Source organism: Zea mays, chromosome 4 (assembly GCF_902167145.1).
Source record: "Zea mays cultivar B73 chromosome 4, Zm-B73-REFERENCE-NAM-5.0, whole genome shotgun sequence".
In the NCBI taxonomy this organism is placed as follows: Eukaryota; Viridiplantae; Streptophyta; class Magnoliopsida; order Poales; family Poaceae; genus Zea; species Zea mays.
This window is the reverse complement of record NC_050099.1, coordinates 235,130,589-235,202,677: the sequence shown is the minus strand read 5'-3', so window position 1 is coordinate 235,202,677 and position 72,089 is coordinate 235,130,589. Positions and strand designations below refer to the sequence as shown.

General features: G+C 45.6%; 1 protein-coding gene across 1 annotated transcript; it reads left to right on the top strand.

Moving 5' to 3' along the window:
* Nucleotides 1–61,865: 61,865 nt before the first annotated feature.
* LOC103654747 (uncharacterized) lies at nucleotides 61,866–65,213 on the top strand. Its single transcript, XM_008681572.3, has 4 exons — nucleotides 61,866–62,515; nucleotides 62,615–63,049; nucleotides 63,138–64,759; nucleotides 64,845–65,213. Exons 1-3 carry the CDS (start codon nucleotides 62,129–62,131, stop codon nucleotides 64,506–64,508), a joined length of 2,193 nt encoding a protein of 730 aa, XP_008679794.1. The 5' UTR covers nucleotides 61,866–62,128; the 3' UTR covers nucleotides 64,509–64,759; nucleotides 64,845–65,213.
* Nucleotides 65,214–72,089: the final 6,876 nt, after the last annotated feature.

Below are 72,089 nucleotides of genomic sequence, written 5' to 3'. Positions count from 1 at the left end.
TTTCCGCGCGGCGGTTTCCGGTGAGGGCACGGGGTTGCCGCTTAACCTGAGTTCGCCACCTAGGTAACTTTTTGCCACGATGCCAAGGAACTTTACCGCGACCACCGACGACTGGTCACGCCGCGGTGGCGTTCTTATCGCCGGCGGGGAGATCTTTTGGCGCTAGCGGTCTGATCGCTAACAGAGCACTGTACCATGGGATCGCCATTCAGTCCATCTGACAGCCCAAGTTGGAGCTTGATTTCCTTTGATTTTTATGTGGCACCAGAACTAGCCTTCTGCATCAAAGTTGTAGTGCCACCTACCAGCTACAAGTTTGTTATGGAAATCATTCACAAATTTGCACTGGATCTCACCTGAATTGACTCTCAAACTTAGAGCAAAGTCACTGTTAACTTGAAATTCAGACTATTTCAGTCTGACAGTCCAACTTTAGGCATGATTATCTTCAGTTTTTCCTTAACAACAATGCCCACACCTTTAAGCAAAGTTGTTCTCCTATAGTTGAGCTTCAATTTTGATATGGTGACCTAGGGCAAAAACCCTATAATTTGAAAGATGCAAAGCTCCAAAGTTGAGCCAATTCTCTGATTTTCAGACTTAGAATAGAACTCAATTGAGGTCCATTTTGCATTTAAGTCCAAAACCTAGGGTTTGGCTTTCAAGTCCACATATTTGTGAACCAATGACTTAAAATACTTATTTGGCTTGGTTTTTGCACTTTAGTCCAAAAGTGGACTAATTTTGCACATAAGCCCCTAGGGTTTGGTTTTAGGGTTTTCCAGGGTTCAAATAAGGGTTTCTGGTATCCCAGGGGTATAAGTGTGATTCAAGTTTATTCTTGGGGTCATTTTATGACTTTTACCCTAAAGTCTTTAGGTTTTCTTAACTTGGGTTAAGTTTTACCCCTTTAATCCCTATTTAGAGTTAAATTCCCTATCCAGGGTCCTATTTGCAAAAACATTAAAACAATACAACTTGTTTGAAATTTTTGCCTAGTGAATGCACTCTAGGTGTGTCAAACATATGCAATGCCAATGCTTATGATGCCATGCTCAAGTTTTAGTTATAGTAACACCAGGGGTGTTACATCCTTCCCCCCATAAAAGAATCTCGTCCCGAGATTAAAAATCCTAGGGTAAATAATGGTAAAGGAAACACATCACATTTTTATTTCCTTAATTTTGGTACAAGGCAGGGGTGATGTGGGGGTCACTTTTTTTTTATTGCAAAACTATATACACTTTACAAATTACAAGAGGCTAGAAAGCCTGGGAAATTCTTATTCAAGAAGTCTTGGGTTTCCCATGTAGCCTCATCTTCAGAATGCTGGTTCCACTGTATCTTATAAAACTTGAGAGTTTTTCTCCGGGTAACCCTGTCCTTTTGATCCAAGACTCGTATAGGGTGCTTAGAGTATGTTAAGTCTGGTTCAAGGACAACATTTGTTACTTCAATGGTTCGATCGGGAACCCGAAGACACTTCTTCAATTGTGACACGTGGAACACATTATGCACAGCAGACAATGTTTCGGGTAGTTGGAGTCGGTATGCCACTGGTCCACATTGCTCAAGCACCAAGAATGGACCAATGTACCTGGGTGCAAGTTTCCCTTTAACCCCAAAACGCGATATACCCTTTATTGGTGAAACTTTTAAGTAGACAAAATCGCCTACCAGAAAGCATAAGGGTTGTCGTCGTCGGTCTGCATAACTCTTTTGTCGAGTCGGAGCTTTCTTCATATTATGAATAATTCTCTGAACCTTTTCTTGGACCTCTTTCACCATATCAGGCCTAAAGAAGTACCTTTCTCCAGGTTCAGACCAATTTAGCGGAGTTCGACACCGTCGTCCATATAAAGCTTCAAAAGGTGCCATCTTGATACTTTCTTGATAACTGTTATTGTATGAGAATTCCGCTAAGGGCAAACTTTCACCCCATTTCTGTGGGAATTCCAGAACACATGCCCGTAGCATATCTTCTAGTATTTGGTTTACCCTCTCAGTCTGTCCACTGGTTTGAAGATGATAGGCCGAACTGTGGAGCAACTTAGTACCCAGGGATTTATGAAGTTCTTCCCAAAATTTGGATACGAATTGAGGTCCACGATCCGACACTATGGTTTTCGGAACACCATGCAGACTAAGAATACGAGCAATGTACAATTGGGCATAGACAGTAACGGGGTAATCCGTCTTGACTGGCAGAAAATGAGAAATTTTCATAAGCTGATCAACAATAACCCAGATAGAGTCATACCCTTTTGTAGTCCTGGGTAATTCCACGATAAAGTCCATACAATATCTTCCCCTTTCCATGTTGGGATAGGTAAGGATTGTAATGGACCAACAGTCTTCATGTATATGGCCTTAACACGTTTACAAGTGTCACATCTAGCCACATAGTGTGCAATTTCAATTTGCATCTTTGCCCACCAAAAGAACACATAAGGTTCCAGGTGTGCAACTTGCTTCTTCTGATGACATTGTACTATCTGAGTCTGTTGGGTGGCAATTATGCAACTTTACCCAAATAGAATCAGATGCACCATCTTGGGTAAAACATACAAGAAGAGGTTTACCAACAAGTGGTTACAGTAAGTTCATAGCACACGAGACGGGTGTAAATGTCGAATAACACCACGGTCAACTCGTGTTAGCCAAGGAATCCAAGTCCACGAAAGGCGATATAGATTCAAGAAAAATCACCAGCGGAGGGATCTAAAAATGCGGACTTTGCAACCAGTCCATTTTATCAAGTACTAGTCACGGCTCGACCTGATCACTCATGCTGGAAAAGCACACGCGAGACGATCGAGGCACGACTAGAGCGATGATTAGGTGGTTACTGGCTGACTTAATCTCATTTTGGTAAGTACTTTCTTTAGGGTGGGTTGAACCAAAGTGAGTTTAGACAACTCGATAAAACGATCTCTAAACTCAGCATTCGTTCAACGGGCAGTTACAAGTTAGTCAAAACCAACTTGTTGAACTACTTTTGACATTAAGCAAATCCTCTCAGTACCATTGGTAAGCCAAGGGGTTGAGAGTTCACATTTGCAAGCAAAAGGTCATGCATTTGGGTAAAAATCCATTTGGTCATGTTGTTCATCTGTTTCTTCATGCAAGATGAATTACCCACTTGGTTAGGGAATACATGGATTAATTAGGAAAGCGAATGAACAAACTCCTGCATTTCAGTAACAGGAAAAACAGATCTCTATTTTGGGATCTAATCAATTGTTGTCCAACACTAAAAAGATCCAAGGCTTCACCTTTACACAAAGGATGCAAAGGGAATTTGTATGAGTAGTCACTACCAAGATCAAAAGAAATAAGACCACACATGAAAGTGGTATGCCCTTTTGATCCAATGGAAATGACAGATGTTGCTTGATCTCTTCACAAACAACATTGTTTTAAGGAAGGAGTCCACAGAAGATCACACATCAGTGTAGTTTCACAATGGATCATGACCAGAGACCTTGGTACCAGCAGGCGCCAAGCAGCAAAATCCTGTGTGCGCATTCACAGGAGGCCCTCAGCTTCGCTGCAGTACCATACGTTCTTAACCATGACACCATTACAAAACTGGCACCAATACTGAATCTCACACAACACAAATAAACTGATCAAGGATGACAAGGTACAAAAGAGACTCCACCTGTAAGAACGATTACAAGTAGAGATCCAAATAGATCATGGCCCAAGGAAGTAAACAAGGCATGGCCATAACCTAAACTTGATGAAAGGAGTATGATGGGAGACTGTTAATTCAGCCATAAGCATATTTCTATGCACATCGTGGAAAGCACAAGGTCAAGGATTAAGTTGGTATGCCTTCGATAGATATGAAGGAACTAAAGTCATCAAATTCAAGGAAATGGTCGGACATGTCTTTTCTAGATTGGGTTAATAAAGCAACAAGGTGATCCACAAGGAGAGGCCAAATATACTAAAGACCACAACATGTATCAACTGAACAAGAGAATGGTTCTAGAGGGAGACATGACTTGAGATCCTTGTTTGAAGTCTAGGTACACTCTAGGTCCGACAAAGAAATTATCTAGGCATTTATTGGTATGTGCTTGGTCTTGGTTCACTAAACACGAATATAGCCTAATCTTGGGTTTAGGCAATTAAGTCACCAACTCTCTATTGGCCATAACTCAACCTGATGGTTCTCAGATCAGGGTTGAGAATTGCTTTTTACTGGACTAACCAGTTTATGCCCAAGATGACATCTATGTCTTGGCTTTTCAGAACAACCATATTAGTAGGAAAGTTCTGTCTGGCCAATGTCACGGGCACTTGGTAAGCCACTTCTTTTCACCTTTGGTAGCTTTACTGTCGGGCGTAGAAGACCATTCGCCAACCAACTTCATAGAGGGAGGGAGCCTAAAAAGGTCCAATTCACCATCAAGTGCTTCTCCCGCTACATGAGAAGGTCCGGCTTCCATTCCGACAGGATCTGCAGGGACGTTCGGGTGCAGTTGTGAACACAACCCATGAACTTCTTCATGTAGTGTATTATAATAGACCTGCAAGTTATCCATGGCTAAGTTAAGCTCCTCCACATGGGCTCGAGCTTTGGCTTCCTTAGCCCAGGCGAGTAAACGAGAGTTAGCCGTCCAATCGAGTGCTAGACCTCGTTTCGCGCGTTGGTCTTGCAAGTAACGGATGGCTACATCCGCGACCCATAGATCATTCCTGTGACGGAGTTCTGATTGAAGCAGTTCGACTTGTGCTTCCAGATCCCGATAGGATCGTTGCTACCACTGCTACTGCTTTCATGTCAGGGAGCCAATTGATGCCGAGGCACCCCAATTGGTCCCATAGACTTGCGTGTCGTTAACCTGGTGCGTGGCGGCATCTTTCTAAGGGGGAAAATGTTATTAGTACGATTCTTAGCATGATGCATGTATAATTACAGAATCAACCTTAGTCGATTTAACCTTCTATACATTGCACTCTTCCTATCTGGTCTTTAAGATAGACTCTTCAGAATACTTAGGTAAGAAGAGAAAAGAATCTTTAGGTAAGACTTTTGAAAATCCTTTTTGAAGATGCCTCATAATATCTGCAAAGAAGGGCTACGCTCCGATACCAGCTGTGACGGAACCTCCCAAGTAATTAGGCCCACCTACAGTTGTCCTTGTCCAACGGACCTCAGACAACCCTGTAGGTGCCCCTGAACTACTTGACAAGTTCGGTATCTTTCCTTACCTTACCAGGAACGTTTCACCCGTCTTGCAGACATTACAGAACATCGGAGATAAAGAAATGCGGAAGCAATTACATAAACTTACATTTATTTCAAAAGCAAGCTTGAGTTATTTTATTACAGACCAGACTAAAAGTGAGTGCAGAGTAGTAATATTATACAAACCAAGGGAGGCACAAACTCCTCCCGATAAGTTCTTAAGCAAAAGATCCTATGTGGAGGACCAAGTCCTCCCGCACTTCAGTCTTGTTTTTCTTCATTTGGTACCACCTTGGAGCAAAAGCAACAAAGATTTGTCGCTTCCTCACCTAAAAACAACAAAGGGATAAACCCTGAGTATGGAATACTCAGCAAGTCTTACCCGACTAAGGAAAAGACTCTCAAGGGTATGCTGGATAAATAGGAGTCAAGGAGAGGCTTTAGCAAAAATCAACTTATATTTTTGCAGAAGTAGCTTACTAAAGTGAGTCCTTACTTTCAATCTTTTAACGCCATATTAAGTATTAATAGACTCTATTTGCATCTAGTCTAATTTCAACATCTCATCAATACAACATCATTTTTATCCATAGGGTTCACATCCTGACTTTAGGTTGCAGGGAAGTGACCAAGTCTTCATAACCGCGAAGGTACGGCGATCCGAATCGATTATACTCAGCTGAGGATCTCCAATCACACGACATATGTAGCACTTAACCCTTGCATATGTCAACCCGCCACCGGGGTTCTTAAGACCGGATCAGGTTCACGCAAACCGAGAGCACAGATACACCACCGTCCGGCCTCTTGCCACGGAGGGTACACGCTACTCTCGCCACCGCTCCACGCCCATTTCGTGTTATCTTATTCCGGCCTTAGTCTGCCCGAGGAAAGGCTTACCCATGACGAGGCATGTGACCAGTTAAAGGGTCCTCGGTCAGCACGCCTACATACGCGTTAATCCTTAACCAACTTGGGTAGAACATCACCTGTTCCTAACCCAAGTCTCAATTTAAGTATTTCCATCCTTAGGATTGTGTCTGTTCCTTAGGATGAAAGAGCATCACAGGGAACTTCGCAGTAAGATCCCACTATTGCTCCAAATGAAAATATACTTGCAGGTAGAAGCCATCCTCTCCCGGGTTAAATTGAGGACAACCTCCATCCACAAGATCTAAGCAAGGCTAAGCATTTTTGTAAATCATATTTTGATACTTCACAGAAGTATCTATACAGGTATGGATATCAAGGAAAGCAATGCATCAAAGGGTTTCAAGTAACTCCTATGAACCTAATGCACATTTCACTAGACTTAAGTGTGCAAAAAGTATTTAAAACACAAGGAAAGGGGTTGCATGCACCGGGGCTTGCCTTTGTTCACAGGTGAATCAGGCTCGGACTCGCAGATGTCGAAGTAGAGCCAAGTCTCTGCCTGAAATTCCAAAGGTGGTGGTGTCTTCCCTTCAGTCACTTCACTCTCTTCTTCGTTTTCTAAATATAACCATATAGGTATATATATAAGAATGAATGCCATGTCATGCTCATGAGAGTGCAAAGATAATAAAGATTTATTAACTAAGTCTTGAATACAACTTTCCTTCACGGAACTCGGAGAACTTAGGGTTTTCGGAGTCGGTAAAGGAGTTCATAGGGCAGGGGTAGGGGTTTTGGGTTCTAGTTATCAAACAATGTTCAAATCAAACCAAACTCTACCCATGGCTTCTAAATAATGTGAAAAGCTCACATAAAAAGTTTGCGCAATTTTTGGACTTACCAATTATTTTCTAAAAATCCATAACTAACATTTTTAACCACTTTAAATACTCTAAAATTTCTTACTTCCACTAAAAATCACAAACTTATTTTTATTAAATACTATGGAAAATAAGAAGCCTAGGAAAATTGGTCTCATATTTTTAGGATTTTCCTGTAATTTTCTACATATTTCTAAAGCTCTGCTGAAAAAGAAAAAGGAAAAGGTTTCAACAGTAATGGGCTGGATTCAGCCCAGGCGGCCCAGTCCAGAGAGGAAAACGCGCGCGTGCGCCCGCGCCCTGGCGGCTTTGCAGAAAGGGCCCTGAAGTTTTTACTAACTGAGAACGAGTTATTTCACTGTTTAACCAAGTCACTGACTGTTTGCACAAAAGTCCTTCCTCTTCTACCTATTCTGCGTTTAAAGTCCCCGACGCCGTTCAAGCGCGGCCATGCTCTGGCGAGCACTTACACCGGCCGATTGGGGCAACGGCAGGGTTCTCTGAGCAGCGGACACGAAATTAGCACTACCCCGACCATTTCCCCCAACATAATTTCACTAATGGTCACAGGGTTTGGTCTAGCCACGACGACCGTGGACAAGGCGGACCGATGAGTGCGTTCCCGTCGATTCATGGCGGTCTAATTCGATTTAACGGGTCGGTGAGCATCAAGAGCAAGCAAGGATGTTGAAACAAGGAAACCGAGGGTGAGATTGGACCTGAATCGGGCTGACCGCGGCGGAGTTGAGTTCTACGGTGGCGGAAACCGTGATTGGGGAAAACGAGTAATTCTCAGTCACTGGTGGATAATCCGGTGCAAGGTTTGGTGCAACTGATGCGTAACTATCCTACGGAGTGGCGGGGGCACTCAATTTATAGCGAGGGAAAGCGGTGGCTCTCAATTTGACCGCGATGTGTTGGCGGCCGGAGACGGGGAAGAAGCCTGGCGCGCAGTTACGTGGCCAACGGCGTGGCAACCTCCCCGACAATGATGAGATGGCCCAAGGGAATCAGGGCGACACGGTAGAAAAACTAGGCCACGCGGCGGAGGACCGTCGACCGGAGTTGGAGAAGAAATGCGAGCTGCGGATGCGCTGGCAAGCTTTCCGCGCGGCGGTTTCCGGTGAGGGCACGGGGTTGCCGCTTAACCTGAGTTCGCCACCTAGGTAACTTTTTGCCACGATGCCAAGGAACTTTACCGCGACCACCGACGACCGGTCACGCCGTGGTGGCGTTCTTATCGCCGGCGGGGAGATCTTTTGGCGCTGGCGGTCTGATCGCTAACAGAGCACTGTACCATGGGATCGCCATTCAGTCCATCTGACAGCCCAAGTTGGAGCTTGATTTCCTTCGATTTTTATGTGGCACCAGAACTAGCCTTCTGCATCAAAGTTGTAGTGCCACCTACCAGCTACAAGTTTGTTATGGAAATCATTCACAAATTTGCACTGGATCTCAGCTGAATTGACTCTCAAACTTAGAGCAAAGTCACTGTTAACTTGAAATTCAGACTATTTCACTCTGACAGTCCAACTTTAGGCATGATTATCTTCAGTTTTTCCTTAACAAAAATGCCCACACCTTTAAGCAAAGTTGTTCTCCTATAGTTGAGCTTCAATTTTGATATGGTGACCTAGGGCAAAAACCCTATAATTTGAAAGATGCAAAGCTCCAAAGTTGAGCCAATTCTCTGATTTTCAGACTTAGAATAGAACTCAATTTGAGGTCCATTTTGCATTTAAGTCCAAAACCTAGGGTTTGGCTTTCAAGTCCACATATTTGTGAACCAATGACTTAAAATACTTATTTGGCTTGGTTTTTGCACTTTAGTCCAAAAGTGGACTAATTTTGCACATAAGCCCCTAGGGTTTGGTTTTAGGGTTTTCCAGGGTTCCAATAAGGGTTTCTGGTATCCCAGGGGTATAAGTGTGATTCAAGTTTATTCTTGGGGTCATTTTATGACTTTTACCCTAAAGTCTTTAGGTTTTCTTAACTTGGGTTAAGTTTTACCCCTTTAATCCCTATTTAGAGTTAAATTCCCTATCCAGGGTCCTATTTGCAAAAACATTAAAACAATACAACTTGTTTGAAATTTTTGCCTAGTGAATGCACTCTAGGTGTGTCAAACATATGCAATGCCAATGCTTATGATGCCATGCTCAAGTTTTAGTTATAGTAACACCAGGGGTGTTACAGAGCCAGCCTGGCACACCGGACACTGTCCGGTGCACCACCGGACAGTCCGGTGCACCCAGACTAAACAGCAGTTGGCTGTACACAGCTAACTCTTTTTCCTTTTGTCTTTTCTCTGATTCTATCACTTAGACAAATATGTTAGTACACAAAAACCAATGTACTAAGTCTAGAATCATACCTTTGTGTTGATTTGCACTTCTTCCATCATTTGGCATAGTTTCATACTTAAACCATTTGTGTTGGCACATGATCACCAAAATACTTAGAAATGGCCCAAGGGCACATTTCCCTTTCAATACCAGATCCCGAAGCAAGGCGTAGAAACCAAACATCTAAGAATTCGCTTAACGGCCATAAGGTAACACTCCTTGGGGTCGGATTGAAATCTAGCACACATGCATACACTTAGCATAATATCCGGTCTATTAGCACAAAGATAAAGCAAAGATCCTATCATATACTAGTATACCTTTTGATCAACGGACTTACCTCCTTTATTGACGTCCAGATGTCCGTCTGTTCCCATTGGTGTCTTTGCGGGCTTTACATCCTTCATCCCAAACCTCTTGAGCAGATCTTGAGTATACTTTGTTTGGGAGATGAAGGTTCCTTCCTTGAGTTGCTTCACTTGAAATCCAAGGAAGTAATTCAACTCGCCCATCATTGACATTTTGAATTTCTGCATCATCACCCTGCTAAACTCCTCACAAGACTTTTGATTAGTAGAACCGAATATAATGTCATTGACATATATTTGGCATACAAAAAGATCACCATTACAAGTCTTGGTAAAGAGAGTAGGATCAGCTTTCCCAACCTTGAAAGCATTAGAAATAAGGAAATCTCTAAGGAATTCATACCACGCTCTTGGGGCTTGCTTAAGTTCATAGAGAGCCTTAGAGAGCTTGTAGACGTGGTCGAGATACATATCATCCTCAAAGCCAGGGGGCTGTTCCACATACACTTCCTCCTTGATTGGTGTTGGGGACATGTTCTCAAATGCTATGAGTTAAGAACAAGGCAACACAAAATGTTAAATGTTAATGTCCTTCGTCCTTCGAACCATTATTTCCCTTAGGATATAACGATCTTCGGACGAAGGTTATGAAGGACATACCTTCATAAGTATGACATGTATAAACAAAGGATGAAGCTTATGAAACATAGGAAAACAACATAAACAATTATATGACATCATAATCTAAATATTTATTATTAAACAATCATGGGAACATAAGAGTAATATCAAATTACATTTGTACCTTGAGCTTGACAGAAGGCAAAGGTAAAAGTAAGATGCGAAAGCGTGAACAGTACGGGGTACTATTCACCTATTTATAGGCACATGGCGTAGCCTGTGTGAATTTACATCCATGTCCTCTACAAATGATTACAATCATAATACAGGTTATCATGGGCCGATTGGTCATTTCATCTTTAAGTCGGTGCATCTAGAAATACGCTACGAAGCTCCCTGATTGGTAGCTTTAGCATTGTTCCTGTTCTGGCCTTCCGAAGGTGTTTCTTCTCACAGGACCTTCGGCGACGAAGTAGACCCCCAACAGTAGCCCCTTCACGGTGCCAGATCATTTTTCGTAACAAGCTCGACCCGTGAAAAATTCTTTTAGGCTTCGGAATGCCGAAGGTCCGAAAAACACCTTCTCTGAGCTCATTGTCGAGAAACGATTTAAATATTCTGAGTGCGAGGTGGTCCCACCATAGGACGGGTACACACGATCTAGTGATGCTCCTTCTCGCGCCCTGCAGTCCACCGTTCAGTGAATGTGAGCGACTGTTCAGCAGGTGCAGGTGGCTTGACGATTCACCTTCCCACCTGCAGCACTATATAAACAGACGGGTAGGTGTAAAGTTACTACAACATTCATTACTATCATACTGTTGTGCTGCTAGAAAATTTGACCATAGCTGAAGCTTATTCTTCGTATTCTCAATTAGAGCATCGTCTTGTTTTTTTAGCTTCATCATAAGAGGGAGCTTCGGCAAAATAAAAAAGGAATCAACTTCGTCAAAACCGCAAGGAATTTAGCATCGAATGGCCAGAGTGCATTCAACTGCTAGAGTCACACGCGATGGGGAGGAGGCCGAAGCTGCCGAGACTGCCCCAATCTCTGAAATAATGAGACAATCAGGCCTGGTTGTGCCAGAGGGTGCTTCTGACGAAGGTGCACCTGCTGCCGAAACCGAGCAGGCTGACATTGAAGAAGGTGAGGCTGATGAAGAAGAGATGGATTATTCCGTCATGCCATCTAAACCTAGCCGCCTAGAATTTGGAAAGTCTACTGTCTCCGAGTCCGATATGCCCATGATGACAAAATTAGGCTACTTCAGGGAAGCCGAGAAGAAGCTGATTCGTTTTGGCGGAGAAGAAATCACTCCGAAGCCAGAAAATGATGAGGTGGTAATTTTTAGAAGTTTCTTTAAAGCAGGACTGAGGTTTCCTCTGCATGGGATGATTGCGGATGGTTTGGAAAATTTCGAAATTTATCTTCGTCAGCTGACTCCTAACGCTATCGTTAGGCTCAGCGTCTTTATCTGGGCTCTTTGAAGCCAAGGAGTGGAGCCGCTTGCCGAAGCCTTCTGCCGGGTGCACGAACTTCACTATCAGACGAAGGCTAGGGAAGATGGACTGCACGAGAATTTTGGTTGCTATAATTTTGCCTACCACAAAGACATGAAGACACTGGTGGTTAGCTACCGCACCAAATGGCCAACCGGTTGGAAAACTGAATGGTTTTATGTTAAGGTTGATGAGAAGAAGGAGAAGCTAGTTCAGAGCCCACTGGACCTAACCTTAGGGTTAACTAGGCCCTAGTGCTGCATGACGCCGGGGTCATTATGCCCAGATGCTGTGGGCGAATTTAGAGTTGTGTCCGAGCATATCGGTACTAGGGATTTGGTTCAGGAATACTTAGACAATAGAGTATTCTCAACGTTAAAGGAATGGAGTATGCCGAAGCTTAAAGGAGAGAAGAAAAAGAATGAACTTGTTCGACTGCCCTATCATTTTAAGTTCAAGAAACACTTCAAAGAACCCTGCCAAGAATGGTTGGATACGATTGAAGTTATGTGCAATGAAATCTTGGGCAATTATACGAAGAAAGAAGATCAATTGATGACGGCAGCCTTCAGCACCCGACCGAAACGAAGGCTGAACCGAGAAATGGATGCTCTGAAATTTGAATACCCAAACTATGTACGGTTAAGCAAAGGTGTCGAAGGGCCAAAACAAAAAAGAGTTGTCAGTGTTATGCAAAGACAAGCTGCTAGAATGATAAAAGAAGATGAAAATTTAGCAAAAAATAAAAAAATCCAGCCCTGAGCCGAAGGTGGCCGTTTCGAAGAAAAGAAAAACTACAGCTCCAAAGCCAAAAGCTGATTTAGAAGAAGAAATTTCCTCAACACCTTCTGCCACTAACGCGGAAGAAATTTTAAAGGTAATGACCGAATCTCTACCTAATAAGCTAAGCCCGCTGGGACCGGAACTGATGAAGCTTTTACAGAAGAAGAAGGAGCCTTCGGTTGCCGAAAAGCCCGCTGAACCAAAAAAGCGAAGGATTATTACTGTCATTTAGGCTATTGAAGAAACACCGCCATCGGCCTCAGCGCTGAAAACAGCAGCCGAAGCTGCTCCTGCCGAAGCTTCTACTTCCGAAGCTGCAGCAGCCGAAGCCACAAATTTGGAAAACACACTTACTGACATTGATGAAATGATTTTGAATATGGCTGAGGAAAAAACTGCTGCAGCTGCTGAGGAAACCCCGGCTACAGTGCCTGAAAAAGAGAAGGAGCTTGCCGAAGATGCTTCGGAAGAAAGAAATTTCAACTTTCAAAACATAATTGGGCAAGAGTTGTCTAAGGCTGAAAAAGAAGAGCTGAGGGACTATGTTATATATCTTGCGGGTACCAGCTAGGGGCGCTGCTCTTCGGTGGTATAGACAAATAGAGCTTAGGTTGCCTTCAAGACCGGACTGGGGCGAAAGTTGTCAGCACTTTATCGAAAAGTGTTGGTTTTCCGAAGCTCGAAGCCGATCTCAGCAGATACCGACGGCAGCATATCGCCGGTAGCTTGTTTTATTCTAACTTTAAGGTAAAATTCTTCCCTTAACTTTTTATTGTTTTGATATGAAGATGTTTTCTGATGAAGGTTATTTTGTCAGAGCCTACTACTAAGCAAAACCTTGAGGATGCAACAAGACCCCGAGGACAAGAAAAACGAAGTTATAATTGAGGGCTTAGAGAACAAGATTAAAGATCATGAAGCTGCCCTAGAAAAGAAAGACTTTGTGATTCAAACAATGGAAGGTTCACTGGCAGAAGCTCAAGTCGAGATCGGCAGATTGAACAGTGAACTTTCCATGAAGTCAAAAAGCTTTGAGCAAGAGAAGAAAGATTTTGAAACAAAACTCGAAGCTGAAGTTGAAAAAGTTCAAATCTGCAGAAATCACTCAAAGATCTTCAAGAAAGATGTTTAAGCTTCGGCACCCTGTGCATTCAACGGCTGAAGCAGGTCTTCAACTCAGTTGGAGCCAGTTCCGAAAAGTTTAAACCTTCGGTTGAAGACCTGCTGGGCACATTTGATCATATTGAAGGTGAAGTTGATGCTCTCGACGAAGTTATAGCTAGACATGGTGGCATTTGTGCTCTGCTAGCTTCTCGAGGCACAGCTGTTGCTTTCATGAAGGCTGGTTGTACACATGGAAATATTGTAAACAGACCAAACTTCAGCTTGTCACCAGCAGACTTGGATGACATCCCCGGCCTGTTCCGAAGCATCGAAAACAGATTCGTTACTCAAATCTGGGCAAAGGGCATGCGAAACTTGGCTGGTGACGAAGCTCCAAGCCACCTCAAGCCGGTAATAAACTTGTGCTTGCTGCTTTACCTTCTCCTTGAAATTTGCACTTTCCTTATACCACTTTGTTATGTACAGGATGACGAAGCCGAAGCTTAATGAGTAATGATGAAGTGATGAATCTGCTGCAAAAGAGTCCTAGAGAAATTTTTGGATTATCCTTGTAAAAAATATTGTAATTTAGAAATCAAACAATGCTCTGTAAATTTGCCAATACCTTGTAATATATTTTACCTTTCCATCCATGTATGAACTGCTTTGATGTGGACGAAACTTGTCCCTTTTGAGCCGAAGGCGAAAAACACCTTCCCTTCTTTTCATACACAACGAAGCATAAATCAGCTTTTTCATATTTGCCGAAGCCTTTACATTGGAGCTGAAGCAATTGTCTGTACTCTATGATATGATGATGATGATCATACGGATGTCGAAATGAATGTTTATGTATGCAATATATGATGTAATGTAACGTGCAAATGAATGCCCAAACACACACATACGAAGCCACATCCATAACCTCCATTCCCATAGGAATGACTGAAGTCTCTTTGCCGCTTATTTTTCGGCTTCACCGCATATTTTTCGGTGTAAGTTCTGCATCCCCTTAGGAACGTCTTTTGAACGTCTTCGCCTTCTATTTCGGCGGTATCTTTCGCGTTGACTTTTCGCGCTTCGCCTTATATTTCGGCGGTATTTGGCTTTGCATTCCCTTAGGAACGACTTTTGAGCAGAAAACTTACGCTGCGCTCCCTTAGGAGTGGCTTTTTGTAGCTTCATCGTGTTCTGCATCCCCTTAGGGACGACTTTCGAGCTTCTCCCTGTTCGCTTTTTTTGTTTTTCTCTCTGCACTCCATGGTGCATGCTCAGATTTTACATTTTACATATTTTGGGGAATTTTGCTCTCGTAGAGCTGAATAAGAAAAGGAAAATTACATGCTATGGCCCCATTAAAAACCTTTCTCCCCCTTTAGAAAGGAAAAGGGTGCCATAGGAAAAAATAAAAAAGTTTACATTAAGTTACACGTAGTATCGTCGAAGCTCATCTGCATTCCAAGATCTAGGTATGTCGTTGTCGTCCATATCCTTTAATCTGTAAGAACCGGGTCTTAACAAAGATACTACCAGAAGGGGTCCTTCCCACTTCAGCTGAAGCTTGCCTACTGTGTCAGGGTTGGCTACTCTCCAAAGCACCAGATGTCCTGGCTTAATGTTTTTCAACCGAACTTTTCTATCACGCCAATTTATTGTTTCGGCTTGATATTTGTTGATATTTTCCACAGCCTGAAGTCTGGTCCCTTCTATAGTATCTTTTGCCAAAGAATAATTAGCTTCGTCTTCTACCAAAGCTACTGTTCTTATTGACCCCGCTTTAGCCTCTTCTGGGTTATAACTTCGTCACCGAACAATAACTTGAATGGTGTAAAACCTGTTGATCTTGATGTAGTTGTATTGTGGCTCCACACCACTTTAACCAACTCATCTGGCCACTTTCCTCTGGGCTGATTGAAGATTAACTTCATTATTCCCGTCATTATAATACCATTTGCCCTTTCAACTAGTCTGTTTGATTCCGGGTGCCTCACTGATGCAAAATGAATTTTCGTGTCGATCTAATCGCAGAAATCTTTGAAAGTTTCAGCATCAAACTGTGTTCTATTGTCCACAGTTATAGCCTTCGGCACACCGAAGCGACAAACTATATTCTGCTAGAAGAATTTTTGGACTGTAGCCGAAGTTATTGTAGCCAAAGGCTTTGCTTCAATCCACTTAGAAAAATATTCTACCGCCACCACGACATATCTCAAGTTGCCCTGCGCTGGTGGAAGTGGACCTAGCAGATCCAGGCCCCATCTTTGCAACGACCAGGTTGGTTGTATTAGCTGAGTCAATGACGAGGGTTGCTTCTGATCTCTTGCACATTTTTGGCAATTTTCGCACTTTTGAACCAAATCTGTTGCGTTCGAAGCTACCTTCGGTCAATAGAATCCTTGTGAGAAAACCTTTCCCAGAAGAGGTCTGGACCCAATGTGGGATCCACGCAATCCTGCATGTATCTCCTTCATCAGTTCTGTACCTTTGGTTCTGGATAAGCACTTGAGGAGTGGGGAACAAACTCCATGTTTATATAATTCCCCTTCTATTATGACATATGATCTTGTTCTTGCTTCCATTCTTTTGTTATAAACCTCATCATCCGAGAGATAGTTACCCTGGAGGAAAGATATAATCTCAGTTCTCCAATCTTCACTATGGACAGGAGATATTGTGAGCACTTCTCTTTCGAGGAGTTCAACCGAAGGTGCTCTTATTGTCTCAAAAAATACTTCCGAAGGTAGAGGAAGCCCCTGTGCCGCTGACTTGGCTAGCAGATCAGCATGCTCATTTTCCCCTCTTGGAATATTCTTAACAGAAAATCCTTCGAAAGAAGCTTCAAGCCTTCGAACTATGTCCAGATATTTCTCAAACTTCGGATCTCTTGCCTTGCAACTCTTGTCAATATGACCATAAATAACTCGAGAGTCTATTTTAAGGACTGCCCTTCTTATTCCCATTGCCTTTAACTTTCGAAGCCCCAAAAGTAAAGCTTCGTATTCAGCAATATTATTTGTACAGCTGAAGTCAAGCCTTGCTGCATAGCATGTTCTGACTTTGGAAGGTGCAACTAGGATAGCAGCCGCACCTGCACCGAAGGTTCCCCAGGAACCGTCGCAGAACACTATCCAAGCTTCGACATCTTTATTTGCTTCTTCTTCCAGAGCCCCTGGCTTCCAATCAGCAATGAAGTCTGTTAACGCCTGGGACTGAATTGAGGATCTATGCACATAGTTAATACTGAATTCGTTACGCTCCACAACCCACTTTCCAATTCTTCCAGTAGCTTCTCTGTTCCTCATAATATCCTTCAGAGGCTGTGATGAAGGAACAATTATGTGGTATGCTTGAAAATAATGTCAAAGCTTCCTGGAGGCCATTAACACAGCATACAACACCTTCTCCAACTTTGTATAGTTTTTCTTTAATAAACTTAGAACTTCGGATACAAAGTATATTGGGGCTTGCTTTTTAATTTGTCCTTCAAGCTTCTCATGTACAAGCGCCGCACTCACTGCAGAGTGCGAAGCTGCCACATACAATAGTAATGGAGTTAATGTTGTTAGATCAATCAAGTATTGCTTCAGCTCTTCGAAGGCTTTCTGTTGAGCTGGCCCTCATTGAAAAACTTCGGCTAACTTTAGTATTTCAAAGAATGGCAAGTTTCTTTCTGCTGATCTAGATATGATTCTATTCAATGATGCCAGTCTTCCTGTCAGCCGTTGGGCCCCCTTCTTTGTGCTTGGCGGCTCCATCCGAAGGATAGCTTCGATCTTGCTTGGGTTAGCTTCAATCCCCTTCGTTGAAACTAGACAGCCAAGGAACTTATCCTTCTTCACTCCAAAGACACATTTTTCTGGATTTAATTTCAAGCCAGCTTGCCTGAAATTATCAAATGTTTCTTGTAGATCAGTAATATGATTTTCTTGCTTCGTGTTTTTTACTATGATATCATCAACGTATGTTAGCACATTTCTGCCTATCTGGGAATGAAGGACCTTGACTGTCATTCTGCTAAAGCTTCCTCCAGCATTCTTGAGCCCCTCAGGCATCCAAAGATAACAATAGTGTTGGGGACTTGTTCTCAAATGCTATGAGTCAAGAACAAGGCAACACAAAATATTAAATGTTAATGTCCTTTGTCCTTCGAAGCATTATTTCCCTTAGGATATAACGATCTTCGGACGAAGGTCATGAAGGACGTACCTTCATCATCATGGTATATGATAATGAAAGACAAAACATATGAAACATGAAAGATAACATGAATAAACATACAATATCATTCACATGTCTTCATTATATAAACTTGGATACTTAAATACGATATTAATTACATTTATACCTTCAGCTTGACAGAAGGCAAAAATCCAAGTGTTGCACACGAGCGAATACATGATAGCATGAACAGTACAGAGGTACTATTCATCTATTTATAGGCACAGGACGCAGCCTGCGAGAAATTACATTCATGCCCTTTACAAAGGTTTACAATCATAATACAAGTTATCACGGGTCGATTGGTCATTGCATCTTTAAGTCGGTGCATTTGGAAATGTACTCCGAAGCTCTCTGATTGATATCTTCGGCTTTGTGTCAATCTTCCGAAAGTGTTTCTTCTTATGGGACCTTCGACGACGAAGCAGACCCCCAACAGTAGCCCCTTCACGGTGCCAGATCGTTTTTCGTAATGAGCTCGACCCGTGAAAAACTCTCTCAGGCTTCGGAATGCCGAAGGTCCGAAAAACACCTTCCCTGAGCTCGTTGCTGAGAAACGATTTAAATATTCCGAGTGAAGGATGGTCCCACCATGCAACGGGTACGCGCGATCTGGTGATTCAGCTTCTTGGGCACTATGGTCCACCGTTCAGCGAGTGCGGGTGACTGTTCAGCGGGTGCGAATGGCTTGACGATTCACCTTCCCACCTGCAGCACTATATAAACAGACGGGTAGGTGTGAAGTTACCACATCATTTACTGCTATTGCATTGTTGTGCTGCCAAAAAATTTGACCATAGCCGAAGCTTGTTCACCGTATTCTCAATCAAAGGATCACTTTGCTCTAGCTTCGTGACAAGAGGGAGCTTCGGCAAAAATAAAGAATAATCAACTTCGTCGAAACGCAAGAAATTCAACATCAAATGGCCAGGGTGTGGCAGAACCTCCCAAGTTATTAGGCCCACATGCACCTGCCCTTGTCTCAAAGACATCAGACGGCTATGCATGTGCACCAAATAACTTAGCAGGATCCGTCCGAGTGCCCCAAGGACCCCGGATAAACCACTAACAACCAGGACCGCAGGATTAAGTAAACACAAATAAGTTGGATCAGAATAGTGTTGGATACAAAAAGTTAGATAGAATTTGATTTGGTGAATACTCTCGGAATCATATGAGTTTTTTACCTGTTATTTATACCCGAATTTTTGGATCCGGCAACAAACGATAACTCGAATCGAACGGATTTGAACTTCGATATTGTAGTCAACTTTGGTTTACGTCGAAGTCGGACAAAAAATCATCTGGTAAGGAATAGATTAAATTACCAAGGTTCAAGTTTTAGCCTGATGTTACCGGATTAAGCTAAACGATATTGGATTCGACTAGGAAACAACTCGGTTATAATTCTACGCCTGGTTTTTCTTGGATTTCGGGTGTGGTCCGATTTTAATTTTGCATTAACACTTTTGTCGTCGAGTTCAAATTAATTTGCCCGAGATAAAAATCATCCGGGTGGGTCGAGCTTCCAAATTCGTATTCGCGCGAGCGATGAATTTTAAATAATCATCGGACGCACCAATTTTCAGAACAAATATGTTCCGAACATCACAAAAAATTTAGGAAGAGCCCGGATAGATAGAAATAAAAACGATGTTGCGCTCGCGACCGACGAAACAGATGCGATATTAAAATCGCGATAGGCGAAAATAATTAGACCTTAGTGTCCGTCTTATTCACTGATCTCACGTGCTTAAATCCGTACTCGTTGTCGAGCGGAATATAAACACCTGGGGTGTTACAACCCTCCCCCCTTAAAAGAATCTCGTCCCAAGATTTGGAGCGAAAGACTTTTAAGAGTAGAGAAGCGTGTAACCCTTGTCCATATCAGCGGTAACCCTAAGACAGTCCAGAGTGAAGGTGAGTGTCTCAAGATGTGGTTTCTCTAGTGGACATAACATGTATCAACTTAAGCCAATTTAGAAATGTCCATTAGTAGAGACAATATCTGCCAGAAGAACACATAAGGTTCCATGTGCGCAGTTTGCTTTTTTCTGATGACAGTGTACTATCTGAGTCTGTTGAGCGAGCGGCAAATACGCGATTTTACGCAAACAGAACCAGATGCAACCTCTTGGGTAAAACACATAGAAAGAGGTTTACCAACAAGTGGTTACAGGAAATTAATAGCACAGGGGATGGGTGTGGATGTCGAATACTGTCGCGGTTAACATGTGGCTAACCCGAGAATTCAAGTCCACGAAAGATGGTATAGATTCGAGAGAATCACCAGCGGAGGGATCTGTAGATACAGACTTTGCAACTAGTCTATTTTAGCAAGCACTAACCATGGCTCGACTTGATCACACATGCTGGAAAATCACACGGGAGACGTTCGAGGCACGATTAGAGCGATGATTAGGTGGTTATTGGCGACTTAATTTGATTTTTGTAAGTACTTTCTTTAGGGTGGGTTGAATCAAAGTGAGTTTAGACAACTCAATAAAATGATCTCTAAACTCAACCTTTGTTAACTGGGCAGTTACAAGTTAGTAAAACCAACTTGTTGAACTACTTTTAACATTGAGCAGGTCCTCTCAGTACCATTGGTAAGCCAAGGGTTGAGAGTTTACATTTGCAAGCAAAAGGTCATGCATTTGGGTGGAAATCCATTTGGTCATGTTGTTCATCCGTTTCTTCATGCGAGACGCATTATCCACTTGGGTAGGGAATACATGGATTAAATAAGAGAGCGAATGAACAAACTCCTGCATTTCAGTAGTAGGGGAAATCCAATCTCCATTTTGAGAGCTAATCAGTTGTCTCTCGACACTAAAAAGCTCCAAGGCTTCACCTTTACACAAAGGATGTAAAAGGAACTTGTATGAGTAGTCACTACCAAGATCAAAAGAAATAAGACCACACATGAAAGTGGTATGCCCTTTTGATCCAACAAAGATGATAGATGTTGCTTGATCACTTCACAAACAACATGAAAACTGTTTCAAGGAAAGGTCCACGGAAGTTAACATATCGATATAGTCTCATAATGGATTATGACTACTAACGATGATACCAGCGCGTGCCATCAGTTTTAGTCATAACACCATTACTAGACGTAACCAATAAGAAATCTCGCGCGACACCAATGGATTGGGCAAGGGTCACAACGTACAAAGAGATACTCCACCTGTAAGGATGGTTACAAGTGGAGAGCCAAATAGATCATGGCCCGATAAAATGAACAAGGCATGGCCATAACCTAAATTTGTATGAGTTTGGTCATGGAGGGATAATGGGAAATTCAAATTTGGGTCTCGGTTCACTAACTAAGAACATGGCCTAATTTTGGGTTTAGGCAAACAAGTCACTAACCTTCTATCGACACATCAAGCACAAGAGCAAACACCATATAAGACCTTAATAGGTTACCTAAAGAATGGAGGACACCTATTTCCTTAGGGGTCATAGTACAACATTACACCACATTAGCTACAATCATCGGTTATTAGAATAAAGATGAGAGAAGCATTTTGGGTGTATAGGTGGCAAACATGATGCAACAATCAGGATGCATGCTCGTCCTATACGTCCTCACTGATTTTGCCAACATACTATGGCAATAACGTTCTATATCGGTCGCATACGTTCGATTCTCACGGTATTTTGCTAGTCGTCAACTACACATACGTGTTCGAAGTTAGTGTACCTGCAGAAAATTTCATCACAGCCCATTTCCCAATGATGTAATTCACACATGACAGTTTATCAAAGTTTATACTCCATATATTTCTATATGGAGGCCAGCTCATCATTAAGCGGCGAGCCACGCATAGGCGCTGTTGTCACACTTTAACCATAGGGCAACTCATTATGGTAACTCACCTTCTTACCTAAGCGTAGGTGCGTCGTTACAAGTACATTACACTTCTCAGTATTCCCATGTCTGTATACCCATACACATCCATGGGGTACTGAATTCCCAGAAAAGTAAATACTCCACATCGCAGCTTTCATATATACATATGTAGGACATGTATATAATCAAGCGCTACAATTAAGCACTCCCCTAGACCGACGTTTGTTCGGTCATGCTCTCACATCTCACCTTACCTGATCGTCGATCCATTCACAACTGAATGGTCTTAAAAATAACAATACACATGTATGTAATATCCTCGGTTGTGGGTTAGTGGTTTTGAACTAAGCCACCTGATAGTCCTTAACTTAGGGCTTAATAGAGGATGTCGCTAGCATTATAGTTTTTTCAAAACTATTTTTCAAAACCAAACAATGTGTTTAGTTGAAAATAGGTTTTTCGAAACCAAAACTTTTGTTTTGAAAATACGTATGTGACCGTATATACTTAATCCTGCTCCGATACCAGCTGTGGCAGAACCTCCCAAGTTATTGGGCCCACATGCACCTGCCCTTGTCTCAAAGACATCAGACAGCTATGCATGTGCACCAAATAACTTAGCAGGATCCGTCCGAGTGCCCCAAGGACCCCGGATAAACCACTAACAACCAGGACCGTAGGATTAAGTAAACACAAATAAGTTGGATCAGAATAGTGTTGGATACAAAAAGTTAGATAGAATTTGATTTGGTGAATACTCTCGGAATCATATGAGTTTTTTTACCAGTTATTTATACCCGAATTTTTGGATCCGACAACAAACGATAACCCGAATCGAACTGATTTCAACTTCGATATTGTAGTCAGCTTTGGTTTACGTCAAAGTCGGACAAAAATTCATCTGGTAAGGAATATATTAAATTACCAAGGTTCAAGTTTTAGCCTGATGTTACCGGATTAAGCTAAACGATATTGGATTCGACTAGGAAACGACTCGGTTATAATTCTACGCCTGGTTTTTCTTGGATTCCGGGTGTGGTCCAATTTTAATTTTGCATTAACACTTTTGTCGTCGAGTTCAAATTAATTTGCCCGGGATAAAATCATCCGAGTGGGTCGAGCTTCCAAATTCGTATTCGCGCGAGCAATGAATTTTAAATAATCATCGGACACACCAATTTTCAGAACAAATATGTTCCGAACATCATGAAAATTTTAGGAAGAGTCCGGATAGATAGAAATAAAAACGATGTCGCGCTCGCGACCGACGAAACAGATGCGATATTAAAATCACGATAGGCGAAAATAATTAAACCTTAGTGTCCGTCTTATTCACTGATCTCACGTGCTTAAATCCGTACTCGTTGTCGAGCGGAATATAAACACCTGGGGTGTTACACAGGGTGCACTCAACAGCTAAGGTTACTCGCGACGGAGAGGAAACCGAAGCTGCTGAAACTGCCCCGATCTCCAAAGTTATGAGGCGATCGGGATTGGTTGTGACTGAGGGCGCTTCTGACGAAGATGCACCCGCTACTAAAACCGAGCAGGCAGATATTGAAGAGGGCGATGCTGGTGAAGAAGAGATTGATTATAACACCACTATGCCATCGAAGCCCAGCCATTCGGATTTTGGGAAGTCGATTGTGTCTGAAGCTGATATGGCCATGACGACGAAGCTAGGCTACTTCAGAGAAGCCGAGAAGGGGTTGATTCGCTTTGGCGGGGAAGAGACTATACCGAAACCAGAAAATGATGAAGTGGTAGTTTTTAAGAGCTTCTTCAAAGCAGGGTTGAGATTTCCTCTGCACGGGATGATTGCAGATGTCTTGGAAAATTTTGAGATTTACCTTCATCTGCTGACCCCTAACGCCATTGTTAGGCTCAACGTGTATATCTGGGCTCTCCGAAGTCAAGGGGTGGAGCCGCTCACCGAAGCCTTCTGCCGAGTACATGAACTTCACTATCAGACGAAGGCTAGAGAAGACGGACTGCATGAGAACTTCGGCTGCTATAATTTTGCTTATCGCAAAGACATGAAGACACCGGTGGTTAGCTATCGCACTAAATGGTCGACCGGTTGGAAATCTGAATGGTTTTATGTTAAGATTGATGAGAAAAAGGAGAAGCTAGTTCAGAGCCCGCTGGAGCTAACCTTCGGGCTGACTAGGCCTTAGTGCAACATGACGCCGGGGGCACCATGCCCAGATGCTGTGTATGAGTTTAGAGTTGTGTCTGAACATATTGGAACTAGGGATTTAGTCTAGGAATACTTAGCCAACAGAGTATTCCCAATGCTAAGGGAATGGAGTATGCCGAAGCTTGAAGGAGAGAAGAAGAAGAATGAACTTGTTCGGCTGCCCTATCATTTCAAGTTCAAGAAACACTTCAAAGAACCCTGCTAAGAATGGTTGGATACAATTGAAGTTATGTGCAATGAGATTTTGGGCAATTATAAGAAAAAAGAAGATCAATTGATGACTGCAGCCTTCGGCGCCCGACCGAAGCGAAGATTGAATCGGGTAATGGATGCCCTGAATTTTGAATATCCTGACTATGAGCGATTGAACAAGGGCGTCGAAGGGCAAAAAAGAAAAAGAATTGTTAGTGTTGTGGGCAGACAGGCTGCTAGAATGGTGAAAGAAGATGAAGAAATCCTGAAGAAGATAAAATTGAGCCCTGAGCCGAAGGCAGTTGCTCCGAAGAAAAGGAAAGCTGCGGCTCCAAAGCAGAAGGCGACTGATATGGAAGAAGAGACTCCTTCAACACCTTCTGCTGCCGACGTGGAAGAAATTCTAAAGGTAATGACTGAATCCTTGCCTATCAAGCTAAGTCCACTAGGGCCACATCTGACGAAGCTTTTACAGAAGAAGAAGGAACCCTCGGCAGCGAAGAAGTCCGCTGGGCTGAAAAAACGAAGGATTATTACTGTGACAAAAGCTATTGAAGAAACACCACCGCCAGCTTTGGTGTCAAAGGCGCCAGCTGTCGAGAGCGCTACAGCTACCGAAGCTGCACCTGCTGAAGCTGCAACTGCCGAAGATGCAAATCTAGAAAGCACACTCTCTGATATTGATAAAATACTTCTGGACATGGCCACAGAAGAAGCTGCTACAGCCGCCGAAGAGACCATGGCCACAGTGCCTGGGAAAGAGAAGGAAATAGCTGAAGATACTTCAGAAGAAGAAAATTTCAACTTTCAAAACTTAATTGGACAAGAATTGTCAAAGGCTGAGAAAGAAAAATTGAGAGACTATGCCGTATCCTGCGGGTATCAACCAAGGGCGCTACTCTTCGGCGGTATTGACGATGAAAGCTTAGGTTGTCTTCGAGACCAAACCGGAGCGAAGGTTATCGGTACTCTGTCGAAGAGTATTGGTTTCCCAAAGCTTGAGACCAATATCAGCCGCTACCGACGACAGCATATCGTCGGTAGTTTATTCTATTCTAATTTCAAGGTAAAAACTTTTCTTTGACTTTTTATTGTTTTTAACAACAAAGGTGTTTTCTAACGAAGGTTGCTCCTGCACAGAGTATGCTATTGAGTAAAGCTTTGAGGATGCAATAGGACCTTGAAGATAAAAAGCATGAAGTTATAATTGAAGGTTTAGAGAGCAAAATAAAAGATCAAGCAGCTGCTCTTGAAAAGAAAGATTTCGAACTTCAGACAGTGGAGGGTTTACTGGCAGAAGCTGAAGCCAAAATTGCAAAGTTGAATAAGGAGCTTCTCTCAAAGTCAGAAAGCTTCGAACAAGAAAAGCAGAAATTTGATACGAAGTTTGAGGCTGAGGTCGAAAAAAGTTCGAATTTGCAAAAATCATTGAAAGATCTTCAAGATAAATGTCTAGAGTTCAGCAACCGATGCGTGTAGCGGCTAAAGCAGGTCTTCAACTCGGTTGGAGCCAGTTCTGAGAAATTCAGTCATTCGATTGAAGACCTGCTGGGGACCTTCGAACACATTGAGGGCGAAGTTGATGCTCTTGTTGAAGTTATAGCTGGACACAGTGATTTATGTGCCCTGCTAGCTTCTCGGGGCACAACTGTTGCCTTCATGAAGTCTGGTTGCACGCATGGGAAGATTGTTAATAGACCAAACTTTAGCTTATCACCAGCATATCTGATTGATATCCCCAGCCTTGCTCGAAGCATAGGAAACATATTTATAAAGCAAATATGGACGAAGGGTGGGCGAAGCCTAGCTGGTGACGAAGCTCGAAGTCATCTCAAGCCGGCAATAAAATCATACCTTGTGCTTACCTTTTCCTTGAAACGTGAATTTTCCTTATAATGCTTTAATATGTACAGGATGACGAAGCCGAGGAACACTGAACCGAAGCTTAGCAGACGATCCGAAACTCAACAGATGATGATGAAGGTCGAATGCCAAGCTGTGGAAAAACTCTAAGAAAACTCTTGTATTAACCTTTATAAAGAATATTGTAATCAGATTCTGCTCTGTAAATTTGTCCATACCTTGTAATATATTTTTACCTTTCCATCAATGTATGAAGTGCTTTGATGTGGACGAAACTTGTATATTTTGAGCCAAAGGCGAAAAACACCTTCCCTTCTTTTCATACACAACGAAGCATAAATCTGCTTTTGAAACTGTATCCTTATAGCCGTGGCAACTATCTATATCTGTATGGTATGATGATGATGATCCTATGTATGTCTATATGAATGTTTATGAATGCACTGTATAATGTAATGTATCGTGCAAATGAATGCCCAAACACACACACATACGAAGCTTCATCTATAACCTTCATTCCCTTAGGAATGACTGAAATCTCTTTGCCATTTATTTTTTGGTGCACCACTTATTTTTCGGTGTAAGTTCTGCATCCCCTTAGGAACGTCTTTTGAACTTCTTCGCCTTCTATTTCGACGGTATTCGCGTTGACTTTTCGCGCTTCACCTTATATTTCGGCGGTATTTGGCTCTGCATTCCCTTAGGAACGACTTTTGAGCAGAAAACTTACGCTGTGCTCCCTTAGGAACGGCTTTTTGTAGCTTCGTTATGCTCTGCATCCCCTTAGGGACGACTTTTAAGCTTCTTCCTGTGTTTTCTTTTTCTTTGCACTCAATGGTGCATGCTCAGATTTTACATTTACATATTTTGGGGGATTTTGCTCTCATGGAGCTGAATAAGAAAGGAAAAAATTACAAACTATGGCCCCATTAAAAACCTTTCTCCCCCTTTGGAAAGGAAAAGGTGCCATAAAAATGAAAAAGATTACATCAATCTATACATAATACCGTCGAAGCTCATCCGCGTTCCAAGATCTAGGAATATCATTGCCATCCATATCCTTTAGTCTATAAGAACCGGGCCTTGACGAAGATACCACTAGAAAAGGTCCTTCCCACTTCAGCTGTAGTTTGCCTACTGTGTCCGAATTAGCGACTCTCCGAAGCACCAGATGCCCTGGCTTGATATTTTTCAGTCGGACTTTCTGTCGCGCCATTTTATTGTTTCAGCTTGATATTTATTAATATTTTCCACAGCCTGAAGTCTGACCCCTTCTATAGTGTCTTTTGCCACATGATAATCAGCTTCGTCTTCAGTCGAAGCTGTTGTTCTTATTGACCCCGTTTTAGCTTCTTCTGGGGTTATAACTTCGTCACCAAATAATAACTTGAATGGCGTAAAACCTGTTGATCTTGATACGGTCGTATTGTGGCTCCACACCACTTTAATCAACTCTTCTAGCCACTTTCCTCTGGGATGGTTAAAAATTAACTTCATTATTCCTGTCATTATAATACCATTTGCTCTTTCGACAAGTCCATTTGATTCTGGATGTCTGACTGATGCAAAATGGATCTTCGTGCTGATTTAATCACAGAATTCCTTGAAAGCTTCGGCATCAAACTGTGTTCTATTGTCCACAGTTATAGCCTTTGGTACGCCGAAGCAATAAACTATGTTTTGCCAAAAGAATTTCTCGACTGTGACCGAAGTTATTGTGGCCAAAGGTTTCGCTTCAATCCACTTGGAAAAATATTCTACAGCCACCACAACATATATTAAATTGCCTTGTGCTCGTGGAAGTGGACCTAACAAATCCAGGCCCCATCTTTGCAATGGCCAAGTTGGTTGTATTAGTTGGGTTAATGACGAAGGTTGTTTCTGGTCTCTTGCACATTTTTGACAATTTTTGCACTTTTGAACCAGATCTGTTGCATCCTAAGCTGCCTTTGGCCAATAAAATCCTTGTCTAAAGACCTTCCCCAGCAAAGGTCTAGATCCAATGTGAGATCCACACAAACCTGCATGTATTTCCTTCATCAGCTCTATACCTTCAGTTCTGGATAGACACTTGAGAAGTGTAGAGCAGACTCTATGTTTGTATAACTCCCCTTCTATTATTACATATGGTCTTGTTCTTGCCTCCATTCTCTTATTATAAGCTTCGTCATCTGAAAGGCAGTTACCTTGGAGAAAAGATATAATCTCAGTCCTCCAATCTTCACTATGAACAGGAGATATATTGAGCATTGCTCTTTCGAGAAGTTCCACCGAAGGTGCTCTTATTGTCTCAAAGAATACTTCCGAAGGTAGAGGCAGCCCCTGTGCCGCTGACTTGGCTAGCAGATCAGCATGCTCGTTTTCTCCTCGTGGAATATTCTTGACAGAAAACCCTTCGAAAGAAGCTTCAAGCCTTCGAACTGTGTTCAGGTATTTCTCAAGCTTCGGGTCTCTTGCCCTGCAACTCTTGTCAACATGACCAGAAATAACTTGGGAACCGGTTTTAAGGACCACCCTTCTTATCCCCATTGCCTTTAACTTCCGAAGCCCCAAAAGCAAAGCTTCGTATTCAGCAATATTATTTGTGCAGCTGAAATAAAGCTTTATTGCATAGCATGTTCTGACTTTGGAAGGTGCAACTAAGACAGTAGTCGCACCTGCCCCGAAGGTTCCCCAGGAACCGTCGTAGAACACTGTCCAAGCTTCGACATCTTTATTTGCTTCTTCTTCTTGAGCCCCTAGCGTCCAGTCAGCAATGAAGTCTGCTAACGCCTGGGATTGAATCGAGGATCTATGCACATAATCAATGCTGAATTCGTTGAGTTCCGTAGCCCACTTTCCAATCCTTCCAGTAGCTTCTCTGTTCCTCATGATATCCTTCAGAGGCTGTGATGAAGGAACAATTATATGGAATGCTTGAAAATAATGTCGAAGCTTCCTGGAAGCCATTAAGACAGCATACAACACCTTCTCCAATTCTGTATAGTTTTTCTTTGATAAACTTAGGACTTCAGAAACAAAGTATACTGGGGCTTGCTTTTTAATTTGTCCTTCCAGTTTCTCCTGCACAAGCGCCGCACTCACTGCAGAGTGCAAAGCTGCCACATACAATAGTAACGGAGCCCCTGGCACGGGTGGAGTTAACGTTGTTAGATCAATTAAGTATTGCTTCAACTATTTGAATGCTTTCTGTTGAGCTGGGCCCCATTGAAAGACTTCGGCTGACTTTAATATTTCAAAGAATGACAAGTTTCTTTCTGCTGATCTAGATATGGATCTATTCAATCAAGCCAGTCTTCCTGCCAATCGTTGGGCCCCCTTCTTTGTGCTTGGCGGTTCCATTTGAAGGATGGCTTCGATCTTGCTTGGGTTAGCTTCAATCCCCTTCGTTGAAACTAGACAACCAAGGAAGTTACCCTTCTTCATTCCAAAGACACATTTTTCAGGATTTAATTTCAGGCCAACTTGCCTAAAATTAGCAAATGTTTCTTGCAGATCAGTGATATGATTTTCTTGCTTCGTACTTTTTACTATGATATCATCAACGTATGTTAGCACATTTCTGCCTATCTAAGAATGAAGGACCTTGGCTGTCATTCTACTGAAACTTCCTCCAGCATTCTTGAGCCCCTCAGGCATCCGAAGATAACAATAGGTTCCACTGGGAGTTATGAAGCTAGTCTTCGGCTCATCCTCCTTCTTCATCCATATTTGATGATATCCTGAGTAGCAATCCAGTAGACTCATAAATTCTGAAGAAGATGCTGCATCCACAAGAGAGTCTATCCTTGGTAATGGAAACTCATCCTTTGGACAGGCCTTGTTGAGATCTGTGAACTCAATACACATTCTCCATTTGCCATTGGCATTCTTCACCATAACAGTATTGGCTAGCCACTCTGGATATTTTACCTCTCTGATGACACCAGCACTGAGAAGTCTTTTTACTTCATTCCGAGCACCTTCGGCTTTATCATCAGACATTTTTCGAAGCCTTTGCTTTCTTGGCCTGAAGGATGGGTCGAAATTGAGTGAATGTTCAATGACGTCTCTGTTGACACCACAGAGATCATTGGCCGACCAAGCAAAAACATCTTTGTTGTTGAATAAAAACCTTATCAAAGTTTTCTCCTGCTCTTCAGATAGTTGAGACCCTAGCAGTACCTTCTGCTCTGCTATGTCTTCACATAGAAGCATACGCTTCGGCTGATCAGCCGAGGCAGTCTTCTCTCTTCTGTACTTGTACTGTTCACAAGCTTCAGTTCCATCTATGTTGTGGATTGCTTTTGAGTCTGTCCAGTTTCCTTCAGCTTTTCTAGCAGCTTCCTGACTACCACGAACAGCAATGGGTCCTTGTTCCGAAGGTATCTTCATGCATAGATATGCTGGATGAAGTATTACTTAGAAAGCATTGAGTGTCCCACAACCAATGATTGCATTGTAGGGGTATTCCATATCAACAATGTCAAACACAACTTGTTCAGTCCTTGTATTGTGGACGATGTCGAAAGTCACTGGCATCGTGATTTTGCTGAGTGCTGCAATCTGTCTTCCTCTGAAGCCACAAAGAGGGTGTGTAGCATCATGAATCTTGTCTTCTGGCTCCTGCATCTGTCTGAAGGCCTTAGCAAATATGATGTCAGCTGCACTGCCTGTATCAACCAAAACATTGTGGACCAGAAATCCCTTGATGACACAAGATATAACCATAGCATCATTATGAGGATAATCCTTGAGCTGAAGGTCCTCCTGGGAGAAGGTGATTGGGATGTGGGACCATTTTGACTTGATGAAGGGTCCCTGCACCCCAACATGTTGTACCCTTCTCTGAGCCTCTTTCTTCTTCTTGTTGTTGGTTGGTTCTGAGCATGAACCGCCTGTTATTAGGAGCACCAGCTTCATAGCCGAAGCAGCTTCAGCTTGGGTGTTGGATGAAGCCATTAGCTCAAAAGTGGAAGTGAGTTCACCGGAGGTGGGTGCCAATGTTGGGGACTTGTTCTCAAATGCTGAGTCAAGAACAAGGCAACACAAAATATTAAATGTTAATGTCCTTCGTCCTTCGAAGCATTATTTCCCTTAGGATATAACGATCTTCGGACGAAGGTCATGAAGGATGTACCTTCATCATCATGGTATATGATAATGAAAGATAAAACATATGAAACATGAAATATAACATGAATAAACTTACAATATCATTCACATGTCTTCATTATATAAACTTGGATACTTAAATATGATATTAATTACATTTATACCTTCAGCTTGACAGAAGGCAAAAATCCAAGTGTTGCACATGAGCGAATACAGGATATCATGAACAGTACAGGGGTACTGTTCATCTATTTATAGGCACAGGACGTAGCCTGCGAGAAATTACATTCATGCCCTTTACAAAGGTTTACAATCATAATACAAGTTATCACGGGTCGATTGGTCATTTCATCTTTAAGTCAGTGCATTTGGAAATGTACTCCGAAGCTCTCTGATTGATAGCTTCGGCTTTGTGTCAATCTTCCGAAGGTGTTTCTTCTTATGGGACCTTCGGCGACGAAGCAGACCCCCAACAAATAGGTGCCACTGGGAGTTATGAAGCTAGTCTTCGGCTCATCCTCCTTCTTCATCCATATTTGATGATATCCTAAGTATCAATCCAACAGACTCATAAGCTCTGAAGAAGTTGTTGCATCTACAAGAGAGTCTATTCTTGGTAATGGAAATTCGTCCTTTGGACAGGCCTTGTTAAGATCTGTGAAGTCAATACACATTCTCCATTTGCCATTGGCCTTCTTCACCATAACAGTATTGGCTAGCCACTCTGGATATTTTACCTCATTGATGACACCATCACTGAGAAGTCTTTTTACTTCATTCCGAGCACCTTCGGCTTTATCATCAGACATTTTCCGAAGCCTTTGCTTTCTTGGCCTAAAGGATGGGTCGACATTGAGTGAATGTTCAATGACATTTCTGTTGACACCACAGAGATCATTGGCCGACCAAGCAAAAACATCTTTGTTGTTGAATAAAAACCTTATCAAAGTTTTCTCCTGCCCTTCAGATAGTTGAGACCCTAGCAGTACCTTCTGCTCTGCTATGTCTTCACATAGAAGCATGGGTTTCGACTGATCAGCCGAAGCAACCTTCTCTCTTCTGTACTTGTACTGTTCACAAGCTTCGACTCCATCTATATTGTGGATCGCTTTTGAGTCTGTCCAATTTCCTTTGGCTTTTCTAGCGGCTTCCTAACTCCCATGAACAGCAATGGGCCTTTGTTCCGAAGGTATCTTCATGCATAGATATGCTGGATGAAGTATTGATTCGAAAGCATTAAGTGTCCCACGACCAATAATTGCATTGTAGGGGTATTCCATATCAACAATGTCAAACACAACCTGTTCAGTCCTTGTATTGTGGACAAAGCCAAAGGTCATTGGCATCGTGATTTTGCCGAGTGCTGCAATCTGCCTTCCTCCAAAGCCACAAATAGGGTGTGTAGCATCATGAATCTTGTCCTCTGGCTCTTGCATCTGTCTGAAGGCCTTAGCAAATATGATATCCGCTGCACTGCCTGTATCAACCAGAACATTATGGACTAGAAATCCCTTGATGACACAAGATATGACCATAGCATCATTGTGAGGGTAATCCTTGAGCTGAAGGTCCTCCTGGGAGAAGGTGATTGGGATGTGGGACCATTTTGACTTGATGAATGGTCCCTGCACCCCAACATGCTACACCCTTCTCTGTGCATCCTTCTTCTGCTTCTTGTTAGCCGACTCTGAACTTGAGCCGCCTGTTATCGGGAGCACCAGCTTCGTAGCCGAAGGTGCTACAACTTGATTGTTGAATGAAGCCATCAGCTCAAAAGTGGAAGTGAGTTCACCGGAGGTGGGCGCCAATGTTGGGGACTTGTTCTCAAATGCTATGAGTTAAGAACAAGGCAACACAAAATGTTAAATGTTAATGTCCTTCGTCCTTCGAAGCATTATTTCCCTTAGGATATAACGATCTTCGGACGAAGGTTATGAAGGACATACCTTCATAAGTATGACATGTATAAACAAAGGATGAAGCTTATGAAACATAGGAAAACAACATAAATAATTATATGACATCATAATCTAAATATTTATTATTAAACAATCATGAGAACATAAGAGTAATATCAAATTATATTTGTACCTTGAGCTTGATAGAAGGCAAAGGTAAAAGTAAGATGCGAAAGCGTGAACAGTACGGGGGTACTGTTCACCTATTTATAGGCACAGGGCGCAGCCTGTGTGAATTTACATCCATGTCCTCTACAAATGATTACAATCATAACACAGGTTATCATGGGCTGATTGGTCATTTCATCTTTAAGTCGGTGCATCTAGAAATACGCTACGAAGCTCCTTGATTGATAGCTTCGGCATTGTTCCTGTTCTGGCCTTCCGAAGGTGTTTCTTCTCACAGGACCTTCAGCGACAAAGTAGACCCCCACCTCTAGGTCCATTCAGGAAGGCGCTTTTCACGTCCATTTGAAACAACTTAAAATAATGGTGAACATCATAGGCCAATAATATTAAACTTGATTCTAGCCTAGCTACAGGAGCAAAAGTCTCCTCAAAATCCAAACCTGCGACTTGGGCATAACCTTTTACCACAAGACGAGCCTTGTCACCACATCGTGTTCATCTTGCTTGTTGCAGAACACCCACTTGGTTCCCACAACATTTTGCTTTGGACGTGGCACCAGGCTCCAAACTTCATTTCTCTTGAAGTTGTTGAGCTCTTCCTGCATGGCCAACACCCAGTCCGGATCCTGCAAGGCTTCTTCTACCCTGAAAGGCTCAATAGAAGAAACAAACGAGTAATGCTCACAAAAATTAGCTAGACATAAGCGAGTGGTTACTCCCTTGCTGATATCACCCAGAATCTGATCCACTGGATGATTTCTTTGAATAGTTGACCGGACTTGAGTTGGAGGAACTTGTGACGCTTCTTCCTCCTTATCGTGTTCTTCATGTGCTCCCCCTTGATCCAACCTTTTATCTTGAGGTACTTGTTCCACATCTTGAGTTGGGGGATGCACCAATGTAGAGGAAGAAGGTTGGTCTTGCTCTTGTGGTTCCTGTGGTCGCACATCACCTATCACCATAGTTCGCATTGCGGCCGTCGGAACCTCATCCTCATCTACATCATCAAGATCAACTTGCTCTCTTGTAGAGTCATTAGTCTCATCAAATACAACATCGCTACAGACTTCAACCAATCCAGATGATTTATTGAAGACCCTATACACCTTTGTATTTGTGTCATATCCTAGTAAAAACCATTCTACAGCTTTGGGAGCAAACTTCGAATGCCTACCTTTCTTTACCAAGATGTAGCATTTGCTCCCAAATACACTAAAATAGGAGACATTGGGTTTGTTAATGGTTAGTAGTTCGTATGATGTCTTCTTGAGGAGGCGATGCAGATAGAGCCGGTTTATGGCATGGCAGGCTGTATTCACATCTTCCGACCAAAACCACTCAGGCGTCTTGTATTCTCCAAGCATTGACCTTGCCATGTAAATTAGCGTCCTATTCTTCCTCTCTACTACACCATTTTGTTGTGGTGTGTAGGGAGCGGAGAACTCATGCATAGGTATGCTAGATGAAGTATTGCTTCGAAAGCATTAAGTGTCCCTCGACCAATGATTGCATTATATGGGTACTCCATGTCAACAATGTCAAAGACAACCTGTTCAGTCCTTGTGTTATGGACAAAGCCGAAGGTCACTGGCATTGTGATTTTGCCGAGCGCTACAATCTGTCTTCCTCCGAAGCCACAAAGAGGGTGTGTAGCAGTAGCATCATGAATCTTGTCTTCTGGCTCTTGCATCTGTCTGAAGGCCTTAGCAAATATGATATCCACTGCACTGCCTGTATCAACAAGAACATTATGGACCAGAAATCCCTTGATGACACAAGATATGACCATAGCATCATTGCGAGGGTAATCTTTGAGCTGAAGGTCGTCCTGGGAGAAGGTGATTGGGATGTGAGACCATTTTGACTTGATGAAGGGTCCCTGCACCCCAACATGTTGTACCCTTCTCTGTGCTTTCTTCTTCTGCTTCTTGTTAGCTGGCTCTGAACTTGAACCGCCTGTTATCGGGAGCACCAGCTTCGTAGCCGAAGATGCTTCGGTGTGGTTGTTGAACGAAGCCATCAGCTCAATAGTGGAAGTGAGTTCACCGGAGGTGGGCGCCAATGTTGGGGACTTGTTCTCAAATGCTATGCATTAAGAACAAGGCAACACAAGAATAGGTTAATGGTTAATTCCCTTCGTCCTTCGAAGCATTATTTCCCTAAGGATATAACGATCTTCGGACGAAGGTCATGAAGGACGTACCTTCATCATCACAGCATATATCAATGAAAGACGAAGCATATGAAACATGAGAAATAACATAGATAATCATATGACATCATTGTTATATCTTTTATTATATAATCATGAATGAATAAGAACAATATTGAATTACATTTGTACCTTCGGCTTGACAGAAGGCAAAGGTACAAGCGTGATGCACGAGCGAGTACAAGTCAACATGAACAGTATGGGGGTACTGTTCATCTATTTATAGGCATAGATCGCAACCTGTATGAAATTACATTCATGTCCTTTACAACTAGTTACAATCATGACACAAATTATCATGGGTCGATCGATCTTTTCATCTTTAAGTCGGTGCATCCCTTCGTCTCAAGGCGTATCGCTATGCCGAAGCTCCCTGGATGGTAGCTTCGGCGTTGCTTCTCTGTTGATCTTCTGAAAGTGTTTCTTCTTACAGGACCTTTGGCGACGAAGCAGACCCCCAACAACACCCTTAAAAGCCAATGAACCATCACTTCTTCTAAAGACAGATACATCAATATTTGTAAATAAGCAATTATAACTCATATGACATAATTGGCTTATAGACAACAAATTGTACCCGAGTGATTCTACTAGAAACACAATTGAAATTGAGTGCTCGGTTGTGATGGCGATTTTGCCTAAGCCCTTGACCTTGCCTTGGTTCCCATCTCCAAACATGATAGTGTCTTAGGAATCCTTGTTCTTGACGTAGGAAGTGAACATTTTCTTCTCCCCCGTCATGTGGTTTGTGCATCCGCTATCAATGATTCAGCTTGAGCCCTCGGATGCATAGACCTGCAAGGTAATTAAGCTTGGGTTTTAGGTACCCAACTCTTGTTGGGTCCTACAAGGTTAGTCACAACAGACTTTGGAACCCAGATGCAAGTTATGTCTCTCTTGCACTTAGGTCCCAAACTTCTAGCAACTACTCTATCATTCTTGCATATAAGAACAAATGAAGCATCACATGTTTGATAGAGCATAATTGGTCCAGTTGATCCTCTCCTAGGCGCATGAGAAGCAATATGGCGCCTAGGCCTATTTCTACCATGAGCATATTAAGAGCTAGATGCAAACATGGCATGAGAACTAAATGCAGCATCATGACATAAAGCAAAAACAACAAGATTATGACACCTATCATGATGAGCAACATTAGTAACTTTCTTATCATAAAGATAGGCATGGTTCTTTTGAGAGCTACTAGCCATAGGAGCCTTCCCTTTCCCTTTGTTGAGACTGGAAGTCCTTTGGCTTGTTAAGTTCTTGATCTCCTTTTGGAAACCAAGTCCATCCTTAATAGAGGGGTGTCTACCAATGGTGTAGGCATCCCTAGCAAATTTTAGTTTCTCATAATTATCCTCACAAGTCTTAAGTTGATCATTAAGAGTTGCAACATCATTATTTAGCTTAAGAATAGTAGAGGCATGTTCATTACAAGCATCAGTGTTGAAATCTTTGCACCTATTGCAGATAACAACATGCTCTATAGATGAGCTAGCAGAATTTACTTCTTCTAACTTAGCGTTTAAATCAACATTTAAATTCTTAAACTTATAGATAGAGTCATTACAAGCAGACAACTCAAAAGTCAATAGTTCATTTTTCTTAATTTCAAGAGAAAGAGAATTTTGAACATTAATGAATTTATCATGTTCCTCATAAAGAATATCTTCTTGCTTTTCTATAAGCCTATCTTTTTCATTAAGAGCATCAATCAGTTCATTTATTTTATCTACCTTAGATCTATCTAAACCTTTAAATAGATCACTATAATCTACTTCATCGTCAGAAGATTCATCATCACTAGAAGAAGTGTACTTAGGTGTATCTTGTATATGTACCTTCTTCTCCTTAGCCATAAGGCACGTGTGGCATTCATTGGGGAAGAGGAAGGATTTGTTGAAAGCCGAGGCAGCTAGTCCTTCATCATCGGAGTCGGATGAAGAACGGTCGGAGTCCCATTCTTTTCCAATGTGCGCTTCGCCCTTTGCCTTCCTGTAGTTTTTCTTCCTTTCCTTCTTCCCTTTCTTTTCTTGTGCCTGGTCAATGTCATTATCGGGATATTGTGCTATGAAATGACTAGACTTACTGCACTTGAAGCAGGAGCGCTTTCCCCTTGATTTTTTCTTGTTGGGATACTCCTTGTGTCCCTTCAAGGCGGTCTTGAAGCGCCAGTCTGGTGCTGCCTAGTGACCGTTGGCTCTGGACACGCGTCGCTCGTTGATCGCGCTGTCGACCGTTGGTGTGGGCGTTGTTGGCTCACCGGACGGTCCAGTGAATTTTAGCCACGGCGTCCTTGGCGATTCCCAAGAGCAGAGAGTTCGTCACTGAACCAGCCTTTGCACACCGGACAGTCCGGTGCACACCGGACAGTCCGGTGCAACGCAGGCTGGTGCAAGTCTAGCTAGACTTAGCCAAACTTCTCCAATCCAATCTCATTTGACTTAACAAGGTTCCTAGCACTTAGAGGAATATATTAGTACTAACAATAATTCACTAAGGCTAGAGTCATACCTTGATTCTTGATTTGCATGTCTTTAGCACTTAGCATATATCAACCAAAACAATATGTGTTGGGCATCTAACAACCAAAACATTTATAGAAATGGCCCAAGGGCACATTTCTCTTTCAGCCTTTCGCCTAGATATTAGAAGCCCAGGGCTTCCAATAGTTAAAGGAAGTCTAGGCCGACCACCCCTGCAACCTGGTTCAACCTAGTGCGCTGACTCAAGCAGGCGGTCGGGTGCGCCACCCGCCCCACGTCTGTGCGCGCAAAAAAGGTATGCATGCATGAGTCAAACACGTTACCTTGCATGCGCATAAATTTAGGAAAGATATGTGGGGCACTTTCTATTTTTAAATGCTTTATTTCCTCCATAAATTTATGATCACTGCAACAGCCATGCAACTAGGCTTGTAAGGACCATTTTATGATATATATATATACTGATACTAAATATGCTACACTGTGTAAACAATTAAGCAATTTGGTATACTGCGTAAAAATCTATTACCAGCTACATGCACACGAATTTATGATGGAAAGAATGTGCAATGAAAGGAAATGAATTGACAAAAATAGAAACAAAAAATTTGTATTTAATGTTTTATTTCCTTCAAAATATAGGATCCCTCCAACATCCATGCAGCTAAACACGTTAGAACTAGTTTATGATATATACTGATACTAATTATACTACACGGTGTAGGTATTTATGCAATTCGGTACACTGTGTAAAAATGTGTTTCCTGCTGCATGCGCACAAATTTAGAATGACAAGATTTGCGATGAAAGGAAATCGATTGGTATGCATGGAAACAAAAAATTATTTAAATGCTTTATTTCCTCTATAAATATATGATAGCTCCAACAACCATGCAACTAGGCTCGTTAGACCAGTTTATGATATATACTTATACAAATTATGCTACATTATGTAAGTGTTGGAACTTGCTACCAGGCGCAAGAGGATCCAACGGGGATGAGGGTTGACGTAAACAGGGTTCTCGCACGAGATGGCAAAAGCTCTGTTGATCTAGCCTCTCACGGGCACTGTGCGGGGGTATTTATAGGTATCTGAGCGCCCAGCGTCTCGCGTTAAGGACGCATATGCCCTCAGACACCTAGGTTATCCCCAGAATATTCCCATAAAGCAGGGTTACAGACTGTAATTACAGGGACACCTTTACAACTTAGGCCCGTAACGCGCAGCGGCCACGCAGGGCCCGTTACAATGGGCCGGATCACACGTGGGCCTCCGAGCTGGACGAGGCCGCACGGTGGGATGACCTCGTCGCAGGCCTTCGTCTGATGTCGTAAGGGGCGAAGGGCGTCCCCGCCCGTTTTATCTCCGTTGGGCCAACGACTGCAGCGAAGGCCTCGAGCGAAGGGTGGCGTATTTGCCTTCGCCCCAACATTTGCCCTTCGAGGGATCCAGTTCGACAAAGTCATCTGGTGCCGAAGACGTCGCTAGATGGCGGAGACGCTGCCCTCGCTCGAAGTGGTTCCGCGGGGGTTTTTGACATGACCGTTGATTGACACCGTACTGTTGGACTGCAGGTTTCCCGAAGCGCCGCGCCCTGTGTATAAAAGGGGGCGGGGGTTGGCGCTTTTTGAACTTCACTTTCCGCGCTTCGTGAAAACCCTAGCCGCCTTTTCCACCGTCTTGCTGCTCGTCTGCCCTCCTTGCTCTTGTTCGCCGGAGATCTGGCTCGAGTGAAGCAGACCGCCCGCCGCCGCCGACGGTACGTAGCGATGCCGACCTCCTCTTCTTCTGCTGCCACTACGCCACCGGCCGACGCCTCGCCGCCGGCCGACGCCTCGCCTGAGGAGACGCTGAGTACTTTGGTGGCGGAGGAGTTGCGCGCCGGCGATACGGTGGATTTTGGTGTGTCGAGGATGTCGTCGGTCCGCGTGCAAGATATGCAGCGGTTGGGTTACTTTGGCGGCGGAGTTGCTCGTGTCCCGGGGACGGAGGAAGTCCCTGAGCCGGAGGGCGAGTTGGTTGTGTTTGAGGCGTTCTTCGTCGCCGGTCTCCGCCTGCCTGCGCACCGATTTGTTGGAGAAGTCCTACGCAGATTTAATGTTCAGATACATCAGCTGACTCCGAATGTCGTGGTGGCTCTGTCGAAGTATGTCTGGGCGACGACTTCGTACGGCGGGCAGCCATCAGTCGAAGTCTTTGCGAAGTACTATTGCCTGCACTGGCAGAATAGGATGATTGGAGATGACGTTGCTCAGTTTGGGTCCTGTACGTTTACGCCGAAGACCGGCAAGACCACGATGGAGATAGTCGAGTTAGTCCCTTGCGCCCGCAACAAGTGGGGCAATTGGAATGAGTTTTGGTTTTACGTCGCGAAGGGTACCGTCGAAGACCATGAGGGGCTCCCTGTGTCTGAGATGTGTTCGCATTTTTACTCAGCATACCCGCCCTTTGAGGTGGCGGAGGAGGATCCGGACGAAGGGGCCCTTCGGTGCGCCGCCGGCCTGAGCAGTGGGCGCGATTTGGTTGAAGAATTTGTGGCGTACAGGGTATGGCCCTTGGCGCATGGCTGGGCGCTGGGCGAAGTGTGCCCTCGCCAGATGCCTTCCCATGGTGGGAAGCTGGGGCGAAGTCCTGCCTTCGCGCTGGATCTGCAAAGCCGCGATCCGGCCGCCTTTGTGCGTGAGGCGAAGGATGGGGCGGTGCGGATCGTTGGTCGGTACGTGCCGAGGACAGAGGGCCAGTGTAGCTGGGATATCCGTGGGTCGAATGACCGTTTGAACAGGGTTTTTGAATTGAATCGACTGCCGTATAACGGCTATCCCGGCCAAGACGATGTGGACCGCCGCGGGAAGAAGCCGGTGGTAGAGTCTGGAGACGACCCTGCGCCGGCGGTCGCCCCATCCTCTAAGAAGAGGAAACTAGGTACTGCTATGGGAGGACTTGGGGTTTCCGATGGTTTTGCTAGAGAATTGATGAGGACATGCGCGGCCCCGGGGGGAAGGATGTCTTCGCCCGAGCTCCGGGAGTCTTCGGCGCGGATGCTGAGGGTTACCGGGGGTTGGTGGCCTAGGAACGTTCCTATCCCCCGCGCGGCCGGCGAAGACTTTTTTACATCTCGCATGGTTCGTGAATGGAAAGTGTTTCCTTACGGGCGGAATATTGCTGCTGTTGTGTCGGCAGTGATGGACAAGGACTGTCAGGGAGCTGCACAGAAGCGCCAGGCGGTTGTCAGGCTTCATGAAGCCAGGCCGAAGAGGCAGCGAGGGGCTGCGAAAGCTGCTGCCCCCGGCGGAGGCAAGCCGCCGCCGGCGGCGAAGTTGGCCGTCCCTGCATCTAGCAAGGCGGCGGAGGCTGCGGCTGGCGCCGGTGGTTCCAAGTCTGCGAAGACTGTGCCGCCGTCCAGCAGGGTGCCGGAGGCTGTGAAGGCGGCCCGAGGGTTGCCGCCGCCGGGCAAACGTGTCGCTGACTTCGCCACCGATATTAGTGTGGACGACTATCTTGGTGGTAAGCCGTTGGCTCGATTTTTTTTTAATTCGTTGATGCGTCGCAGGGTCGGACGAAGGCCAACTTGTTATTGTTGCGCCTACCGCGGCGACCACGGCGGCCGCCGTAGTGCCGAAGGCGAAGGGCGGTGCCCTTAGTGCCGGAGGCAAGCTGCTGGCACTCGCTGCAGTCAGGGACGAGGCGGGCGCTGTGTCCCGCCGGCTGAAGGAGATGGAGGAGGCACTAAGTCAGGTACGTTGAGCTAGACTTCGGTTTTTTTCGGCTTTGTGGGGCCACGGTCTTACGTGTGTTTTGCAGGCGGCTGACTTCGCAAACCGCGCGGCGTCGGGGGCCCTCACGACAGTTGTGTCTGCCGAAGTCGAGAGACTTCGGACGCAACATGCTGACGCCATCCGGGAAAAATCGGCCGCCGACAGTAAGTGCCGCAAGCTGGCGGACAAGGTGGCCGCGCTGGAGGGGGAGAAGACTGACCTCCGGCGCCAATTGGTGGAGGAGAGGAGGGAGGCCAATGAGGCCCTCGCCAAGGCGCAGGCTGCGCTGGCGGAGGCCAATTTGGCGCGGGCGGAGGGCAGTCTTGCCAGGGAGTGCGCCGCGCAGTTGGAGGAGCGGCTAAACGCCCTGTAAAGCCGTGTGGAGAGGACCGAGGCCGCGACGCGCGCGGAGGCTGAGCGGACGCGCAAACAGCTTGTGGATTCATACCATGAGCTGGGCGCGCGGACCGGTGACTTCGAAGTGCCGGACCGAGAGCCCGGACTTCGCTGCCTGGAGTGGGTACAGGAGGAGTTGCAGGCACTCCCCACTATCGTGGAGCGGTTTATGTCGTATGCCTCCCTGGTCACCTGCGAGGGGGCGATGAACGCACTCTCTCGCGAAGGGTGCCGGCACTTTGAGGTCTTCGACCAAGCTGATGAGGATTTTGAGTGAGATATCTACAAGGTTGAGGACCCTATAGTGAAGGAGTCCGCCGGAGCCATCTACGACCGGATGTGGGGCCCGCACGGTCGAGAGGTGGTCAGGGAGCGGGCCGAGACGGCGAGGGCTCAGGTAACGTTTGGCTTTTGTTTGACGTTTGCTGGATGTGGGTTATGTGTGAGTTTGCTGAATTTGTGTGTTGTGTCTTAGGCGGCGCGTGGCGAGAGGGTGGACGATTTCGGGGCGTTGAACAGCGCGTTGCCTGACCCAGAGTCGAACCCGGCGGAGGCCGTGTCCGAGGCCGCCCTGGAGCCGCCCCCGGAGACTGCCGAAGGCGTTCCTGATGTCCCCGCAGCCGCTGCGGCCGGCGAAGGCCCACCCCCGGAGACCGCCGAAAGCGTTCTTGATGCCCCCGCAGCCGCTGCAGCCGGCGAAGGCCCGCCGCCAACTGCTGTGCCGAGGGTTGAAGATCCTGCGACGGTGGCGGTGGAGGCGACGGCGGAGGCTCCCGCAATGGCTGGGTCCTCGCAGGTGGCGTAATGGGTGTGGGTAGTTAGGGAATTTTGGATATGTTGCTGAATCTTGGTTGCTGCGCAGGTTCAAGATTTTGGGCCTGCGCACGCAACCGCCACTACTAATTTTTTGGCGGCTTCGACCGTGGATGGTGTTAATAAATCGGATGGGTCTACATCTAAGTTTTCTGATTTTGGTGACTCCGGGAGCTCGGTTGAGTGGACTGAGGAGTCGTCGGATGAGGACTTGGACTATTTTGCGGCCTTGGATGTGGCAGCGGCGGAGGCTTCACCGCACGCTGCGGACACAGAAGATGTGCCTGGTCCGAGTACTGGGCGCAGGCGGCGAAGGGTGGTTGCGAAGCGTAGAGTGAGCGGGGCGGAGGGCGGTCGGCTTCGTGTGAGTAGGGCTAGCCGGCAGGAACTGTTGTCCTTGCCGGCCGCCGCGAGTACAGGTGAAGGGGAATTGCGAAGTCTTTTTGCGGGTGAGGAGCTTAGGATTATGTTATTTAACTATAGGGAGATGGGAATTATTCCGAAGGTTGAGCCGATGTAGAGTGTGATGCCCTCGCTTATACATGTGTAAAGGCTTGTATGGTGAAGTTGTGTGCCCTCACACATTTGGCTATGCTTGCGAAGGCGTTCGTCCGGCTGTGCCCTCGGGCGACTTCTGCGCGGATGGTCTTTGCAGTGGACTTCGGTTTTTCGCACTTGCTGTGCTAGTCTGGCTGCACCCTTAGGCGACTTCTGCGCGGCTAATCTTCGCGGTAGACTTCGATTTTTCGCACTTGTTGTGCTAATCCGGCTGCGCCCTTAGGCGACTTCTGCACGGTAAGTCTTTGCGGTAGACTTCGATTTTTCGCACTTGTTGTGCTAATCCGGCTACACCCTTAGGCGACTTCTGCACGGTAAGTCTTCGCGGTAGACTTCAATTTTTCGCACTTGTTGTGCTAATCCGGCTGCACCCTTAGGCGACTTCTGCACGGTAAGTCTTCGCGGTAGACTTCGATTTTTCGCACTTGTTGTGCTAATCCGGCTGCACCCTTAGGCGACTTCTGCACGGTAAGTCTTCGCGGTAGACTTCGATTTTTCGCACTTGTTGTGCTAATCCGGCTGCACCCTTAGGCGACTTCTGCATGGAGTTGTCGCACGCGAGGGTGGCTAGCGCTGAGCCTCGCGGTGACTTCGTATTGGTCGAATGTCGAAGACCGTCGTCGCGGTCTTTTTTCGACGCATGTTTTTGCGGGGGATTTTTCACTTGTATATTACATGGCTCCGCCTCGTTAAAAACCTCACCCCTCGGGAGGAAAAGAGTGCGGGCCAGAATAAAATTGTTTTTGCGAATTACAAGGGCGAATCAGCCCTGATGAGTCAAACAAAAAATTTGCGGAGGTTGTCGATGTTCCAGGAGTGCTCCAGGTCTTCGCCGCTTGGCGTTGTGAGCCTATAAGCGCTGGGGGAAGCTTTCGTCTTTACTATGAAGGGGCCCTCCCACCTGGGCTCCAGCTTGCCCCTGGACTCTGTCCGAGCTGTTCGGACGAGTACGAGGTCCCCTTCGTCGAATTCCCTTGGGATGACTGCATGGTCGCGCCATGCTTTTGTATGGGCTTGGTATTTGTTTAGTGCTTGTAGGGCGAAGACTCGGTCTCCATCGATGAGATCCTTTGAAGTGGCCTCGTCCACGTCGGGGACGGCTGAAGGAACTATTCGCGGGGACCCATGTTTTATTTCTTGTGGGGTCATAGCCTCCGATCCGTATAGAAGGCGGAAAGGAGTGAACCCGGTCGCCCTGCACTCAGTCGTGTTTAGTGCCCAGACCGCCTCGGGTAACAAATCGGCCCACTTGCCCTTTTTTCGTCGAGGAGCATCTTTTTGACGGTTGTGAAAATTTTTCCATTGGCGCGTTCCACAACTCCGTTGGACTGCGGGTGATAGACTGAAGCGAAGGCAAGCTTGGTGCCGATGGAGAAGCAAAAATCCTTGAAGTCTTGGCTGTCAAACTGCTGGCCGTTGTCGACTGTTAGTTCGGACGGTACTCCGAAGCAGCAAACAATGTTTTGCCAAAAGAATTTTTGGGCAGTCTTTGATGTTATTGTGGAGACAGCCCTTGCCTCGATCCATTTGGTGAAGTATTCGACAGCGACGAAGGCGAACTTAAGGTTCCCCTGAGTCGTGGGTAGGGGCCCGATGATGTCTAGGCCCCAGCGCTGGAGAGGCCATGTGTGGGCGATCAGCTTTGTAAATTGCGAAGGGCTGCCTGATCGAGGGGAAAACTTCTGGCAGGCTTCGCAGGACCTTGTGACCCGATTTGAGGCGCAGATCATTGCGGGCCAGTAAAAACCTTGGCGGATCACCTTAGCAGCTAGGGCCCTTGGCCCTACGTGAGAGCCGCAGGTACCACTGTGGACTTCGCGTAGGATCTGGACACCTTCGGTTTCGGTGACGCATTTGAGCATTGGCTGACTGACCCCCTTCTTGTAGAGTTGGCCCTCAATCAGTGTGAAGTCCCGGCTTCGATGTTTGAGGCGCTTGGCCTCGTTGATGTCGGTTGGGTGATAATACCCCTGTAGGAACAGAGTTATTGGTGCCCGCCAGTCTTCGGTCATGATAAGGTTGACTATTCGGTGGCCCTCGCTGTCGTTGGTTATTTGGAGCCCTTCGGGGCTCCGGACGGCTGGTGTGCCGATGACGTGGTAGAACACGTCGGAGGGCAGGGGCTCGCCTCTGGCGGCAGCCTTGGCCAATGCGTCGGCCTCTTCATTCTTGGCTCGGTCCACATGTTGCAAAGTGAATCCCTTGAATTGACTCTCGAGGCTTCGGATGGCCGCGAGGTATTGCATGAGTGCGGGGTCTTTTGCTGCATAGTCTTTCTCGACCTGGCCAGCAACTACCTTGGAGTCTGTTATGATGATGCAGGTGGTGACCCCAAGGGCCCTCAGCTTGCGAAGACCGAGGATGACTGCTTCGTATTCTGCTATGTTATTTGTGCATCTGTCGGATTCCAGAGCGAAACTGAGGCGAGCCGCATATCTGTGCTTGACTCCGGTTGGCGAGGTGATGACTGCCGCGGTGCTTGCCCCCGCATGGCACCATGCGCCGTTGCAGTGGATCGTCCAAACCTTTTCTACGGACGGGTCCGGCTGTGTCATTGGCCTAGTCCAGTCGACGATGAAGTCTGCCAAGACTTGTGACTTGATGGCTGTCCTGGGCTCGAAATTGATGTGGTATCCGGAGAGTTCGGCCGCCCACTTGGCAATCCTCACCGATGCTTCTGGGTTTCTGAACAATTCGCCGAGTCCCCTGTCTGAGGTGACCCGGACCTTGAATGCTTCAAAGTAATGGCGCAATTTGCGCGAAGACATAACGACTGCGTAGGCAATCTTCTCCAGCTCTGTCATGTTACATTTGGACGGCGTCAGCACTTCGGAGACATAATAAATTGGGCACTGCCTGATCACGCCATCAACTGTCTGCTCCTGCACCAGTGTCGCGCTGACCGCATGCGGCGAAGCCGCAACATAGAGCAACAGAGGTAATGAAGAGTCGGGGCTTGTAAGGACTGCCAACTCCGACAGGTACTGTTTTAATGAGGCGAAGGCCGCTGCTTGCTCTGGTCCCCAAGCGAAGTCTTTTGCGCCACGGAGAGTTTTGAGGAAAGGGAGACTTCGCTCAGCGGATCTGGAGATGAATCTGTTGAGGGCGGCCAATCTCCCCGTCAAGCGTTGGACGTCTCTGGCGGACTGCGGAGGCCTCATGTTTATGATGGCTTGAATCTTGGTTGGGTTGGCCTCGATGCCGCGGTGTGATACCAGGTAGCCCAATATTTTGCCTTGGCGAACGCCGAAGACGCACTTTTCCGGGTTTAGACGGAGTCGTGCGTCTCGCATGTTCGCGAATGTCTCGGCGAGGTCAGTGAGATGGTCCGCCTTGCTCTTGCTGGCGACGACGATGTCGTCCACATATGTGAATATATTTCTGCCAACCTGCCCGTCGAGCACTGTCTTGGTAAGCCTGGAAAAGGTGGACCCGACGTTCTTGAGTCCCTCCGGCATTCTGATGAAGCAATATGTGCCGAAGGGCGTTATAAAGCTGGTGCTAGCCTTGTCTTCCTCCTTCATGTATATCTGGTGGTAACCGGAGAAGCAGTCGAGGAGTGACATGACTTCGCATCCGGCCGCGCTATCGACTATTTGGTCGATCCGCGGCAACGGGAAGTTGTCCTTTGGGCAGGCCTTATTGAGACTGGTGAAGTCGATGCACATTCGCCACTTCCCGCTCTTTTTCTGCACCATCACAACATTGGAGAGCCACGTGGGGTAAACCACCGGCTCGATGAATTTGGCTTCCAGGAGGCAGTGCACTTCTGCCTTGGCGGCCTCTGTCTTCTCGTCGGACATCTTGCGAAGCCGCTGTTTTTTCGGCCTCACCGAAGGGTCGATTCCCAAGCCGTGCTCAATTATGGATCGGCTGACCCCGACCAGGTCGAGGGCTGACCAAGCGAAGACATCTTTGTTCTTGGACAGGCAGCAGAGGAGCTTCTCCTCTTCATGCGAAGTGAGGTCTTCGCTGATAGTGACTGTCTGCTTGGGCGTGGCCTGGTCGAGGGGGACAGTCTTGGTCCTGTCGTTGCTCTGCAGCTGTGCCTTGTCGTGCTGTTTATCGGTTGGGCTGGCGGGTGCAGGGACCTCGCGCTGGGCCGTGAGGCAGTGCACGTTTCTCTGACCGGGCACGAAGTCTCGCTCTATGTTGCGCGCAGTCTGTTGATTGCCGTAGACCGTAATAACGCCTAACGGACCTGGTATCTTCATACATAGGTACAGTCCGTGAATGGCTGCTTCGAACTTATTGATGGAGCCCCGACCCATGATGGCATTGTATGGATATACCATATCCACAATATCAAATGTTACTTGCTCGCTTCAGGCATTGGGTGCTACACCGAAGGAGAGAGGCAGCTCTATTTTGCCGACAGGAAAGGTGCCCTTGCCGCCGAAGCCATAAAACGGGTTGTCCGAAGGCTTGAGCAGGTTGTGGCTTATGCCCATGCGATCGAAGGCGTGGAGGAAGATGATGTCCGCCTGACTGCCATTGTCGACTAGGACTTTGTGCAGGTCCCAGCCTGCCACGCTGCAATTGATAACCATGGCGTCGCTGTGGGGGCGCTGCGCAGGTCGACGTCTCGTGCGTCGAAGGTTAGTGGTATGTGGGACCACTTTGTCTGCACGACTGGGCCAGTGACGGCGACGTGGTTGATGCTGCGGTAGTGGTCCCGCTTCTGCCGCTTTGTGTCGAAGTCAGTGCTGGACCCCCCAGTTATCATGTGAATGACTCCGCGATACGGCTGATCGGCGAAGTCTTCCTGCTTTGGGGCGTGGGGGATGTTTTGATGTTGCTGGTGTGGTTGTGGGGGTGGGGGAGGTACGATTTGTACTTCCGGATGGTGTTGGTAAGCGTGGTGCGGTGGATGCGGGGCGGGGGCGTGGATATATGGTGGAGGGGGTTGCTGGTAAGTGTGTGCGACAACTCTGGGGTTGTCGGCTGGCTGCGCCCGTGCCATCCTGTCTTTGGTGGCCTTCGTTTCTGGGCAGTCTTTGGTTTGGTGGGCGCAGTCTTCGCCATGGAAGAGGCAGTAGAACCGGCGTGGCGGCTGCGCACGCCCCCGACCCCTGCCGCGAGTTCCATTTCCGCGGCCCTGGGGGGGATATTCCTGGCGACGAGGGGCCTCAGCAGCGGGGTGCTGGTTGGCGATGTTGTGCACTTGCTGTTGATTGCGACCGTCTCGACCGGAGTCTTGCTGCGGAGTCCTCGTCCACGTGCGGCTGGACTGTGGAGCATCCTTAGGCTTCCTTTGGGACTCAACCTTGCGCTGGTGGAGCTCTTCGGATTTGGCGTATTTTTCAAACAGCTGATATAATTCCTGGAGGTTCTTGGGCGGATCTCTGATGCAGTGGCTATAGAGGACGCCGACGCGAAGGCCACTGATACCGTAGTGGATAGCGATCTAGTCATCGACTAAGGGCAGCTGTGACTTGAGTGTTAAGAATTTGCGGTAATACTCCCGCGGAGTCTCCTTTTCCAGCTGCTTGCAGAGCGAGAGTTCGGCCAAGGCGTCGGTGTCTGGGCGGTACCCTTGGAAGTTGAGCAGGAACTTGTCTCGGAGACTTCTCCAGGAATCAATGGACAGCGGAGGCAACCTGGTGAACCAGGTGAGAGCTGGGCCTTCGAGGGCGATGATGAAAGACTTGGCCATTGTGGCGTCGTCCCCTCCGGAAGATGCAACGACGACCTGATAACTCATTATGTATTGTGCTGGGTCGGTGCTGCCGTTGTACTTGGGATAGGTCCCTGCCCGGAAGTTAGCGGGCCAAGCCATCACTTGCAGGTGTGGCGCCAGGGGACTTCGCTCGTCCAGGTAGTTGACCCCTTGGAATGGCGCGGCGTGCGGGAAAGTGTGGTCGCGCTGGGGGAAACGCGGGTCCTGCGGTTGTGCGCGCTGTTGCAGGGGTGGCCCATGTTGCAGGTCGAGGTGGCCTTCGCGCGTGTCTTCCAGTTGCTGCTGCGGGGGTGGCCCGTGCTGCAGGCCAAGGTGGCCTTCGCGCTGCATCAGCGCGATCTCCCGCTCGAGGTCCTGGGCCTTCTACTCTTCATCGCGTATCATTTGCCACACTTTGGCTAGTGCGGACACACGCTGACGCTTAGCCTCCAGTATCTCTTTCTGCCTCTGGAGATTGCGGTTCTTGAGGCGCAGGGCGCGCAGCTGTAGCTGTTCTTCCGCTGAGACGCCGAGGACTTCACCGTCCTCAGTGAGGTTCGTGCCCTCCAGTGGGGCGAAGCCTGGGGGTGGCTGCGATTGTCCTTCAGGGCCGCAGGTGTGGAGGGGGTCGTCTTCGCAGGTGCGGAGAACGTCGTCTTCAGTGGCCTCTTGGTGGGTGGATTGGGTGAGGGTGAGGGCCTTGCCCTTTCTTGCAGCAAGTAGTGCTGCCTTCGCAGCCTCGTCAGCCTTCGGGTTAGCTTTCTTGGGTGCCATCGCGGGTGGTTTTCTCGTAGCACGAACGGTGGGCGCCAAATGTTGGAACTTGCTACCAGGCGCAAGAGGATCCAACGGGGATGAGGGTTGACGTAAACAGGGTTCTCGCACGAGATGGCAAAAGCTCTGTTGATCTAGCCTCTCACGGGCACTGTGCGGGGGTATTTATAGGTATCTGAGCACCCAGCGTCTCGCGTTAAGGACACATGTGCCCTCAGACACCTAGGTTATCCCCAGAATATTCCCATAAAGCAGGGTTACAGACTGTAATTACAGGGACAACTTTACAACTTAGGCCCGTAACGCGCAGCGGCCACGCAGGGCCCGTTACAATGGGCCGGATCACACGTGGGCCTCCGAGCTGGACGAGGCCGCACGGTGGGATGACCTCGTCGCAGGCCTTCGTCTGATGTCGTAAGGGGCGAAGGGCGTCCCCGCCCGTTTTATCTCCGTTGGGCCAACGACTGCAGCGAAGGCCTCGAGCGAAGGGTGGCGTATTTGCCTTCGCCCCAACAGTAAGTATCTATACAATGTGATACACTGCGTAAAAAATCTGGCATGTTGTTCACTGGTGAACGCATCTCCAGGTTGGAGCGTAAAAACCTTAAGCTTTGAGCATAAAACCCCTCAATTATAAGCGTAAATACCGAACCAATGTGAGAGGTTGATAGCTCTAGTAGGTTGTTATTACGATCCTATTTTTATGGCAGATCCGAAAAACATGGCAGCCGCATGCATGCATCCGAAAAAATTATAGCAAATCGTGGGAGTTTCCATTGCATGCGCGCAAATTTTGGATTATATTTTCCTTTCCAGTTCATGCACGCAAAAAATTGGATGACATGAGTCACATAGAGCATAAATTCTTATACAACGTCGCATAAATACTTACACCGTGTAGAATAATATATAGGTTCAACTAGGAACGCCAACAGAAATTAGAGACGGTTTTATGGCAGACGTAAAAATCTGTCATTTACGAACATAAGTGATTTGATTTGATTTTTTATGATAATTACGAACATGCGGGAATTAGGGATAGTTTTATGACAGACGTACAAATCTGGCATTTACGAACATAAATGATTTGATTTTTTATGATAATTACGAACATTATAAATCAAGAAATTGCCTTTCCAATGTGTATGCAAAAAATATGCATGCACTAAACTGATATACGAACTCCGTGTTCAAGCATAAAATCGTACAATTTTTAGCGTAAATAATACATGTGGTAGACATAAAACACAATAATCGAAAAGAAAACACGAATCGGAGGAGGTAGTGGCCGGAGGACGTCGTCGATGACACAAGCACAAATGTAGGTCGTCACTTGGGCCGTCCAAACTGCCCCGGATCGGAGGATGTCACGCGTGATCATCGCTGCGTGCACCTCGCGCCTTCCGTGACGCCGCTCGCTCGAACCTCGCGCCTCATATGTCATCATCGCTACTCGCACATCGAGGGGTGTCGCTTGCTCGCCGGCCTTGGAAGTGCCACTGCCTCGGGGCCCCGGGGACGCTGCCGCTTGCTCGCACAAGGGCCTTACTGTCGCTCGCCCTCTGGATCGGGGAGCCGCCGCCACCGATCTGGGAACCGCCGCCACTCTGGATCGAGGAACCGCCGCCACCGCGCGTCGAGGTCAGGGAGCCGCGGCCATCGGCTGGGGGTCCACCGCCGCGCACGCTCTCGGGCAACCGCCGTCGTCGCTAATGAATCGGTGTGGAGCGTAAAAAACCTGAACCCTAGCACTCCAGATCTTGTTTTATAGACGTTTGGACCTGATCCAACTCGACCGGATTGCATCGTCCGACCTAGGCTTCCTCTAGTTATTGGAAGCCTGGGCTCTTTATATATATATATATATATTAGCGCTACATGTGTGTGGATAGATATGTATTATGTAGAAATTTATAGTTAGGGGATCGGATGGAATTAAATTAAAGTGACACGGAGCGGATCCAAGATGATGTCACGTATATATAAACCATTAGTACACAAAAGCTCTATAGTGACGGTTGTGAACCTATCATTTTTACAGACAGTCGGTTAACTAAGAACCGCTAGTGAAAATCAATTTCCACTGGCGGTTGAGGTTTTCACTGGCAGTCGGCGCAATAAAACCGACAGTGAAAATTATTACTAGGAAAAATAAAACAATTTTAAAAACAAAAAAGAGTTTATTTTAGTTATCTTTGCAAGTCACGATATTTCTCACGCAAAATTCACTCGCTATGCGGTTCCTAGAATTGAAAACATAAAACGAGTTTTAAAAATTGCAGTAGCTGTAAAAAATTTGAAAGCATAAAACGAGAATTAAAAATTTGCAAGCCACTGACGGTTGAGGTTTTCACTGCAGTCGCTGTAATAAAACCACTAATAAAAACTATTTTCAGAAAACATAAAACAAGTTTTAAAAAGAGCAAAAGAATTATTTTATTTAACTTTGCAAGTCGTGGCATTTCTCGTGCAGTTTCCGTGCACTATGCGGTTCTTAGGATCGAACCCCCAGAACCTTTCTCTCACACAAACCATCCTCTACCACTCCACATGTAACGTCCTTTATGTCTAAACTATAGTTTGGTTGCCCATATATTATAACAAATTGAGTGTAAATTCTTTTTTGAGACCGTAAACAAATTTAAATAAAAAATTGTCGACTATAAAGTTAAATAAAATTTGAAGTTCTACGCTTTTACTTTGACACTTTTTTTTATCCGAGGTCATTTGCAAAATTTGAATTTTAAATCTTACAATTTTAGATACAATTTTTGAGAGCCAAAATAATTTTAAATAAAAATGTTGTCAACTACAAAGTTTCATAACTTTTAGAGACCTACAACTTTTATATTGGTGATATTTTCCATACGACATCATTTGGAAAACTCAAAAAATTAAGGGTACAAATGATTTTTAGTGGCGATTTCTTAAAATACCGCATGTAGAAATCTATTTCTACATGTGGCTCCTTAAAAAGCCGCATGTAGAAATCACGGTTTTTCTACATGCGATTTTCTTAAGAAACCTTTAGTAAAAATAATACTAACGCATGATAAATGAATTCGCCTGTAAAAAGTAGATGACAACCAATATCCGATTATTTCCTTCCCATAGGGCACTGAGCTATTTATCACTCAATATCCATCATCTAGACCAACCAATGATCGGTCAGATCCATCACATGAACCGACCAATGACCGGTCAGGCGCGCACAATTATCCCGCGTGCCAACCGAGCGCACTACCCGCCGCACCCGATCAGCCCACGTGCCTCTAACAACCCGCCATGTGTTGTATATAACCCTAATATATTTTAAGTATATATAATCAATAATAAAATAAAATATAAATCTATTCTATAAGTATTTAATTATTTTTACCAAATTTGGTTAAAAGTGACAATAATAATATTAAATAATTAAAAAAACCATTGTTCTCCTCTATCCCTGTTCGTGCGAACAGGGGAAACTGCATGCGCTCACATCGCGCATGGCGCGTGACCAGGCAACCAACTTATGACGACGTAGCTTGACGGCTAGCCAGGCAACCAACTTGTTCTCCTCAAAATTTGGTTTGGATTCGAATTTGGTCGGTTTCTACCGGTTCGTCGATTAATCGTGATTTATCGGTTATCGATGGTGAGCAATTTCTTGGGGGCAACTGGTTTGGTGAACCCTGCGTATGATATTTATGCTTCAGTGGTCCAATCTCTCTATATCGATGTCTCTTTGAGGCATTGCCCACGTTCTTGGCGCATTCTCTCCTAAGTTACTTGGACATGACTCAACCAACCATCGGTGTTGATATCGCGGTGACGACTAAGTCCAGGGGCAGACACACGTATAGCTGAGTAGGAGCCTTGGCCCTCGATCAATTTTCAGCAACCATGTATGATGCTTAGTACCCATTTAATTAGGCCCCCACTCAAGGTCTGTTATAGGCCCCCAGTCTCGCTATTTGTCATTACTATTAGTTAGGAAAAAAATGTTGGGCTAAAATATGAAGCCTAAAATAACATCTAGAAGCAATGAACATTCATTGAAAATAATGTCTAAAAGAAGGCACAACCTTTTGTCTATGTTGTTATGGTAAATGGTTTGATCAGTATGGTAATTGGCCCCAGTCCTTTTTTGTCTAGGTCCGCCACTGCGACTAACCCTTGTCACGTAAACGGAGTACTTTCCTGTCAAACGATGGCAATGAATAACCCACGATAATAGTCTTCACCTCAAATTTACATGCCCACTACTCATTCAATCTAAGAAGTGTTTATGACTTCTCCAACGTGGAGTTGTAGTTTATAATTTAAATTTAAATAGTTTTAAAATATTTTTTATCTAAATAATAAATAAAATAACTTATCTAAATGCTCTTTAAAGATTTAAAACTTCAATTTTATAATTTTCTAAAGCATCTAATGACCTGCTCCATTTCCTAAACAAGCCTAATCATGTCAAGAAGTCGGATAATAACGGGAGTGTTGGGGGCCTTCGTCTTCCGAAGGTCCTCAAAAACATGATTTAACAATGTTTCTGGAGTATAAATACATAAACAGGTATCTTCGGACTCAGATCAGAACTATAGTGTGAGAAGCACAAAGAATACGAAGGCTGACGCAGAGCCGAAGCTATGCGCAAGAGAGCTTCGGCATGATAGCAGAAAAGGGAACCGACTTAAAAGGGAAAAGGCTATTTAGACCTCGATGGATCACTATAGAGTCATTAGCAAATGTAAAGGGCATGGGTGTAATTTTACATGGGCTGTGTCCCGTGCCTATAAATAGATGAACAGTGCTCCCATACTGTTCACGCTGACTTGGCATTTTGCTTTTGCGTCACGCTCGTACCTTTACCTTCTTTCAAGCCGAAGATACAAATGTAATTCAATATTGTTTTTATTTTCTCATGATAATATAATGAAGATGAGTTGATAATGCTATATGACTGTTTATGTTATCTTTTATATTTTACACACTTCCTTCTATTACCTCCATACCTTCGATGTTCGAAGGTATGTCCTTCATGACCTTCTTTTAAAGATCATTATATCCTAAGGGAAATAATGTTTCGAAGGACGAAGGACATTAACATTTAATATTTTGTGTTGCCTTGTTCTTAACTCATAGCGTTTGAGAACAAGTCCCCAACATTGGCGTCCACCTCCGGTGAACTCTTTTCGACCACCTTCGGCAAGCATTGACCTTCGTCATGCCACCGAAGAAAGTTTCAGCGCCAGGGGCTGCCGCTTTGCAGCCACTAGACCCAAATCAGGACACCCTTTCTCTTCGAGAGGCCCGAAGCCAGAAGAGGAAGGCCACTAGTCCAACACTCCAGGAGGACAAGTTGGACCAAGAAATCAGAAACATGGAGATGCTTCATCAACAAGTACAAAGAAAGAAGGAGAAGATGGCTCGACTAGCTGATCTTCAAAGGCAGATTGACGAAGCCACTGAAGAAGTACGCCATCTTGCTCAAGATGAACAAGAACGAAGGCCCCAACACAGGGAGCTTCATCAAGAAGGCTTGTTCGACGATGATGGATGGTATGATGATTTTAATCATGGTACCTTTACTTTTGACGATGCTTCTCCCTTGGCAGCAGAACTGCAGGCTATCCCATGGCCCCCATCATACAAGCCACCTCAGCTTCCAATATATGATGGGCATTCAGACCCGAAGCAGTTTTTGATGAGTTATGAAGCAACCATATCTTCATATGGAGGCAACGCAGCTGTCATGGCCAAGTCCTTCGTCATGGTAGTTAAGAGTGTGGCTCAAACATGGTATTCTTCTCTTCGGCCAGGAACCATTACTTCATGGCAGAAGCTCAAGGATATGTTAGTGACAAGTTTCCAAGGCTTTCAGACGAAGCCAATCACAGCTCAGGCTCTATTTCAATGCATGCAAGATCATGAGGAGTATCTTCAGGCATACGTCCGAAGGTTCTTGCGCTTGAGAACACAAGCGTCTACAGTGCCCAATGAAATTGTCATTGAGGCCATGATTAAGGGGCTTCGTCCAGGACCTACTTTCCAATATTTTGCTAGAAAACCTCCACAAACTTTGGAGAAACTGCTTCAAAAGATGGATGAATACATCCGGGCTGACAATGACTTTCGCTAAAGAAGGGAGGAAGCCTACAGGTTCTCTAAGATGACCAGGGGCTTCGGAGGAAGAATCCACCCAAGGCATGTCAGGTCAATCCACTCCACCCAAAGTGACGACAGAGGAAGTCAACAGCAGAGGCCACAATATTCCTCGCAAGCTTTGGGGCAACAACAAAGCTCTTTCTGGCCGCCAGCCCTAAGAGGCAGAGGCGTCAGGGGCTTTGGAGGAAGATTTGGGGATCAACCTAGGAAAATTTATTGCTTATTCTGTGGTGAGGACAAGGGCCATACTACAAGGATGTGCCATGTCACCATTCAGAAACAAAAGGAAATAGCAGAAGCTGCAGCTCAGCAGAACCAGCCGAAGTAGGTCATGCATACTGCTTCGTATCACTCACCCTACATACCAGAGTATGTGGGTAACCATCTTGCAGCGTCTGTTGCTTCGGCTAGTCAGCCATAGGCATCTTGGCCACATCCTCCACCTCCGCCACCACTGCAACCTGCATATTCACGAAGCCAGCAGCCAGAAGGGAGCCAACAGACCCATCAGCAGCAAGATTTCAGGGAGGAGTCCGAAGCTCGCACAGTCAACAATACTGTGCCAGAATCGAAGCATATCTACTAAGAGATATCCTACCCCTGAAACAGTTTTTACATTCATTGTCATTTTATTTTTTTAATAAGGAACAATTATTGAAAACCTAGTTCTTTTGTCATTTTCAATTTCTTGTAACAGCTTCGTTCTTGCCATAAATAAAATATATCTTCTCCACAGACTCACGAAGTTCAAAAAGTCACTGAAGCACAAAAGTCGTTCCTAAGGGAATGCGGGGCTAAAAATCACATTGCAAGTATCACCGAAGCTACAAAAAGTCGTTCTAAGGAACGCAGCGTAAGTTTGTCGAAGCTACAAAAAGTCGTTCCTAAGGGAGCGCAGTGTAAGTTTTCTGCTCAAAAGTCGTTCCAAAGGGAATGCAGAGCCAAATACCGCCGAAATATAAGGCGAAGCGCGAAAAGTCAACGCGAATACCGCCGAAATAGAAGGCGAAGAAGTTCAAAAGACGTTCCTAAGGGAATGCAGAACTTACAGCGAAAAGTCAGCGCTGATACACCGAAAAATAAGCGGTGAAGCAGAAAAATAAACGGCAAAGACATTGTGTATTCCACTATGGGTATGTGAGTGTGTGTCTTCGGCACAAATATCATTTTGCATAGCATAACATCATCACATCATTTCGCATAACATAACATCATACATCATATTGCATCAATGGCACAAGAAGGGGATACAATGTTGACCTTCGGAGAATGCTTCGAAAAAGTGAAATTGTGCTAAGGCACAAAATAAGTTTTGAAGAAATACAGCTTCATCAACTCTGATGTGGAGGAAAAAAATATATTGTTGACGAAGCATTAATGTTTTGGCGATGCTTGGAGGATTTTTTACGAAGCACTCTGATGTGGAAGAAAAAATCTATTGTTGACGAAGCATTAATGTTTTTGCGACGATTGGAGGATTTTTCACGAAGCATAAAAGCTCTTCTTTACGAAGCATGAAAAGAAGGGAAGGTGTTTTTTCGCCGAAGGCTCAAAAACGGTATGTACATAAAAGTTTCATGCATCGCAAAGAAATAAATTACAAAGCTATTCATATATTACATTCAAAACCCATGAGCACCAAATATTACAAGCATAGTCCAGCAAATGTTATATTAATAATCTAGCAATGTTTTTACAATAACTATTCTTCTTCTTTCAAAACTTTATATGCAGCTTCAGTCAGCAGTTGGGTAGCGACTTCGTCTATAATAGTTTCGGCCATGTTAATAATTTCTGATGCTTCCTTTGCCTCTGCTTCGGCCAGTGACTCGAAGGGCTCCGGGGGAGGAGATAGTTTAGCTGCGATAGAAAATGTAAATCAGTTCGAAGTCGCAAAAGTAAACAACAAAGTTAAAAATCAATAAGTAATACATATTCGTCTCTCAAGCTCCGCAGCCTTTTCAACTGCTTTTGTTGCTTCTCTAGTGTCATGAGTATCTTTTTCGCTCTTCTTTATTATTTCGTGAGCCATCCCTTGGCCGTCATTTTCCCAGATGTCAGTGAAAAATTTTCCGCCTATTAAGCTTGCTTCGGCCGAGGGGTCCTTCGTATCATCAATGGAGAAAACAGCTTCGGCTTGGGCCAAAGTTTTAACATGTTCACACCCTGCTTTCTCCAAGATAGCTGCAACTCCTCTCGCGCCAGAGAAGGCACAGACGTCCCCGCGGTCACCCAAAATTTCCTCAAAAGCTTCGGCTTCGCTGCTGATCCACTCAATTGGGCCCTTAGGATCGCCTCTTATGAAGTTGTCCTCGCTTGAATATGCGCCAACGTTGGCGAAGCTAGTTTTTATCTTTTTCACGCAGTCCATAGATTTTTCAAAGCATCTTTCTTTGGATATGCGAAGTTCTTCAACGTTTTTCTCTAAATGATTTGTCCACTGTTCGCTAATTACTCATTTAGCTTCTGCGACTGCGCACTTCTCTTTAGCTTCGGCTAGTTGCTTCCGAAGGTCTTCAATCTCAATTTTTTGGGCTTCAGATTGGGTTTTGAAGTTAGCTTCATCCCTCTTTACTTTGTCCATCAATGTAAGCAGAATTTTGTCTTTTTCCAAAGCTTCGTTCCTCAGCTTAATAACCTCTGTTCGAAGGTTATTGAGAGCAATAGTGCAACTCTCGTCTTCGGCATTCTTTTGCGCCCTTAAGGCGTTGCTAAGTATTAAGCCCTACACGAAAGAATGAATAGATCAATATAAGAACCAAAGACTAATTCGAAATTCATAAAATTCCAAATTCACAATTTTCGTACCTTCAGACTGTTGTACGCAAGGCTATCCGCGAGATCGTCCTTCGTCATGGCACAAAGGCCAACTTCGAGCTTTGGAAAGCCTATCTTCTGGCCATCTCCCGGCAGACAGATAATTCTTTGTTGTCTCGGAGGCAATATAAGAAGTCTTCTTCATCTGTGCCATTAAACACTAAGACCCCTTTTGGGTATTTCAATTCTCGGGCATAGTGTTTAGCTTCAAAAATTTCTTCTTCAGATAATCTTTTTCCCGAAGTGTGTCGAATAATATAATCAAGATCCTCGGAAGACGCTTCGGGAGCAGGAGCGGCAGCTTTTTCAGCCAAAATCTGTTCTATACCTTCTTCTTCCGCTGCCTTTTCTCCAGTTTCCCAGGATTTCTCCTTAGCGGGCACTGAAGGCCCAGCTTTGGCGTCGGCCTGGCTCAGTATAGCTTCGGCTTCGGTCAGCTTTGTCTCGGTTTCAATCTGTATTTTCGAAGCCTTGGCAATTTTTCCTGGAGTAGAGCTTGAAGTTTTTATTGTCTCCAGCACATCTAATACACTAGCCATCCTTTTTCTCTTGGGGGTTGCTGCTAGATCTTTTTGTGTCTTCGGCGCCTCCACTCCTGCAGAAGGGCTTAGAACTTCTAATGTTTTCGTCTCTTCGGTTCTCGGTTCTTCAATTTTGTCAGCCTTCGGCATTGCAGCCGGCTCTTCAATCCTCTACGTAAGAGCAGATCCTTTGGCTTCAGTAGCCGAAGAGGTCTCACCGCCAAATTCAGGCACTGTGGCCGGTTCAATGTAGCGCGGTCGATGAGTAAGAACCTTCACCTTTATCCTCTTCGGCGCGGGCTCGCTTGAAGCGGCTGAAGCAACATCCTTCCCAGAAGTTACACTCTTTCTCTTCTGCCCCTGTGGCGGGTAGCGGTAGTCAGGGTACATAAATCCAATAGCATCAAAACTCTATTTAGCCTCTTCTTTTTCGGCTCCCGAAGGCCGCAGATAGTGCGTTATCTTCAGACTTGGAGTATGCTCCAAGTAGTTCATCACTAGTGTTTTCAACACACTTCAACCAGTCATCGTCTGGTTCGATAAATTGGTCTCCAAACCTGAAGGTATATTTTAATCGAACCAAACCACCTTCGCTAGGGTTAGTGATGGTTTCCTTTAGCATTTCCCAGTTGTCTATCAGTGGCCATATCCTGTAGGCCACATGCTCTTGGATTAAATCCCTTGTCCCGATGAAAGAGCAAACTGTGTCGAAGGCCCTTCGGCATCCTTCGGCTGCCTCATCAATCTCTACCTTCGGCTTTCGGAGGCCGAAGCGCGACCAGATGGGGCGCATGATGATCTCTTTAATGTCTTCTCGTGCCTTTAATCATTTTTCACATAGAACCATTCTTTCATCTAGTCTCCGGGCCATCTCTTCCGAAAAGTTGGCACTAGGCAGCTTGAGCCAGAACGAGCAACGAAGCTATAGCAACCAAAATTGTTATGATACTGTTCTTTACCCCAGGGCTTCGTCTCATATGAAAGTTCGTGCATGCTGCAAAAACATTTTGCACTTGGCTCCAAACCTTGACTCCTCACGGCCCAGACGAAGATCCCCATTCTGATAATTGCTTCGGGAGTAATTTGGTGAAGGAAAATCTGATATATCTTTAAAACCTCAACCACAAATCTACTTAAGGGGAACCGAAGCCCAGCTTTGAAGAAGCTTCGGTAGATCACGACTTCATTTTCTTCGGGAACAGGAACAGTCCTGTCTCCGTTGTTAGCCCTCACAATAGACATATCTCAAAAATACCTTCCTCTCATATTATCAAGATGACTCTGTCTGATAGTCGATTTCCCGAAGACTGCATGACTTGGTCGCCAGGGCCGATCTTCAGAGTCTTCGCCCCCACTTTCTGCATCGTAACTGTCGTTGTCATCAGTATCTTCAGATAAGCCTTCTAGAATCTCCTTAGTAATCTTTTCTGTATTTGTCTTTGCTATTGATTCAATAAATCCAGCAGTCTTCTCCTCTTCGCTCAGCTTCGTCTCAGCAATAGCTTTTTTGTCTTGAGACATCTTCTCTTCGGAAATGGTGAAAATATGTCCTTAAAGTCGAAGATTAGAAAGTCTAAAAAACCAAGCAAGTGTTGGTAGACAAGAGCTAAAAATTTAAGCAAGCAAAACAGGCGACAAGTAGCGTATCAAATGTGTTCGGGGTGAGTTCTTATTTATATGCCCAGTGTGCTCCAAGTTGGAGGGCCCCGTCTATCATTCACTGTTGCTATTCTAGCAAAGGGAAGGTGTTTTTTCGGACCTTCGGCTTAGGGCCTTCGTCCATATCGCAATCTGAATTCGTTATTTTAACAAATTAATATTGCGAGGGGCTACTGTTGGGGCCTTCGTCTTCCGAAGGTCCTCAAAAACATGATTTAACAATGTTTCTGGAGTATAAATACATGAACAGAACTATAGTGTGAGAAGCACAAAGAATACGAAGGCTGACGCAGAGCCGAAGCTATGCGCAAGGGAGCTTCGGCATGATAGCAGAAAAGGGAACCGACTTAAAAGGGAAAAGACTATTTAGACCTCGATGGATCACTATAGAGTCATTAGCAAATGTAAAGAGCATGGGTGTAAAACATGGGCTGCGTCCCGTGCCTATAAATAGATGAACAGTGCTCCCGTACTGTTCACGCTGACTTGACATTTTGCTTTTGCGTCACGCTCGTACCTTTACCTTCTTTCAAGCCGAAGGTACAAATGTAATTCAATATTGTTTTTATTTTCTCATTATAATATAATGAAGATGAGAGTTGATAATGCTATATGACTGTTTATGTTATCTTTTGTATTTTACATACTTCCTTCTATTACCTCCATACATTCGATGTTCGAAGGTATGTCCTTTATGACCTTCGTTTAAAGATCATTATATCCTAAAAGAAATAATGTTTCGAAGGACGAAGGACATTAATATTTAATATTTCGTGTTGTCTTGTTCTTAACTCATAGCATTTGAGAACAAGTCCTCAATATTGAGTTTTTTTTGGTTGGGTTGTGCTACCAAATTGTTTAGATGTGTGGTAACGAGTTTAGAGGTCAAACGGGTTCTCATGGGTTGGGTTTGCTAGTAAATTGCGTTAGAGTGAATTGGAACGCGTTGATTTTTATTTTTTTTTCTGGGTTCGTGTGGCGCCGTGGCGGTGTGGGTTTACTCTTCCCCGCAAACCTCCGACACGACGGCCGCCCAATGCTGTGAGCCGCGCCGGCGCGTCCATGCCCACCTCCGCCGCCGCGCAGTCCACCTCCCATCCCGGCGTGGCAACGCCTTAATTTGGTAGGGTTGAGCAAATCCTGGACGGCGACAGCTCGATTCGCGACATCCTCGGCGTCTTCGCTCTCTAGGCGCCATGGCAGCACCTCCCGAGCTGCAACGGCCGCCCGACCGTCCGCCGGCGCTGCCTTCTCCTTCACCCGAATCACCGCCAGTGCAGCCCCAATCTTCCCCGCCGCCTGAATCTTTCCCGTCGCGCGTGGTTGTGGCTACGCCGGCGCCGCCCTCGGTTATTGCTGCTTCGGAGCCGACATTGTTTTTTTGCTCGTCGGCGTCGTCCTCGGTTGAAGCTCCGCCGCCCCCGCCTGTGCTTCTTGGCCCGCCAGCGACACCTTTGCCCCCGCCAGTGCTGCAAGGTATGCCGGAGCTGCCTTCATCCATGCCGCAACCTCTGCATGTTTTGGCTCCGTCACCACCACATTATACGACCACCGTTGGAGTCCCCGTCGTTGACCATGAAGAGGTACTAATTGAGATTTCGATTGATATCACGTCCTCGGTTGCTAATATAGCTTGAAATTGGAAATGTTCCTTACTCATTAGATATATGAACTCCTTGCAGGCTAACTCAGTAGCTATAGGATCAACTGACATACCACAAATTGACTGGGCTTCAATAGAATCTGAGTCTAGATGGGAGGAAGAAGGACACCAAGAAGTGGTAAAAGAAGATGGGATGTATGATACTTTAGGATTGCAAAAGGAAGTTGATTGTGTTCAAAATGATTGTGAAGATGCACAGGCCACAATGCCATGTCTTGATAATGATGATGATGTGGTCATGTTTGATATAAATAACCCTGTTATGAGGCTTGGCAGCACTTACAGTAGCATGAAGGAATTTAGGCTTTCAATGATACAATATGCAATTAAGCAAGAATTTGAGCTGGGCATTGAAGCTACTAGTACACGAAGATATAGAGGCTATTGTAAAGGAGGTGATTGCCCTTGGAGTATACATGCCAGAAAAAAAGTAGAAGAATCACCCACCATCATTGTATGATTATATTCTTGTAGTTCACTTAAATTGTTGGTTAGTTGTCCATACATCACTTAATTGACATGGCTTTCATATTTTTGTGCAGGTTACAGCTATGACAGATGTGCATACTTGTACATCTAGTGGAAGGAGGAAGACCAAGACCCCTACAAGTGGTTGGGTTGCCGCTCAAGCTCTTCCACTCCTCAAGAAGAAGCCTACAATGGGAGCCAAGGAATTGCAGACTGCTTTGCAGGACACTTACAATGTGCAAATTGCTTATTTGACACTTTGGAGAGGTCGGGAGAAGGCTTTGGCAGAGTTGTTTGGAAGTTGGGAGGAGAGCTTCCAACTCCTATTCTCTTGGAAGCAAGCTGTATTGGAGAAAATGCCAGATAGCGTGGTTGAGATTGATGTTCGTGAAGAGGATGGTAAGGTATATTTCCATCGGTTCTTTTGTGCTTTCGGGCCATGCATCAAGGGATTCCTTGAGGGGTGCAGACCATACTTGAGCTTGGACTCCATTGCACTTAATGGTCGATGGAACGGCCATCTTCCTTCAGCTACAGGTGTCGACGGGCACAATTGGATGTATCCAGTGGCATTTGGGTTTTTTGAGTTTGAAAATCTGGACAGTTGGACTTGGTTCATGACACATCTACATAAAGCATTGGGGGATATGCCTCTTCTTGCAGTTTGCTCAGATGCTTGCAAGGGACTGACTAAAGCAGTGGCCACTATTTTCCCAAATGCGGAGAAGAGGGAGTGCTTCAGGCACTTGATGCAAAATTACATCAAAAGGTATGCTGGGCAAGAACACATGTATCCTGCAGCTAGAGCATACCGGAAGGAAGTGTTTGATCAACACTTTGCTAATGTAATAGGCATTTCAGACTTAATGGCATGGATGAAGAAGGAGCATTCACTTCTATGGTATCGCAGTGGATTCAACCCGGCCATTAAGTGTGATTACATCACCAACAACATTGCTGAGGTCTTCAACAATTGGGTGAAAGACTATTTGGACCTCCCAATTTGTGAGTTAGCCGATAAGATTAGAACCTTGATTATGGATCTATTTTTTAGGAGGAGGAGGATAGGAGAAAGGCTTAATGGCAAGATACTACCAGCTGTCCTAAATGTGTTGCGGGCAAGAACTAGAGGATTAGGGCATTTGTCACTAGTAAACAGTGACCACTACTGTGCTGAGGTTCGTGACAACAACAATTGTCATTCTAGGCACATTGTTGACGCCAAAGTGCATTATTGCTCATGCGAGGAGTGGCAACACACCGGAAAGCCATGCCAACATGCTCTATGCGTCATAATAGCAGAACAATATAGGGTTGTGGAGTTGGAGTATTTTGTAGATGAGTACTATTCAGTTGAAAAGTTCAAGAAAGCTTATGATGGGAGAATAGGGGCATGTTTGGTTCCCAGCCTAACTTACCACACTTTGCCTAACTTTTCTGCCTAAGGTTAGTTCTTCAATTTAAACGACTAACCTTAGGCAAAGTGTGGCGTAGTTAGCCACGAACCAAACAGGCCCTAGAATTACTTGGTGATAAGTCTTTTTGGCCAAAGGTTGCATTAGGCAATGAGGTGAGTGCACCTCTTGGTAGAAGAACTGCAGGTAGGCAAAGAAAAAATAGGATCAAGGGATGCCTAGAAGGTGGAATAGGGAAGAAGCGAAGCAGAAATGTTGACAATCATAGGAACAAAGAAGAGGCATGTCATAATTCGTACCATTAAATTTATATTATTACATATAACTTTGTTTCGTGACTAATATTTTTTGTCTTCATCAACATAGGTCAAGAAAGCAGTGAAAGAACATTCAAAGATGGTTCCCGTCTGAAGAAGGACCAAGCACACCACTTGGCGATGTTGAAGCATCCTCCTCGGTCCTCACAAGCACCACAAAGGGTGGGGGTTAAAAAGATTACATCCAAGAAGAGAGCTCAACCTCCTAATGATGACATATTGGGTGGAACCATGTAATTGCTGTTTGAGGCGATGTATGGGGTTTAGGACGGAGTACTATGTATGAAACCCCTATTATGATACTGTGGTTGATGCCATGTATGAACCATGTTATATTTCTAGCTATGTGTGTTGGTAGCTTACTGGGTGTGTGAAACCCCTATTATGATGCATGAACCATATTCAGTTTACTTGGTGATATCCATATTATGTTTCTAGACGTGCCGATATGTGTGCAGGTTCAGATAGATTTCTAGCAGTTTCATTACTGGAGCTGTGCACATTCTGGCCGAATGTGGAGGAACCATATGGAACTTGTTGCTGGGGCTGTGCAGATTCAGTTTGAACTTTGAAGAGACAAGAGATTACTGGTGCTGTGCAGATTCAGTTTCAGTTTGTGCAGATTCAGTTTGAACACATTGGGGCTGTGCAGATCCATATGTGAAGAGACAACAGAAATACTGATTTACTGGGGCTGTGCAGATTCAGTTTGAGCACATAGATCAGCAAAATGATCAGTACATAGGAACTGGCTGCTGGAATTCAGCAAATCAGCACATAGATGCAGCACATCCATCAAATACGGAAATACCAATTCAGTTCAGCACATAGATGAAGCACATACAGTTCAGCACATCCATCAACTACCAATTCAGTTCAGCACGTCCATCAACATAGATGCAGTACTTAAGAGCCTGATTGGATGGCTGCGGGTGGACACAAAGGCTCGCGTGACCCTGGCCGGCCATATCCGCCCGTTTCGAGCGTACGGACGGATGCAAGCAAATATCTATCTCTACATATTTAAGGGCGACATATACTACGTAAAAGGATGTCCTGTGCTCACGTTCTAAAACGTGTTAAGGGCCCTTAGATCTAAAATCGAAGAATATCCTTAGGAGATGTTTGAATGTACTAGAGATAATAGTTAGTGGCTAAAATTAGTTGAGAGTAAGACATCTAAACACCCTAGCTAATAGTTCAGCTATTAACTATTTTTGATAAATTAGTTAATAATTAGGTAATTATTTGTTAACTAGCTAATTCTACTAACAATTTTTAGCCAACTAACTATTAGTTCTAGTATATTTAAATACCCATTTAATCTCACCTCCTAATTTAGGTCTTTTCTAAAGAACCCTTCCTTCCTTATTTTTTATCCACGAGACGATTTCTATTATCCTTTCACCCGACGTGCTGACAGGAGGGCGGGCACGCCGGCACCTAGGACTGAGGGCATCCCTATCCATCAAATCAGGCCCTATTGTCCGCCAAACGCTCAGTTCGTTCCCCATCGATCACCGGCAGCCCACCCCAATCTTCTCCGGCGCCTGCCATGGTAGACGGCGAACCACCCCGATCTTTTCCGGCGACTGCCATGTGCCATGGTCGACGACGAACTGCCCCGATCTTTTCTGGTGCCTGTCGACCCGCCCCGATCTTCTTTGTGCGCATCCATGGTTCAGATAGCTGTTGGGTTCAGATAGCAGCGGTGTCTATCAGTAGCAGCACTGACGAAAATGGTTCTATTGGCGCAGCAAGGGGAGCGACGGTCAATTGCTTGTCTAGCAAACGACGGTCAGCTGCAGGGGGAGAGCGACGCTCAGCAGGGAAAGTGGTTCTGTTGCTTGTCTAAAAAACGATTGCCTTTGCTTGTCTAGAAAACGATCAAGGCAAGTACAATTTTTCTCTGAAGTATAGATGATTATCAGTTGCTTGTATAGATGAGTTTTTCAGTTCTGTTGCAAGGAAATCGGTTTTTTGTCTGCCTCAACTTCTTTTCCTTTTTTTCATACCTTTTTTGCCCAGACAATTGTCTTTTGCTTGTCTATTTTCTAATTAAGCAAAGGCGTCTATGAATATAGTTTGTATATATATTTATATTTATTATCATTCATACAAGTGTGGACAGAAAAAAGAGATCTAGAAAGAACTATATTTTAGGATGAAAGAAGTACGAGAAAAGAGAGGTTCTTTAGAAAAGACCAAGATTAGGAGATGGTATTAAAGTCATCCTTTGATTTTTTGGATCTAAGGGCCCCTTAACACATTTTAGCATAGGACATTCTTTTACATAGTATACATCACCATATTTAAGTGGCTAACTTCGTCATGTGTCTCCCTTCGAGGGTGCTCCTCCCACGCGCGACACACGAGCTACCAAAAATAAACCCCAACGCGGGTGCTCGTCTCACGCGCAATATGCGAACTGCCAAAATAAACCCCAACACAACAAAATGAAACGAGCCGTAGGTTTCGAACCCGCCCCAGCAAGGATGAGAGAACTCAATGCTCCACTTCTAACCATCATAGCTCAAATCCACTTGTGCTAAATAAATGATAGACAGTATAAATGTTATGTTATGCAAAGGATATATATTGCATATCTCTACTATATTTAACTGGGAATAGTCTTCACCGCTACACCACACATGTGTCCGTGTTAAATTAAAGATGAATTTATATAACTAATATGGTCGCTATTAGGACTTGGATGATAACGGGTGAAGAGAAATGTGCGGGCCAGACATCAGTAACATGGTATTGGAGAATGTTGTGGATTGTGTTCATATAATTTGGAGGGAGGTGGAGATTCCAGGACAGGAGCAGGAATACTATTTTTTGATAATGGAAGATAAATTAAAACCAAGATCAGAACATCAAGATGATACAAAGTTCTTGAAGATAAAAACTTACGACCTCTGCAACGCACATAGCCTAAAAAAGATGCACCTAGCACAACCCTAAGGCACTAACCAACTTAACTCTAAAGGCTAACAATCTTAAGACTAGAAAGCCATACAATAGCCTAAGGGAAACCAAACTTTGGCAACTCAGTTCTAGTGCCTGTCAATTCTAAGATTAGACTGCCATCCATGTGCCTAGGTAAAACACTCCTTGGCCACAAGCATTAATTGTTGCAAAGCCGTTGCAACCATACCCTGTGAGTCTTGCTTCTACAACCTAGTCCACATATATAACTAATGGATAGTAAAGAAGATAACCTAAAAAAGGTTATGATTTTTTTTTCAAAATCAATGTCATTTCTCTTAAGCCATATGACCCAACATAGAGCTCCAGCCCTAGGGCTAAATATTTTAGATTTTTATCCACATTAACTAGCCAACCTCCAAACATGTGCTTGACGCTATGAAGTACATCAAGATTAAGGGCCACTTTGACTATACTCCAAACTGCTCGAGCAAAACGACATTCAAAGAACATATGTATAATTGTCTCATCCTGGAGACAAAAACAACAGGTTTTGTTTCCATGCCAGTTTCGCTTTGCTAGATTATCTTTGGTGGGAATCACACTCTGTGGGGGATAGATATCCCCCGGGTCCACTAAAGAAATAAAAGATCTCCCGAAAGGCCCAAGGGCCCAATAAATCGTAAGATCGTTCTTTCGTGGGCCTGGGGAAAAACGATCAACAAAGCAGAGAAGACGTAAGGCTGGATTGGAGCAAACACGGACGGCCCACAATGACGAACAAGTAAATCCCAACGGAGACCCGACTTTCCCGCGCTGAAGCCCCCATGCAATGGAGCCATGCGAGGATAAGTCGGCGAGGGTTACGTAGGGATAAACTCAAGAGATTCGCTACCTTTTAGCTACTTGTTGTTATCATATCCACGTGTACTGCCCCACGGTCGAGTATATAAGGCCTAGGGGGCACCCCTTCAGAAGGATCGACCCTATTTTTGACCAAGCCACTTACGTAAACTCTCTGTGCCTTCAATCCAGAGAGCCTTCTTGTAACCACCCTCGAATACTCACCAGGACGTAGGGTGTTACGCATCTCTAAGCGGCCCGAACCTGCAAATCTTGTCCACTGTCCCTCGTGCAATCAGGCACGAACCATTTTGCTACAGTCGTTGACACCGTCCTACTCCTAAAAACACCTTGAGGGGTAACCCCGGGTGTGCGGTCGGACCCAAAACACCGACAGCTGGCGCGCCAGGTAGGGGGTGTGTCGACGATCCAAGCTAGCTCAATGGCCGTCACCTTCCACAGCAAGATCACCGTGCGTCCCGGATCTGTATTCTGCTTCGGGACAATCTCATCTGTAGCGGATGAAGAGGGAATTCTACACCGCATCGCAGATCTGCCGGAAAAGAAGTCTCCTCCAACGAACTCCGAAAATGCTGGAAAGACGCTACCTCCGGCTCTTCGGAGAAAGATCGTCTCCAGAAAGGCTGGAGCTGGAAGCTCGCTGACCCGGAAGACTCCGCTGTCTACTTCCCCGACGAAAGAGTGGACACGGATCGCGAGGAAGAAGGAGACCAGGGAAAGGCAAGTCGTTCTTTCCGTTCCTCCGGCCTCAAGGGAGAACGGAAAGAAAGTCGCCGCGACAACAACACCATTCTACCCCGACGTCCTCTTCATCGGGAGGGTGGAGTCGCCCGCCATCTCTGACGACGAACCAACAGCGCCCGGAGAAGAACCACCTCAACGAGAATCCCGCCGACGGAGGAACCGACGCAGGAACGTTCGACGACATCACGCGGCCGGAGAACGGGATCCGGAGCAGCCTGTCTCGCGAGACGAGGTCTCGGAGATAGGAGAAACTCCGGAGGAACGCGTCTTCAGAGAACGAAGGAACTCCCGACGACGTGATCGCCGACGGACTCAGGAGCAAGCCGAGCAAGATGCAAGGCAACGCCGGGAGAATCCGCTCTTCGGGCGCAACCTGAACCCCGACTTCGCCCGAGCTATGAACACACCAAGCGAAGTCGGAGGCGTACTAGCTCGGATAGCAGATGGACTTCCCCGGACTCCCGACGCTGAAGGCTACCGACGTTTGTTCACCCAAGCAGCCAACCATCTTCTACCGCTTACTCATCCATCGAACGATCTGCGACACGCCATCAACAGCCGTCGGGACGCGCGAAGCTCCATCAATGCTTCGCGCGAACGGCGGCATGAGAATGAGATTCGCCGTCGGGAGGAGTATGACAAGGATCATGGCATCCCGACTCAGAGTCAGGCCACCAGGACTGAGTCGGCAACAGCTTCAACTGGCGGTACCACCCGGGGACGGTCGAGGAACCACCATCGCCACTCCCCTCCCGGGGATAAACATCGTCCCCGACGACAGGAGGACACGTGCGGAGTATCCGCTCTTACTCCGCGCCTTAGGGCCATCCAATGGCCCCCCAACTTCAAGGTATCCAATGTCGGCAAATATGAACCGAAGCAGGATCCAGGGGGTTGGCTAGCCATCTACACCACCGCTGCTCGGGCTGCCGGGGCATCTGAGGACGTCATGACCGCGTATCTGCCCATTGTCCTTGGGCAAGATGCGCTGCAGTGGCTACGACATCTACCCCGACATTGCATCGACGACTGGGGAGACTTCAGTCGACGTTTCACCGCCAACTTCCAGTCCCTCTCTGACAAGCCAGCGCAACCATGGGACCTCAAATCCATCAAGCGCCGAGGGGACGAGACTCTCCGGTCGTACCTCAAAAGGTTCCAGACCATGAGAAACCGCATCCCCGAGGTCACGGAGGCGGCCGTGATCGAGGACTTCTACAGAGGATCCAATGACTCGGTTTTCGTCCGAGCCATACTACAAAAGGCGCCGACTACCTCCGAGGAGCTGTTCCGGGAAGCCGACCTCTACATCACCGCCGACGAGCGGGCCCAGGATCTCATTGGAGGAGCAAAGCCCGCACCGGCAGCACCACGACGTGACGCGAACCAACCGCCCGACAAACGCTGGGAGAAGAGGCCTCGTGAAGAAGTACACGCCCCCGGACCACCCGCCTCTCGCGCCCGAGGAGGACCTCGTGGAGGCGAGCGCACGCTGGACGACATCCTCGACGCCCAGTGCCCGTACCACAAGGACATGCGCCACACTCTTCGTAACTGCCGGGACTTCAAGCACTCCGTCGGGCACGGCCGACCCTTCCAACCTCTACCGCCTCCTCCGCCAAGGGGAGGACCAGATGAACCACGACAGCCCCATCAGCAGGAGGAGGGGGGAGGAGGAGCCTTCCCACGCGTTGACAGGGAGGTCAACGTCATCTTCGGCAGACATGGGTCGCAGGAGAACAAAAGACAGCAAAAGCTCAACGACCGCTAGATACTGGTGGCGACCACCGGTCCTCCCGCCCTGTTGGGTCTATGCTTCGTCGCCGAAGGTCTTCAAGGGAGAAGCGGCTTTATAATGTGTGAGCAGGTATCTTCGGACTCGTATCAGAAAGGGAGAAGCTCAAAAGATACAAAGGTTGACACAGCGCCGAAGCTGTGAAGCAGGAAAGCTTCGACATGTTCGCAGAAAAGGGAACCGACTTAAAGATGAAAAGGCCATTTAGACCTCGATAGAGTGCTATAGAATTATCACCAAATGTAAAGGGCATGTATGTAATTTTGTATGGGTTGTACCCCGTGCCTATAAATAGGTGAACAGTACCCCCGTACTGTTCACGTTGACTTGGCATTTGCTTCTGCGTCACACTTGTATTTTCATCTCCTTCCAAGCCGAAGGTACATTTATAATTCGATATTGTCTCTATTTCTCTATGATGATATAATAAAATTAAATGGATGATGTTATATGATTATTCATGCTATCTTTTATGTTTCATATGCTTCGTCTTTCATTAACGTATACTGTGATGATGAAGGTTCGTCCTTCATGACCTTCGTCCGAAGATCATTATATCCTAAGGGAAATAATGCTTCAAAGGACGAAGGACTTTATCGTTTAACATTCTCTGTGTTGCCTTGTTCTTAACTCATAGCATTTGAGAACAAGTCCCCAACATTGGCGCCCACCTCCGGTGAACTCACTTCCACTTTTTGAGCTGATGGCTTCGTTCAACGACCAAGCTGGAGCTGCTTCGGACCCGAAGCTGGTGCTCCCGATCACAGGTGGCTCGTCCTCAGAGCCAGCTAACAAGAAACAGAAGAAGGAAGCACAGAGAAGGGTACAACATGTTGGGGTGCAAGGACCCTTCATCAAGTCAAGATGGTCTCACATTCCTATTACCTTCTCCCAAGAGGACCTTCAGCTCAAAGATTACCCACACAACGATGCCATGGTTATCTCTTGTGTTATCAAAGG

Excerpts from the sequence above, each read along its gene's own strand:
- LOC103654747 (XM_008681572.3), top strand. The coding sequence starts at position 62,129 with ATGGCAGCACCTCCCGAGCTGCAACGGCCGCCCGACCGTCCGCCGGCG. Across the intron at positions 62,516-62,614 it reads CCGTCGTTGACCATGAAGAG|GCTAACTCAGTAGCTATAGG; the intron begins GTACTAATTGAG and ends AACTCCTTGCAG. Across the intron at positions 63,050-63,137 it reads AAGAATCACCCACCATCATT|GTTACAGCTATGACAGATGT; the intron begins GTATGATTATAT and ends ATTTTTGTGCAG.